This window comes from Callospermophilus lateralis, chromosome 6 (assembly GCF_048772815.1).
Source record: "Callospermophilus lateralis isolate mCalLat2 chromosome 6, mCalLat2.hap1, whole genome shotgun sequence".
NCBI classification, from domain to species: domain Eukaryota; kingdom Metazoa; phylum Chordata; class Mammalia; order Rodentia; family Sciuridae; genus Callospermophilus; species Callospermophilus lateralis.
The window spans coordinates 129,089,394-129,161,482 of NC_135310.1; the positions used below are offsets into that span (position 1 = coordinate 129,089,394).

The 72,089-nt window shown below is 36.9% G+C and overlaps 5 pseudogenes; 4 read left to right on the forward strand and 1 right to left on the reverse strand.

Moving 5' to 3' along the window:
* Positions 1-9,646: 9,646 nt before the first annotated feature.
* On the reverse strand, positions 9,647-11,659 carry LOC143400816 (popy Class I histocompatibility antigen, A-1 alpha chain-like; annotated as a pseudogene).
* Positions 11,660-22,467: 10,808 nt separating this feature from the next.
* Positions 22,468-23,426, forward strand: LOC143402085 (olfactory receptor 12D3-like; annotated as a pseudogene).
* Positions 23,427-35,506: 12,080 nt separating this feature from the next.
* LOC143402086 (olfactory receptor 12D3-like) lies at positions 35,507-44,107 on the forward strand (annotated as a pseudogene).
* A 5,235-nt stretch (positions 44,108-49,342) lies between these two features.
* Positions 49,343-49,504, forward strand: LOC143402702 (U2 spliceosomal RNA; annotated as a pseudogene).
* An 11,622-nt stretch (positions 49,505-61,126) lies between these two features.
* LOC143402088 (olfactory receptor 5V1-like) lies at positions 61,127-62,133 on the forward strand (annotated as a pseudogene).
* The last annotated feature ends 9,956 nt before the right edge of the window (positions 62,134-72,089 follow it).

A 72,089-nucleotide genomic window follows, 5' to 3' on the forward strand; every position in this document is an offset into this window, starting at 1 on the left:
GTCTGAACTCTAATTTTTTTTTCCTCATATAAAAACAGTTTGGTCTTCAGCTGTGGATACACATTTGAGTAGCATAACATCTCAACACTAGGACAGTGCTTTAGACTTTTATTGGAAGTCATATGAAAACTTACAAATTTCTGGCAACTCTCCTTATAACTATGTGCAAGTACAACAAAACATAAAAATTACCACAAAATGTCAGTGGATGGATCCTCTGGTATTTTACAGACCTGTTTTTTTTTTAATCCTAATTTGTCTTCTATTTATCCTTTTTATTCTTTTTCATACAGGGGATTGAACCCAGGGCTTTGTTCATGCTAAGCATGCACTCTACCACTAGTTACACCCCCAACCCTTAATTTACCATTTTTTTCCATCCCTCATTCTTTTACCTCTAGCTCCTAGACTCTCTTTCTACCTTAGGGAAACTTCACACTTAGGGAGTCTTGGTAAGAAGGCAAATACCTCTTCCCTCCATAAGGGATGCAACTCACTTTATTAAACATTCTTGCAAGTAGATATTACATGAAGCTTTAATTCCACTGGTCAGATGACCACATGCTGAACTCTGTCCCTCAACCTGATGACACGGAGAGGCTGGGACTGTGCAGAATGATTTAGCAAGGGCAGTGTGAATGGCAATAGTGATGCCTAGTTTTCAGGAGCAGAAGGAAAGTAGTCCCACCTGCAGGTCCAGTGTCCAGCATCAAGATGTCAGTTGTGAGAGTAGTGGCCTCTGTGTCTGGCAGTAGGGACGGTGAAGCCTAAATGGGACTTGACCTAGAGTGGTATTATGGATCTGTTTCTGGTTGTGTAGCCTTAAGGCCAGTTGGTTCAGTGGAATTTTCCAAAATAAAATGAATTGCAATATTACATATATAAAATCCTTTATTTTTAAATGGGAAAAACCAGCATTCTATTCTTTATTGCAAGCTGTGAGTGAGAGATCAGTCTGGGAAATGGTTTGGGACAGCAAGGTTTGAGATTTACATTATCCTAAGCTGAGAGCTTCTTTCTGTATTTTCAACTTGGCTGCACCCCTGTAGAGAAAATGGCATTTTTCTCTCAACAACATTTCTCATAATTGACAAAACATTTATTCCTTCTTCTTTCCCAGGAAAAAAATAATATTTAAATGTGGAATCTCCACTCTAGCCATTCTGATCACTGAATTCAGTAATTCCCGTCTCAGTACCAGGATTGCTGTAGGCTTATTAAACAATTCTCAGGTCTCTCTACAGACTCACTGTGTCAGAATATTGGTTCTAGATTCTAGGATTCACTTATTTAATAAGTCTTACAGGGGAGAAACATAACTGGGGAATCTTTTTCTATATTCTTGCTCCTGCAAGTATGATTTGCAGACCAGCAGCATTAGAAACACCTTGCCATACATAGCAATCTCCTGCTGTACCTTAGACAAGGTGACACTCAGGGGATCGCTGTGCACAGGAATGTCTGTGACTCCCTTCTTGAAGTGGTAACAGAACTTTTCAGTATCCTCCAGACCTAGAAGCTTTCCATAACTCCAGGATCTGGCCAGACATCTAATTTTTCAATGATTATGTTCAGGACACACTAGATTCTTTGTTCTCTGCAGAACACACAGACAGGATCCTACCCTAGGGGTATCAGCATGTGAATAATCCCCCCAATCTCCTCTGGCTTAGGAAAAGCTTTCTTTAGAATCTTTGACAAATTCCTTCAGGTCTTTCAAATATCCTCAAAGGCCACCTTGCCAGTGACGATCACTCTGCCAGTCCTGTAAAACAGCCATCTTCCCAGGCTCTGTACACCCACACTCAGGATCACCTTCCCTATAACAATTACAATCTCCTAACCTGAACAGTGTTCTTATTTATTTAATTAGAGCATTTATTTAATTGTATTTATTTAATCTGCCTCTTCCCACCAGAACCCATGCTCTAAAACATTGGAAGTTTTTAACTCTTTTTTAGTTCCTGCTGCATTATAGATGAAAATATAGCATATCAGGGAATAGTCCGAGAAGGGCAATAGCTGGGTCAAATGGTGGTTCCATTTCCAGCTTTCCCAGGAATCTCCATACTGCTTTCCAAATTGGCTGCACCAATTTGCAGTCCCACCAGCAATGTACAAGAGTACCATTTTCCCCACATCCTCGCCAGCACTTGTTGTTGTTTGACTTCATAATGGCTGCCAATCTTACTGGAGTGAGATGGTATTTTAGGGTAGTTTTGATTTGCATTTCTCTGACTGCTAGAGATGGTGAGCATTTTTCATGTACTTGTTGATTGATTGTATGTCCTCCTCTGAGAAGTGTCTGTTCAGGTCCTTGGCCCATTTGTTGATTGGGTTATTTGTTATCTTATTGTTTAATTTTTTGAGTTCTTTGTATACTCTGGATATTAGGGCTCTATCTGAAGTGTGAGGAGTAAAAATTTGTTCCCATGATGTAGGCTTTCTATTTACCTCTCTTATTGTTTCTCTTGCTGAGAAAAAACTTTTTAGTTTAAGTAAGTCCCATTTGTTGATTCTTGTTATTAACTCTTGTGCTATGGGTGCCTATTAAGGAATTTGGAGCCCGACCCCACAATATGTAGATTGGAGCCAACTTTTTCTTCCTTCAGATGCAGTCTCTGATTTGATATCAAGCTCCTTGATCCATTTTGAGTTAACTTTTGTGCATGGTGAGAGAAGGGGATTCAATTTCATTTTGTTGCATATGGATTTCCAGTTTTCCCAGCACCATTTGTTGAAGATGCTATCCTTCCTCCATTGCATGCTTTTTTTTAAAAAATTTATTTTATTTTTTTATTTTTATTAATTTTTATTGTTGGTTGTTCAAAACATTACATAGTTCTTGATATATCATATTTCACAATTTGATTCGAGTGGGATATGAACTCCCATTTTTACCCCGTATACAGATTGCAGAATCACATTAGTTACACATCCATTGATTTACATATTGCCATACTAGTGTCTGTTGTATTCTGCTGCCTTTCCTATCCTCTACTATCCCCCCTCTCCCCCTCCCCTCCCCTCTTCTCTCTCTACCCCCTCTACTGTAATTCATTTCTCCCCCTTATATTTTTTTTCCCTTTCCCCTCACTTTGTATGTAATTTTGTATACCCCTGAGGGTCTCATTCCATTTACATGCAATTTCCCTTCTCTCTCCCTTTCCCTCCCACCTCTCATCCCTGTTTAATGTTAATCTTCTTCTCATGCTCTTCGTTCCTACTCTGTTCTTAGTTACTCTCCTTATATCAAAGAAGACATTTGGCATTTGTTTTTAAGGGATTGGCTAGCTTCACTTAGCATAATCTGCTCTAATGCCATCCATTTCCCTGCAAATTCTATGATTTTGTCATTTTTTAATGCAGAGTAATACTCCATTGTGTATAAATGCCACATTTTTTTTATCCATTCGTCTATTGAAGGGCATCTAGGTTGGTTCCACAGTCTTGCTGTTGTGAATTGTGCTGCTATGAACATCGATGTAGCAGTGTCCCTGTAGTATGCTCTTTTTAGGTCTTTAGGGAATAGACCGAGAAGGGGAATAGCTGGGTCAAATGGTGGTTCCATTCCGAGCTTTCCAAGAAATCTCCATACTGCTTTCCAAATTGGCCGCACCAATTTGCAGTTTCACCAGTAATGTACAAGTGAACTCTTTTCCCCACATCCTCACCAGCACTTGTTGTTGTTTGACTTCATAATGGCTGCCAATCTGACTGGAGTGAGATGGTATCTTAGGGTGGTTTTGATTTGCATTTCTCTGACTGCTAGAGATGGTGAGCATTTTTTCATGTACTTGTTGATTGATTGTATGTCCTCCTCTGAGAAATGTCTGTTCAGGTCCTTGGCCCATTTGTTGATTGGGTTATTCGTTGTCTTATTGTCTAATTTTTTGAGTTCTTTGTATATTCTGGATATTAGGGCTCTGTCTGAAGTGTGAGGAGTAAAGATTTGTTCCCAGGATGTAGGCTCCCTATTTACCTCTCTTATTGTTTTTTTTTTTTTTTTTTTTTTTTTTTTGCTGAGAAAATCTTTTTAGTTTGAGTAAGTCCCATTTGTTGATTCTAGTTATTAACTCTTGTGCTATGGGTGTCCTATTGAGGAATTTGGAGCCCGACCCCACAGTATGTAGATCATAGCCAACTTTTTCTTCTATCAGACGCCCTGTCTCTGATTTGATATCAAGTTCCTTGATCCACTTTGAGTTAACTTTTGTGCATGGCGAGAGAAAGGGATTCAGTTTCATTTTGTTGCATATGGATTTCCAGTTTTTCCAGCACCATTTGTTGAAGATGCTATCCTTCCTCCATTGCATGCTTTTAGCCCCTTTATCAAATATAAGATAGTTGTAACTTTGTGGATTAGTCTCTGTGTCCTCTATTCTGTATCATTTGTCCACCCACCTGTTTTGGTACCAGTACCATGCTGTTTTGTTACTATTGCTCTGTAGTATAGTTTGAAATCTGGTATCGCTATGCCGCCTGATTCTCACTTCCTGCTTAGAGTTGCTTTTGCTATTCTGGGTCTCTCTGAAGACCTTAAAAGAGAGTACTACAGGGATACTGCCACTTCGATATTTATAGCAGCACAATTCACAATAGCTAGACTGTGGAACCAACCCAGATTCCCTTCAATAAATGAATGGATAAAAAAAATATATGGCATTTATACACAATGGAGTATTACTCTGCACTAAAAAATGACAAAATCATGGAATTTGTAGGGAAATGGATGGCACTAGAGCAGATTATGCTAAGTGAAGCTAGCCAATCCCTAAAAAAATGCCAAATGTCTTCTTTGATATAATGAGAGCAACTAAGAACAGAGCAGGGAGGAAGGGCAGGAAGAAAAGATTAACTTTAAACAGAGATATGAGGTGGGAGGGAAAGGGAGAGAAAAGGGAAATTACATGGAAATGGAAGGAGACCCTCATTGCTATACAAAATTACATATAAGAGGTTGTGAGGGGAATGGGAAAAAAAAACAAGGAGAGAAATGTATTACAGTAGATAGGGTAGAGAGAGAAGATGGGAGGGGAGGGGAGGGGGGATAGTAGAGGATAGGAAAGGTAGCAGAATACAACAGTTACTAATATGGCATTATGTAAAAATGTGGATGTGTAACTGATGTGATTCTGCAATCTGTATTTGGGGTAAAAATGAGAGTTCATAACCCACTTGAATCTAAAGTATGAAAAATAATATGTCAAGAGCTTTGTAATGTTTTGAACAACCAATAAAAAAAGTTAAAAAAAAGAAAATATAGCATATCATATAGCCTATGCTCAACAAATGCCAGTTGAATGAATGACTCCTGTAGAACACCTCCTTATTCTAGAGACACTATCTTTATTTACGGAGTCTCAGAGGAGCAAACACTTCTCTGAGGCAGCTGTAGTGAATGTCCTTCATTTTCACACTAAGGTCAGGACCAACTAGGCTATTCTTACAAGTGCTGCCCTCCCTCTTCCTTCACTCCCTTCTTCCTGCTATTTCATACTACCCTTCCCACACTCTACAGCATAGGACAGCATTTTTCTCTTCAAAATAGGACAATTCTTGACTTACACATCTTATATTCCAACCAAATAAAAATCTAAATTAGACTCTGCTTTATAAATCCACAGGTTGAATTGGAACAAGGGCTAGGCTAGTTAGAGCTAAAGACAGGGAAGAAGGACAGGTGATCAGAAAAGACAGAAAACTAATAGGAATGTGAGATATTAAAAATATATTAAGATGAGATATTATAAAATCCATTCTCTCTGCTAATTTTAGAATCTGTTTCCCTTAAAATATTGAGAAAAAGATGAAAAATACAATCCAGAAAATATCCCTGAAGGAAGTCACAAGATGGAGGAGTCTGAAAATTCACCACTTGTCAGCAGAGACTGTGTGCAAGAACTGTCCTGGGTCCCTCCAATGACAAAGTGCTTCCTGTTGGTACAGAGATAGGTACACTCATAGGAGAATGAGATCAAAACTTCTACAAATAACAAGAACAGGCATAGTCCCCTATATAAATCAAAAACACACAAAAGATGGAGACTTAATGTCAGGGCTTAGGCTTGAGCCAAGATTGAGCCAGCCATATAAATCCCTCACTGCCTCTGGTACCAGACAGAGGACAAAACTCTGTATCCTTATAATCACAGGTCCTGGTAGAATAATGTTCTAATAAGGGACAAGGATAAAGGAGGTGAAGATGACCCAGCCAGGGAGCAACCATATCTAAGCCCATGACAGACTGAATACTTAATGGGCATAGCCTGGTCCACACTTGGTTTTTCACAGCCTTCTCTGGTTCCTACATGTAATGGATTCAGTACATCAAATAACATGTATTCTCAAAGTTTTCAGATTTTATTTTCTCTTTCAAAGAGAATGTTCCTCTCCTTTAATGAACCCATCAACCACACCTCATAGCTGGAATTTACAGAATAAATCCATATTCAGATTCTCATTTTCAACAGGGAAGTGGCAGCACAGCGCAACATAAAGTTAAGACAGGGGTAGAAGCATGCATGGGCTCTCTCTCGTCCAGTGAGGAGGTCCACGGAACAGGATAGAGGAGAGTGTGGCTATGGAGTCGCTAATTAAGACCTCCAGAGACAAGCAGGAAGCAGGTCTGATTTTATTGCAGCAGTTACCACGTATATATACTCAGGCAGTAGCTAAGTAGATTATAGGCAGCCACAGATACAATTTCTGGCCACCTGTCCTTGCAGTGAGCATTCGAAGAGCGGACCATGGAGCAAGCACAGGGACTGCAACATGCAGCTTCACGTCCAGGGCTGTGCCTCTAGGGTAAGTGGATTGTCACTTACACGCCTAGCACAAGGGGAGTGGTTTGCCACCAGATGACCTTAACATATGCCATGTATGCAATACTCCATGCACTTGTCCACACAGAGGCATCCCAGCCCCATGTCTGCTGGAACAGGAAAGTCTACAGGGGAAGAGAACACAGATAAGTGTGGGGCAGGGGTCTTGATGATCAAGGATGGACTGTTCTTTACATTATGCTGATAGCAACACAGACACATAGATATAGTCAGATGTGAACTTCACACTGAGAAATCAGGAGCTCTTGAAACCATTGTCAGGATGGAGAGATGTGAACAAATCTTGTATGGTTCAATTCTACCCATGACAGCTGTTTTGCACTGTAGAATAAAGTAATCATGAACAAATCAGATCAGTACCTATAGGTGGCAACATTTTGAAAGGTTCAAATTTAGAGAGTCCCTGTAACCCAGTCATGTCCTCTTTGCCCCACCTTCTTTCCCTCTTCATGCTTTCCAGTGACTCACCTCTTCAAGTTGTGAGTGACTTATCAGATCCCACAGGTCATATGGCTAAAGGACAGATTATGGAGTGGGTTAATTCCCCCATGGACTCCCAAATACACTATCCCAAGGGTCTTAGGATCAACCCCTTTAAACTTACAGGCAGGCTGAGCATAGCTCTCTCTTTTTCTACCTTTACAAAGAAAAAAAAAATCCTGTGAGAGACTTAGCAGGAGACAAGGCCAAAAGGGTACAGGATGTGCAAATCCTAGACCTAGGGAAGTTTCCAGAACTGTAATTGCAGACCCAGGGAAGGATCAGAAGGCACGAGGACAGGAGATATGCAGGAACTGAACCAGTTGTACTCCTGAAAGTCTGACCTCAGCAGGGCTTTCTCTTCTGACCTCTGGCTTTTGGGAAACAAGTGTGTATCACTACAATAAATTTGTCCTTCATTTTCACATTGCTTTACAGTAATGTAAATATCAGTAAACAGGCTGCAAGCTGGGTGAGCACCTGTGTGTGGATGGTACTTCCCAGTCTGTGCTGATCATATTCTGAAAGTCACAGTCCTCAATGCTAGAAACTGATGTGTTGAATTCTGAAACATTTAAGTCTCTAAAGTCTAAAATCTTAAAAATCATAACCCTCAACAATTAAAATCCCAAATGTTAAAATGCTGAAAGCCGATTTCCCACTGTAAATTCCTTTGTGGGAAAAAGGCTATTTATATTAGAGGGGTAGAAAGCCAAATTCTGGGGAATTGGCCAAGCAATACAAGCTACAACAAAAACATGTATAAGAGTGTGTCATTTGTCTACATTGGCATCTCTTCAGCTGATGAAGCTTTTAATGAATTAAAGATGTTTTTGTCTGAAGGAGCCAGTGATGTTACTGATAATTATGTACAGATGAAGACGTTTATTTAATGGTGTTCAATCACCAGTATTGCTTCTGCTCAGTTTGTGGTGTTTTTGAGTGCATACAGATGGGTTTCCACACACCCCAAACAACACAGAAGTGTGGCACAGCAGATTACAAAAATAAATAGGGAATTATTATATCAGTGTATATCAAATCTTGGAAGAATTCAAAAACAGTATTGCCACATAAAAAATGAATATGAACATATTCTCCAAGAAAAGCCACAGCTTAAAAGAAAAAAAAAAGAGCCACTACTCATTATGATATGAGACTTCAGAATATAGTTAATGATCATTAAAGCGTATCAGTTTTTATGAACTATGTCTGTTAATTATTGTATTCTATTCCTGTAATTTTTTCATATTTCAAGTTCTTCTTAGTTTTCCCCCACTATTTAAAACTATCGTCATTATTTAAAATTTTTTCTTGTTTTTTTATTTTATCTTTACAACATCTAATAATGGAGGTACAAAGTGTATAAGGCTTTCAGAGAGTCTCAATTTATTTTATGATTTTTGCAAATGTGACTGTGAAAGTACATTATCAGAATGTTGGCTGTGTGTAAGCATTGTAACATGTATATAAAAACACTGAAATTTTCTTGATGAATGAAGAAATGTCCTTTTTGTATATCTACATTTGTGAAAGACAAAAACTTCTCAAGGTTTTGACTTTCTTTTTGATAACTGCATATTTGATGGTGATTTCTTGTGCATTCTCATTTACCTTGTCAAAAGATTTAGGTTGTCTAATACAGTATTTTAGATTACTGCAGGTATAATGCTGGGATACACAGTTACTAACTATAGTGATAGGTATTCACACATTTTGCTTGTTCACCTATTTAGGAATATGGTTCATCTGCTCATAATTTTTATACCTGTGCAACTGTTAGTATAGCTGCACATTTATTCATTCAAAAATATGTTATTACATATTTAATGGTGTAAAGTAGTTTCTGACATGTTCTGTCATGTCTCTAAAATAAATCCCTTTTGAAAATGCTAATAAATGTCTTTCAGTGAATTAAAATTAATTTTTTTCCCCAGACTTATAGTTTTGGAGTTTTAATCTTTTGGAGACTTAAACATTTGACATTATGGCTTTCAGTATCATGTCTTTTGTGGGTCAAACCCTTCTTAGTTAAAAAGTCAAGAAAAACTACCTGGGGCTTGGAATCCCCACTGGGAAAGAAAACTGAGACCTCACCCTTACCCTACCTGAGTTCTTCTTCCTCCACATCATAACAGCAGCAACAGCTCCAAGGAGAACCAGGCCAGCAACCATTACCACAAAGGTGATGGAGAACTGGGGAGACCTCTCTGGGAAAGGAAGGGAGGATAAGAGACCCTGGCTCTCAGTTTTTCAGCCCTGACCCTGCTGAAGGTCTCCAAAGAATGGCTCCTGTTTTCCTGACCACAGGCCCTGTGCCCTCATCCCTCCTTACCCCATCTCAGGATGAGGGGCTCAGGCAGCCCCTCATGCTGCACATGGCACGTGTATCTCTGCTCTTCTCCAGAAGATACCACCACAGCTGCCCATTTCTGTAATTTTCCATCCCCTGCAAGCCTGGTCTCCACAAACTCCATTTCCTGGGTTTGGTCCTCCCCATCCCGTTGCCAAGTCAGGGTGATCTCCGCAGGGTAGAACCCCAGAGCCCAGCACCTCAGGGTGACCTCATGGTCAGAGATGGGGTGGTGGGTGACATATGTCAATGGGAGATCTGCAGATAAGACTCAGTTAATTGGGACATTTTGCATGGGGCACTGAAGAATGGACAGGACAATAGGTGTGAGGTGGGAGCACAACACCCAGACACTAAGCAGGATTCAGGAATCTGGAATAATATTCCTATTTTTTTCTTATGTTCTAGAATCAGGGTGAGACAGCCAAGAGGAAGATGCTCCAAGCTTCTAAGAAATACTTTAGATTCTGAACTGAGTGGCGGCTGACAGCTGAGGAAAAGATGGCCTCAGACTTCCAAAGTCATTGGGTTGGGATAAAGAACAAAGCCTGAAAGTCACCCTGGGATGCCCGAGGTTGCTGCCAGAGTCAAAGGAAACTGATCACTTATTTTAAGGATTGTCTTCCCTCCAGCCCTAGGACCCCTTGGTGTAATTAAGAGAAGTGTGGTTCTTAGGAGTCACTGGTACAGCTTTTGGAAAACAAGTTGAACTCATACCCTTTTGGATCAGAGGGAAGACACTATTCTTTACTTGCAAGAGGCGCATGGGGGAATGTACAGGAGATCTCCAAGTTGCCCCGTTGCCGCTGATACCTGAGCGCTGCAGAGTCCCCTTCCCGTTCTCCAGGTGCTTGCGAAGTGTCTCCACGCACCCCCATTCCAGGAAGGCCCTGTTTGTCTCCGTCACTCCCTCGGCCTCCCACTTGCGCTGGGTGATCTGAGCTGCCATGTCCGCCACGGTCCAGGAGCGTAGGTCCTCATTCAGAGCAATGTAGTCGGTGCCGTCATAGGCTACTGCCAGTACCCACGGAGGAGGCGCCAGTCTGGTCCCACGTCGCACCCGTACACCCTCTGTAAGGTGAGAGACACTGATCCCGTCCCGCGATTAGGTTCCCCCCACCTACTCCCGCCCTCGCTTCAGACGACTGGAGGTGACTAGAGTGAGATCTTTTCCATACCCGAAACAGTAAATGAAACCAGAGCCCCACATTTTTCATAGGTTAAAGAAGATGAGCGGGTCTCACACTATTGCCCTGAGTCTCGGACCACGAGGAGATTCTGGAGGATTTGGCAGGGAAGTGGGAGAAGAGGAGGGGTTGTTACTTGGAACCCTGGTCACTCACCGTCGTCGCTCTGGTTGTAGTAGCTGAGCAGAATCTTCAGGCCGTCTCAGTAAATCTGCTCCAGCTCTCTGGCATACTGTGTCTCCCGGTGCCAATACTCCCGCCCCTCCAGCTCCATCCAAGGTGTCTGTGGCTCCATCCTCCGAATTGAGGCGTCAAACTCAAATCGCAAGAATGGCGTGCCGTCTACGTAGCCTATTTCGATGATGTGAGGCTCCCCGCGGAGGGGTCGCGACATGGCAGTGATGAGAAACTTTAGAGAATGAGAACCTGGGGGTGGGGAGTGATTGAGACCTAGCGCGGGACCTTGGGTCCCAGGCTGAGAAAGCCTGGAAAGAAGTAGCAGGGCGCCAGGGCTTGTGAGATGGGAAGCGCGGGGAGGCAGAAGGGAGTGAGGGAAGGGGCCACTAGTGAGTGGAGATGGGGACCCGGGGAGGGGGTCTGGGTTTGTGGTCACAGAAGACCCGGCTTCCCAGAGTTCTGCGTCCGCTCAGGGTGGTCCCCTTGCCTCTCCCGAGCAGAGCAGAGGTCTTTTTTTTTTTTTTTTTTCTCGCCCCCCTGATCTCGCACTCACCAGCCCAGGTATTGGTCAGTGCCAGGGCTCCCAACAGCAGTAGGAGAAGGGCTCCGGGCTCCATGGCTCTGATCCTTCCTGTTTGGGGACAATCAGTCCCGCTCCCTCCCTTTGGATTTCATAACTAGGAACCACAGGCCTCGCTGACTGGCTTCTCTATGAATCCTACCCGCAATAGGGGTACTGGGGCCCTGTCACGAGTTTCGGGCAGAAGCAAAAGTGAAAACTGAGGAAATCCCCAAGGTATTTCCGAACTCTAGGCTACTTTACACACCCTCTTAGGTCTTGGGACCCTGAGAGCCATGCCAGGGACCTGGGGATTTTGCCTAGTTTAAGCTCTCTCCTCTTGCCATGAAGACTCTTTAGGCACATAGTCTTTCAGAGTCCTGCCTCAGGTGCTAAGTCAGCAGTTCTTAAACATTTTGGTTTCAGGATCTCTTAATTCTTAATTCTTAGGAATTAAGTAGGCTCCCCAAGGTAATTTTGTTTATGCATATTATAGTTATCAATATTTATCACATTAGAAATTAAACATTTTAAAAATAATCTATCTAGCAAATTAATAACTTATTGCATGTTAACAGAAAAATAGTTTTAGAGAAATAACTATTTTTTAAAAATAAAGTAATAAAGTGGAAGCTGGACCTTCTTTACACTTCACATTTTTATAAGTCCTTTTCATGTCTGTTTTGTTAGAAGACCTATGTATCTTTGTATCTATTTCTGCATTTAACCTATAATTTTGATTGAAATATATGGAAAAAACCTAACCTCATACCAGTATGTAAGAGGAACCACTTTTAATAATGTTTTTGGATAATTGTGGGTATTCATCTTTGAATGAATACCTAAAATGACATGTCGACTTCTTAAAGGTTATTTGCAATGCAGATCCTGAAGCACTGCCACTGAACTTTTGGAATTCTGTTGAATTAAAATCTATAGATGTGTCTATAGATTTTAATATCAGTCAGATATACAAGTCTAAATAATCATAGTTTTTCTGTCATTCATTCTTTCAAGTAAAAGTGATATTCTATAAAACAAACTGATACTGTTTATAAAATGATTTCATTGACATAAACATCCCAATTTGGAATGTAGTAGGCTTTATGTGTATTTCCCATTGAATCATATAAGATATTTTAAAAAATGTGAACCCTAGACTAGAGATTTACTGTAGTTAATATTTTTAATCCTTCAATCTGGACATGTTTATATGAAAGTGACTTCTTCTTCTTCTGTAATTAAGAGGTGGTAAAAAAATTACAATAAATATTCTTAAAGTTTAGTACTGTAGCTCCATTCTTGCTGAATTTTATTTCAGTGAAAATAATGTTTTAGTAATGTTATAAAAATAGTTTTGACCTTGTGGATCCTGTGAAAGGATCTCAGAAATTATAAGGGTTCCATATACCACACTTTGAGAACTGCTGCTCTGAGTAAACCACAGAGAGTACTCCACTGCCCCCATCCTCTTTGCCACTTCATTTCCAAGAATTTCTCTTCTTTAGATGGATTCCTGCTTCTCAAACTTCGTGCTCTATCCCTGGACTCTTCTAGAGGATAATTCATCCCCTAAAAATTTGATGTCAACAAAGTGTCTTCAGTCTGAGAATAGAACTGAAGGAACATGTGTTTTTCTTTTTGGAACTGGGGACACTTTATTTTTAAAGGCATTAGATAAGAGATTCACTTATGACCCATTTCAGTTCTATGTATTCATACTCCAGACAGAAATCTTATGCAATCTGTGCAAGAAATAATATTGGCCCTTTCATTTTAAATGGATCTTATTTACTTAACCTATGGCCCAGATAGCATCAAGAGCAGTTAACTTAGTCTATGAGGTTGCTCTTTATAACAAATGTACTATACACTGGGTAGTTTATAAACAACAGAACCTTATTTGTCACATTTCTCAAGGTCAGGAAGTTTAGAATCAAGGTTTTGGACAATCTGTGTGGTGAGTACCCTCTTCCTCATAAATAGCTGTTTTTTTTTCACTGTATCACTGAATGGTGAACAAGGGGCTAGGGAGATTTTAAAATGAATGGGATTAAAACTATCATAGAACTTTTATAAGAGCTCTGCTCTCATGATCTAATCACATACAGTAAACCCTATTTACAAATACCATCTCATTGGGGATTATCTTTCAACATATGAATTTTGGGGATACATAAACTTTTAGTCATTTCATTTCAGCATTATTGTATAAGAAAACATTCTAAAATAATGAAATTGTGCTCTATCTGCAGTCCAGGATGATAACCACAGTTAACATGTGATTATTGAGCACCTGAAATGTGGCTAGAGTGCTAAACAGTTCACTTTTTAAATTTTATTCATTTTAAATATAAATAGCCACATGTAACTACTAGATATTGTTTTTGACAGTGCTTATCTGAAGTCTTCAGTTTACAATCTCCTATTCCAAAAAAGGTACATTGTGATTTATAGATTGAAGTACAACCCTCATATGGTCCATGAATGATTGGTTTCAGGGCCATCCCCCAACCCAGGGATATAAAAATTCACAGATGCTTAGGCCTCATAAAATGTTAGGTGGGGGAAGATGGCAGAAGTGAATTGAGCAGCAAGTCCCAATGATTTCCTCACAAGAAAGAAAGGAGGCAGAGAATAAAAGCAGACTTTAGAGGTGGGTGATAAAATAAATGCTCTAAGACTCAACTGCATAGTCTGAAGACCTGGAGAGTCTGAAAAGTTGGTTACCAGAGGAGAAAACAAAACTCAATAGTATTCTAACCTGAACCTGTGGATTATGTGTGTGTGTTGGGCACATCAGAGAGAGAAAGAGAGAGTGGGGGAATGGACATTCTTTTAAACTCACTCACTTAAAACAATTGTTGAAAAACTGTTGAAAAGATTAATAAAATTTAAAATTTGGAAAGTACTTTAAAATAGCACAAATCACTTACAACCAAATCATAAAGATGAAGCTGAGGGTGTGGTGCAGCCATCCTTTGGAGCCTGCAGCCCACCAGTTGTCCTCTTAAATCAGCACAAAATCTTTCCCTGCCTACACAGCTGCAACGTAAACCAGAGGGAAGCCCCCACTGCAGTGGGCTCTTTTAAGAATCTGGACAGAAATTACTTCTAGAGGGACTAGCCATAAATCTCTGAAAGTCCCTCCTTACTGTCCAATTCCCCCTGAACAAAGGAATGGAGTGAGCTGGTGGGGACCTGGGCTGGGGAAGTGTACCTTGCCCTGCTCAGCCTCCTGGGACCCAGGCAAGGGCGAAAAGCTCTGCACAGGCTTATTGAACTCAAAGGCTACAATGAAGCCCCTTTGGCCCCAAAACTAAAGAAAGTTGATTTACCAGGCCCTGACCTCTAGTACTTAGAGGAAGCATCATGGGAAGCCCAGGGATAGTCCCTGGGATTATTAGAGGTAAGCTGCCTGAATATCCAGTGACTAACAGACCCAGTGGGAAATTGGCAGAGGCTACACAGTAGGAAGGGTTGAATATATCCACAATAGGTGCCTGGCCTGATCCCTTATTATAACTGGCAAGCAACAGGGCATTATTTGGATACTTGTAGGAACTTACACCAGACTTATTAAGCACAGAAAATCAATCCTTACCATTCATAACCTGGGGAAATGTAAACTGGATTGCAGGTGAACCATCAGAGACCCTTCATCACAGCATCTCAGAGAGCAGAGGCAGCGGGGGGAACACCTCTGTACCACAGAACACCTGTTGAAAATCCCCAATCAGTGTTCTGCACACACAGAAGGCTATCAGGATCTTCAATACCATGAAAAGAATCTAGTAGAGGGGAACAAATAGACTGGTGACCAATAGCAAACACAGAGGCACATCAGAGTCTGCATCCTGAACTTCTGCAACATTAGAATCAGCCCAGTCACAACACTACACCCTCCTAGAGAATGAACAACTGTAGTGTCAACTTAGATTATATAAATAACTTCTTAACTTGAATGATAATTGTTAATGCAATAGTCAACATTGTATCTCCAACCCATTTGAATATATTTCATATAATGGTATGAAGGATTAATTGGAACCAATCTTCCTAGCTTTGTTTTTCTAGCTCTAGTTTATTCTTGCTTCTCTTACCCCATATTCATCCTCTTGCTACTACCTTAAATAATACCCATTCACTTATTTCTCCTTTCTACCTTTGTGTAAGTACCCTTTTATAGTTTTTATTACCCCCTTCACTTACTTTTTTTTTCTGTTTTTTCCTTCCTGCATTTGCCTGCACTTTTTTCCTCTCATCTTTTAGAACTTAAGATTATAGTGAGTTTACTAAATTTAACTACTAAATTAATTTATATAATTAATGAAATTTTACTTACTATATAACTTTTATAGTAAGTATACTAAATTTAACTACTAATTAATTTTTTTACCTGTTCCAGAACTTTATTATAGGTTTATACCTAAATTTGAGGAACTACAGTGAATAATTGCAATAAGTATCATACAAGATTAGGGTCAGAAGTGATTATAATTAAGAGGGCTCGATGGTATCTCTTAAAGTTGAGTTGGTATTGGGATCAGCAGAAGTCACACATTGAATTAAAGCATTGTTATCTAGACATCCATCCAACCCAGGGCTCTTAACAAATAGAAGCTCCATAGTAGTTATTCACTTAAAAGAAGAAGTCAGAACTATACTGATAGATGGGTAGATATAAAAACAATATAAAAAATCAAGGGAACAAACCATCCCAAACAGCCCATAATGCTCCAACAATTGACTTCATTGACACTACAGTGGAGGGAATGTCAGAGAAGAGACTTATACAATTTGTAAACATTCTATGAACTAAAAGATGATGTAAAGAGTGAAATCAGAGAGGAAATACAGGCGGTGAAAGATTACTGCAATAAAGAGAGATTATGAAAAAGAATTAAAATGAAAATCCTTAAAATGAAGGAATCAATAAATCAAATTAAAAATTCAATGAAAAGCATCACCAGCTGACTAGACATCTTTGAGGACAGATTTTCATACCTCAGAGATGAAGTATATAATCTTGAAATTACAGTTTACCATAAGGAAAAGTGTTACAAAACCAAGAATAGATTATTCAAGAAATCTGGGATATCCTTAAAAGGCCAATTTTAAGGTTTATTGGGATAGATGAAGGCTCTGATATACAAACTAAAGGAACACACAATTTTTTTCAATGAAATAATAGAAAAATTTCCAAAAATTAAGAATGAAACGGAAATTAAAACACAAAAGGTATATAGTACTCAAAATACACAAAATCCAAACAGAGCCACTCCAAGTCACATTATTATGAAAATGCGTAACATGCTGAATAACAATAGAATTTAAAAGGCTCACAGAGAAAAATGACCGGTCACATTTAGAAGTAAGTCAATCCAGATTTCAACTGATACCTCAACCCAGACCCTAAAAGCAAGGAGAACTTGGAATAACATACCAAACTTGAAATGAAAATAGATACTAACCAAGAATACTATCCACAGAAAAATTAAGCTTCATAATTGAGGATGAAAATAAAAAAAAACTTTCCATAATAAATAAAGCAAAAAGAATTTATAACTAGAAATCCAGGACTATAAAGCATACTTGATATAATATTTCATGAAGAAGAAATGAAAAATAAAAGTGAAAACAAGCAAAGAGAGGAACAACACTAGAAGAATAATCAAAGGATAATTGAATTCAACTTAAACACTAGAAATATATCAAAATGGCAGTAAATAAAAATCATCTTTCCATAATAACATTGAATGTAAGTCATCTTAACTCTTCAATCAAAAGACATAGGTTGGCATATTGAAATAAAAAACAAGACCCAACAACATGCTGTCTGCAAGAGACTCACATCACAGGCAAAGAATCCACAGACGGAAGATGAAAGAATGGGAAAAAACATGCCACTCACATGGATCTCATAAACAAGTAGGGGTTGCCATTTTTACATCAGATAAAGGGGATTTAAAGACATAATTAATCATAAGAGATGAGATCATTTTATATTGCTTAAGAGAATCATCTATCAATAAGATATAACAATTGTAAATATTTATGCCTGAAACAATGAAGTATCTACTTACATTAAATAAACACTTTTCAACATTAAGAATCAAATAGACCACAGTACAATAATTCTTACTGGGTGACTTTTAACACTGGATAGATCATCCAAACAAAAATTAAGTAAAGATTCTATATAGCTAAATTATACAATGAATACTTTGGGGCTAACAGACATCTTTAGAATACTTCGTCCCTCAATGACTGAATTCACTTTCTTCTTAGCAGCACATGGAGTATTTTCTAAAATAGACCACATTTTGGTCACAACGCAAATTTTAGCAAATGCAAAACAATAGAGGTAACACTTTGCATTCTTATCAGATCCTCCTCTATAATTGTGCTGGTCAGATCCTCTAGCCACAGCAGCAAAAAAGCTGACTAAAACAAACAATAAGATAAAAAAAAAAAAAACAGAAGCTACTCAAACACCTGGAGATTAAGTAATATACTCTTGGATGATGAACAGATAGCAGAAGAAATTAGGAGATGTATAAAAAAACACTTAGATGTGAGAACAGTGATACAATGTACCAAAATCTCTGGAAAACTATGTTCTAAGAGAAAAGTTCATGGCATTGACTCCAGGAAGCCATGGGTGAATTACATGAGGGTTCTCTCTCTCTCTCTCTCTCTCTCTCTCTCTCTCTATATATATATATATATATATATATATATATATATATATATATATATATATATATCAGGCATGGGCTCCACTTTGCCATAGTATAGAAATTCAATCCGTCTGATTGGCTTGCCTCTACTTTGAAACTACTTTCTATATCCTGTGTATTTTTTTCCTTTGTTCTATTTTTTCTTACCTTTTATTTCTCAGCCAGCCCATTTCACTGCCTGTGTAGGATGCAAGCGAGAATTGACCTCATACATTAAAAGAATGGAAAGATATCAAATAAATAAAATAACATGACAGCTTAAGGCCTTAGAAAAAGAAGAACAAGCCAACACCAAAATCAGTAGAAGAAGGAAATAGCTAAAATGAGACAGAATGACCCGTGCCATGTGCCCCAGATCCCAAATGTCAAGCTATAAGATTTGTTTGCCAGTTGAATTTTAGTATTGCTTTGGTCCTATCCTTTTTTTCTATGCTCCTGTTTGTGAATGAAATAGTTTACTCTGTACCTTTATATATTGGATACTTATAAATTATTTTTGATTTTTACAGGTGCTTACAATGTAAGCTTGTCCTGACTCTCAGAGGAGACTTTGGACTTGAACTTTTGGGCAATATGCAACTGTTGAGACTATGGGGACTTGTGGTATGCCACCCATGAAGCTACTTGAGTGGTCTTTTACTCGATACTGAGCAATGGGGATGTAGACCTCCCCTTGGGAAATGATCCTGGGATTCCTGTGTGTAGACAGCCCAAGGTGTGAGATCTCTGCCCTCACTGTATCAATGGAGCAGCTCTCATAGCCCTGGACTTGGATGTTACCCATTAGGCTTAGACAGCCCACTTTCTACCTTATTTGTCAAAAGAATATTCCATCAAAATTCTTTTGAAGTCCTCTTTGTATAAATATTGAAAATGCAAGTTCTTGCTCTCTCTCTCTCTTTCCTTCCAGTGTTGAAGCAGGACCCTTAAGATCTCAGAGCAGTTCTTCCCCTGCATTTCAAAATTATTTCTGTGTCATGTGATTTTTCATTATATTTCTCAGCCAGCACATTTCACACAAGGGAAACCCAAAATTCATAGCCCATATGGGATGTGAAGAGGAGTATAGGAATTGATAAGAGTAAGAATTGAAGGAACTCTTGAAAATGTACAAAATGTATTTGTGTTTTGGAATGGTCATGAGCTTCTGGGGATCAAGGGAAGATTGTTATGGTTTGGATGTGAGGTATTCCCCAAAACTTTATGTATGCGACAATGCAAGAACATTCAGAGGTGAAATGATTGGGTTATGAGAGCCTAACCCATTGTTAGGCAGTAGCTAGCAATGGGCAGTGAAATGCATGGCTAGGTCACAAGTGTTCTTTAAATTACTTTAGGGTCTTTTTTTTGTGGGGGGAGGGTACTGGGGTTTGAACCTAGCAGTACTCAACCACTGAGCCACATCTCCAGACCTATTTTTTATTTTATTTAGGGACAGGGACTCACTGAGTTGCTTAGAGCCTTGCTGTTGCTGAAGCTGGCTTTGAACTCAAAATTCCACTGTCTCAGCCTCCCGAGCTGCTGGGAGCACCTGGCTATGGTCTTCTTTAAACTACTTTCAAAATGGCTGAGAAAGCAAAGGGTGGTAGTTAATTTCTATTAAATAAACAGAAGCAAAGGAGCTAATGGGAAAACATGTCAAAAAAAGATTAATGGGGCTAACACTTGACACTGTCCATTGATGTTGAGGTGAAGCTAGAATTTAAGGGTATAGGTCTCTCCATTTGTCTGGGAAGGAAGATTCCTTTCACAGTGCAGGCACACTAAGGTAAATTCTGACCAGCTATTGATTCCAGTACCCACATTAACATGCAATTGACTTGCAGATAAAACCTCCTGATAGGATGACCATCATGACAGTTCCAGAGAGGATCAACTAAGGTAAAAAACTCCACCATCTGATGTGAAGGAGGAGTTGAACACCTGATTGGCAGAGTACAGAAGGTGGTGCCTAGATATCTTGATAAATTTCAAACACTAATAAATTTGAAATATAATTGGTATTGAGATGATAGAGGGTTGAAATTATTAATAATGACAAAATCTAGTGTTACATTTAGGAGAAAGTGGCTAAGGTAGGATGCAATGATTACCATACTATTGAATCTTAAGGAAGAGTGGAGGTAAAGGATGTTCAAGGAAAGGGGCAAGCATGAGTGAAATCCTTGTTGGAGAACACCTTGGCACATTTGTGGAATTGAAAACTACCAAGGAAGATCAGATCTGAGGAATAGCAAAGCTTAGACTGCAGAGCTAAGCCACAGTTGGATCCTGGAGGATTTGTAAGCAAATGTAATTAGAAGATATTAAAGTGGTTCAAATAGAAATGTTATATTATAACATTTGGGCTATTTCCAACTTTAAATATTATGAATAATAATTCTATAAACACAGTTTTTTTTCTGGGAAGAACACCCAGATGTACAATTGTTGGGTCATATGAGAGGTTCATTTTTAATTTAGTAAGAAAGTGACATATTTTTCAATATGGCTAAGCATGTTACATTTTGGCTAATGTTAAATTTGTGATCCAGTTTCCCTGCATCCTTACTAGTATTTGGTGTCATCACTATTTTTATTCTAGCCATTTTGATAGATGTGTTGTGATATCTTTCCATTATTAATTTGCATTGTGCTAATGAAAAAATGAACATCTTTTCACGTGGTAGTTTGCTATCTGCATGTCATTTTCTGTTCATATCTATTTATGTGTTTTGATGATTGTTTCTTGGACTTTTTGGTTTTATACTTTTGAGTTTTTAGAGCTCTATGAGATATGTGGTTTGGAAATATTTTCTCCCAGTCTGCAACTTATCTCTTTCCATTCTTTTAGTGGAGTGTTTTGCAGAGCAATATTTTTGGAGTGTGTGTGTGTGTGTGGTGAGGTAATTGTTTAAAATTTCCTCTTTATGGGTCATGCCTTGGGCTTTAAGTTTAAGAATTCTTCATCAAGTTCTAGATTGTCAAGTCCCATGACTAAACACTCAAGATCACTCCAGGTGATCTGGGCTGGCATGAAATAATCACACAGACACAGAGAAATACCTTTTGCTTTTGGTCTTGTGATAGCTTCTCTGACCTTAGGGGTCTGTGGAAAGAGAGCAAGGAGCACCCACTGAACCCTTTTATTGAGAAGAAACCATTCAAATGAGGCAAGGAGTCAGGTTTCAGGGGGCTGAGTCTGGCAGGTTGACTGACATCTAGGAAGGCCACACCCAAAGTCAGAGAAAGAGAAAGGGACACACAAAGGGTGTTTCCATGGAACATTCTATCCCAAACAGGGCAAAGAGGTAATATACAAAGGAACAGATGAGCGTAGCTCAATCCATAAGGTGACATGCCTATGTCTGAAGAGGTGTCCTCAACCTTCAGGAATCAGGCAATGTCCAGGTCACTACGAGATGTAGTGACAGTCAGAACCTCCCCGCTCAGGAAAGGAGGATGCGAATCATTCAGACTGGCTCCCCATAACTAATGATGCAAATTATGCTGTTTTTTTTTTACCCCTTCTATTTACACAATAACTTGAATTTTGTGGGTTTTTCTGTCTCTTAGTTTCACTGAAGGTTTAGGTTGTCAGGAAGGATGTGTCTATCTCTTGTGAAATTTTTGCACCTTAGAAGTGGAAAAAATCCTACTAAATTATATCTATATTACTGCTACAACCTGCAATCACAAATTGAATAGCTATTTCCTTTCTATGCTTAAAACTTATCTAAACTCTAATTCTAATGCTATACATGAGGTTATGGTCAGTTCCCACATATATAAAAAGTTCCCTTTATCCATATCTGATCTATTCATAATATGCTGCTTTTATTAGTCTAATGTCATTTTATTGATGTACTAGGTATGTTGACCTTCCTTAATTTTGTTGTTCATAAACCAGCTTTACTATTTTTTTTTGGGTGCTGGGGATAGAACCCAGGATTTTTAGCATGCTAGATAAGTGCTCTACCACTGAGCTATATCCCCATCTCTTTGCTATTCTTAAACATTACTGATACTGTAGTTCACCCCTAGATTAATCCAAATAGTAAACTTGCTTAACTTAAGCCCCACAGTTTAAAATTAAGCATTGGAAAAAAATAACTAATTAGTTTTTTATTTGCTCCCCAGAGGGATGGAGAATGTTACTACAGTGGATGAATTTCTTTTACTCAGCCTGACCAGTATTCAGGAGCTGCAGGCAGTCTTCTTTGTGAGGTTCTTAATTATTTACTTGATCAACTTGGTTGGAAATGGAGCAATATTAATGATTGTAATTTTGGAAACCAAACTCCATCCCCTATGTATTTCTTTTTGGGAAACCTTTCTTGTCTGGATATTTGTTATTCTTCGGTGACACTGCCCAACAAGGTGCTTATGAACCTTCTCTCCACTTGAAGGGCCATATCTTTCCTTGGCTGTATCATTCAGCTACACTTCTTCCACTTTCTGGGAAGTACTGGGGCCATCTTGCCAGAAGTGATGGCCTTTGACCATTTTGTGGCCATCTGCAACCCATTTCTCTACACTGTCATCATGAACCCCAAGCTGGTGTTCTGTTGACAGCTGTGGTGTGGCTCATTATCTTCTTCTATGCTCTGATGCATTCTGTCATGACTGCACACCTGGACTTTTGCCATTCTCTGAAACTCAACCCCCTTTTACTGTGATGTGAAACCCCTGCTGGAACTGCCCTGCAGTAACAAAGAACTCAACCAGTGGCTTCTTTCTGTTGTCACAGGGAGCATATCCATGGGAGCTTTCTTCCTCACTCTCCTCTCCTACTTCTACATTATTGGCTTCCTTGTGTTGAAGAACAGGTCCTGCAGGATACTCCATAAGGGTCTGTCCACTTGTGCCTCCCATTTTATGGTGGTGTGTCTCTTTTATGGACCTGTAGGTTTTACATATATTCGTCCTGCTTCAGCCACATTCATGAGTGAGGACCAGAGAGTGGCAATCATATACAATGCAGTCACCCCAGTGCTGAATCCACTGATATACACCCTTAGGAATAAAGAAGTGATGTTGGCTCTGAAGAAAATCTTTGGGAGAAAGCTCTTTAAAGACTGCTATCAGCACCTAGGGGACTAAAAAAACTTATATCTGTTTTACATTAAGATTTTCATGACTTCACTATAATAAATAATTCTTTATTTGTTTTCCTATTTTTTCTCTCAGGAATTTTGAGCATGCATTATATCATGGAGTTCAACAAACATAGGAATGAACAAACCAAATTCCACAATCTCATAAAAGTTACCTTTTAATGTGGTGGGGGAATATAATAAACAAACCAATTATCAGGGTAATTAAGACCAATGGAGAACTAAAAGAGTAGGATGAAAAGGGAAGGATGAGAGTAGGAACCTGATGTAAAATAAAGAACTTGTCTGGTCTTTGTCTCTGGTTCCTAGTATAGAGCTTCTAAAACCTTAGGAATTTCCCAAGTGGCAGAAGTGTCTTGGATATTCATGAACCACCTGGATCATACTTGTTTATCCTCATGTCATGATTTGTGGTAGGCCCCAGGATCGCTTAGGATGGGGGCTGACCATGCTCGAATGATTATCCAGGTCATTAGAGATTTGGGGCTTTGAATCATGGTGATAGTATCCTGACCGTCACGAGATGAGGAGGGAGGCTAGAGATTGAGTTTAGCTACATGGTCAATAATTCAGTCAACTACACCTATGTAAGAAAGCCTAAGTAGAAACTTGACACTAAAGTTCAGGTATGCTTCTTGGATGACAGTATTGTCCATAGTTTTGAACACCAGTGTGCCAGAAGAGTAATGTACCTTAACAAGACAGAAAGTTTGTGTTTGGGAGCCTCACAGAGCTTGCTTGATGTATCTCCCCTTTGTGTATTCTTTTCTGTGATAAAACTGTAATCATAACTATATCACTTTCCTCAGTCCTGTGAGTCACTTGAGGGTGTGCTAGAGACCTCCAAATTTGTAGCCATATGTACATGCGTGAGGATGATCATTTCTGATCCTGAAATCTACAGATTATACCTGGAATGAGGACAGTCTTTTAGAGGACTGTGCTCATAACCTGTGAAATTTGGTCTAATTTCAAGTAGTTGGTATCAGAAGTCATTACAGTCTTTTACTCTTCTCTCTTACACAGACACTTGTACCTATGTGCACATATATGTACTCCCCCATATCCTTAAACTATCTTAATTTTTCTACATGTTTCAGCCATATGTTATTCTGATAATATGATGATGCTGGCCCACAGATATGAGCTGGTTGTTGGTGGAGAGAAACACTGTATTCCCTTAGAGATGTGATTAGCAGAATATCTGTCAGACAAAAATGGATGAAATTATTGTAGCAGGCAGCAAAGTTGGAATGACAATCAGGGAATTTTGACCTACATGGTTAATGCTAATGACAAACTGATCAAGGGAAAAGTTCTATTCAAACCAGTATGAATATTGACTGCTTGCTCTGTATCAGGAGTAGATGAGCTAAAAGTTGATATTAACTGATTCAATGGAAAAAAAATTACAATTCCTCCCTCACTTAAGTTCCCAGTCCTGAGCCAGTTTTCAGAGGCTGTCAATTGATGGAGATGCAGGGTACTTGTGAAGGAAGACTTGCAGTGCCACAGAAAGAATATATAGTAACAAAATTTTTCCTAGCTTTTGTCCAAAAGAGAGCTTTGTCTGTTTATCTAAATGATTGCACACTTTGGAAAGACAAATATTCAGGTCTTTTAAAAGCTTTGGTTACAAAGCTTTAACCAAGACAGCAACAGGTAGCACAGACTCTTTTTATGGTCCTCTGTTAGACTGGAGAATAGGTGTTGCTGCATTAAGGTCAGGTGATAAAAATATCACTTTTCTAAGTCCACCTCACAGTGGGTTCACAATTTCCACAGGACACCAGTAGCCATTTCTAGGTTTCTGACCATACAACTGAATTGCATATACTTGGTAGTTGTCATGAGTGATTTGGTGAATGCATTATTTTCAGCACTCATTAGTAAGAAGAATCAGAAGTACTTTGTACTTACTTGAGATGAACAACAGTCCACATTCACAGTCTTGTCTCAAGGCCATATTAATTCTCTGACTCTGTCACTGAACAATCCAATTGGCTATTGATCATCTGAAAATTGAGTCAAAAACATTACTGGCTTACTAAGCATTACTGGACCTATTGAGCTGGAAGGGGTGCAGGCTTTCATAAGAAATATGTACTCCACAGGCAGAGGGATAAACTCTCTTCTAACTGATGAAGTGTTTCAAGGTGTAGAGTCATCTGGAGAATGTTACGCATACTCTTTAATGAAACAAAAATACAAGTCATCAAATCTGGCACCTTCTATAACCTAGAGACATTTTTTTTGAGTTCTGGAGACAGCATAAGTTATATTTAGGAGTACTTTTTTGGCCCATTTATTGGATGCTTAGAAGACCAACAGCATTGAGTAGAGCTCAGAATAAAAGAGGGATTTTCAGGCAGTCCAGATTCTACACAAGTGACCATGTTGCTTAGAGTGATAAGATCTAGGAGATTCCACAGTACTAGTATTATCTGTATGGATAAAAATTCCATGTCATTTCCCAGGAAAGACAACAGGAGAGTTGGATCTTGGTCAGCTGTTGTCCTTCAACTGCCAAGTGCTTCAACTTTAAGTGACAAATGGAGTATCTGTGGTGACAAAGAAAGAAGCTATATGTGGGCCCATTTGCATAAGCTATATCCCAGCAAGGTTAATCTAGGTACTACTCCCAAGTATATGACCTGCAAGCAGAGAGAACAAGCTTATCTTTGGTTTCTTCCTACAGGGTTTGTGTCAGCACCAATTTCTGATGGCTCAGGGAAGGTCTGATGTGTATTATAACACTTCACAGCAAGGAACTCACCTTTCTATGTAGTCACTGGTGTTATCAATAGATATTATTACTTTGTTCCTGCTACATAGTTGAGACTATAAGAAGGTATGAAATTACAAGTGGCCCATGACATCATTACTTATTTTCTCTTGGGTGCTTTATGCCTCTTGCCTTGCAACTTTAAGTTCAATGAAAACAGAAGTTTTATCTAAGAAGGGTAATGTTTCCACTAGCAGATACAACATGATTTTCACTAACCCCAAAACTATAGATATTATCTAGTCACTTTTTACCATTCATATGGTGTATCAGCAGACAAAGAGTTACCATAATGATAATTGACCTTAATCATCAGAGGTGATAGAATTCCTGCTGCATAGTAGGGATCACAGCAGTATATTTGAAACTCAGGGGATCCAGTGTTGAATCACTTGAAGTCCTGGTGTGAGGTTTAAAGAAAGAATGACAAAATTAGCATCCATAGACTAATAAGGGAAAAATAATAGTAGTTCAGGTCCTTTGGATTAAAAAAAATAATAAAATAAGATGAAAACTTAGATAAACAGGAGTGCTGGCATGGTTAAGGGAGTTTAAATTAGTGGTAGAAGAGGGAAATGATAAATATCAGTAATGACCTAAGGTTCACCTTTAAGAGTGAAGGCTGTCTTTCTACCTATATACTCTTTTCTGTTAGTGATTATTTTCCCCTAGAAATGGGTGTCTTATCTATTATATTCAGAAGAATAAGTAAAGTTAAAATGAGGATCTTAATATGGATCTGAGTGATTCAAGTGGAGAATATGGCAAATTCTGATAATTCTCTTCCTATATTCTTTCAGAAATTATTATTATTATTAACACTGTTTTGCTTTTTTTCTTTTACTCTCAATATCTATTAACTTCATTTTTTTTTTTTTTTGGTCAGAGGATTGACCATGCACAGCCAGATTTTGCACTTCTTTTACATCAAAAGGGATGGACATGCCTGAGAATTTATCCTCCAGAAGAGATAAGCTTTAAATAGTGAGTGACAATGTGGGATGTAAAGGCTTCAGATTCTGATAGGACAATTTTGGGATATGACTCAATATGACTCAAACTGTCAGTAGAGGGATTTTGTAGGATTTTGTTTTATACTAGACTCTGTATTGGTCTATTTTTATCTTTGAAATCTTTTTAAGTTTTCTCTGAAAACATTTGCTAATATATAACTTTCTAAATTTGAACATAGAATGCATCTTGACAAGGCACCAAGTTGATTATGCTTAGAATGAGGCAAACAGAAGAAGGCCCAGCTTCATCTCAGGTCATGTCTCTATGATTTTTAGTCAAGTGTATTGAGGAATAATTTACATATAATAATGTACCCACTTTAAGTGTACACTTTAATGAAATTTGACAAATATATACTTTAAGGTAACTACCACCTCAATCAATATTTAAAACATTTTTTTAATACTGAGAAGTTTCCATATGCTTCTTTGCAATCACCTCCTAACCTACCCTCAAGAGAACCTCAGGTGACCACTTCATCTGCTGTCATTAAAAATTTGTTTTGCTATTTTACAACAGGAAATTTATATTTGGGTTCTTGCATTCAGCATGATGCTCTTGAGATTTGTTCATGTTGCTACTTTTATTAATCATTTGTTCTTTCTAAATTTTTAATATTTTTATTTATTTTTTGTTAGAAAAAGATCTAAGGGCAAAAACAGGTAACCCATAGGTAATAATAATAATTGCAGGAAGCAGTTGCTATCCCTAGAGCTAGGTCAAAAAAGAAGGGAAAAAGAGACCTGGTATAAAAATGAAGAAACTTGGGGGAGAAGCACTGCAGAGCTAATGTGCACAGCTCTGCCAGTTACTGCACCCAGCTTGGGTTGTTCCTAAGGAACTTGGAAGAGGTCCCTGTTGTGATGAGGGCAGCAACAGGAAAATGTAATTAAATTGCTTTCAATCTACTTTTGTCCTATTAGAAGAAGTTTATGCAAAATCAAATGGCAAAAAATAAAGTTTTCAGAACTCAATCCTAAGTATCACACAACATAGAGAAATGTGGCTCTGGAGCACAGAGCCAATAGTTAATCAATCATCACAGACTCTTATATTTCACATGTCCAGGTGTTACCTGACATACTACTGCACCTTGGGAGAAGAGGCAAGGCTCCATTGCATTCATCCACAAACATTTGTAGTCAAATTGTTAGGAAAACAGCTTTTATTCAAAGCCGTCTTTGAAGGAAAATAGAAGAAACATTTTTTATTGTTGTTGTTTCAATTTTCTATTTTTGGGAAGTTTCTGGTGGGGGGAGGAAAGCTTTTGAAAGAGAAGAGGTGGCAAAATGAGATGAAAGGTAGGAAGTGTACATATGCAGATTTAGTTAGCCTGTATTAGGCAGGATAGAACAGGGTGAAATCTCTGTTCTTAGCTTCCCTCCAGTCCCCCAGGCCTGGAGCCAGCCCATTTAGCCTTCACTTTCAATATGAGGAAGTGACCCTCAATTTTAGAGGGGCCCTTAATTTCAGTCTGTTTCACAGGTAACGAATAAGGGATACAGAATTGATCTCCAGCTCATTAACACTTCTACTCAGAATCATAATCACTTTGGCTCTTTTATCTTTGGCAAAATTAAGATACATGGACAAAATTAAGATCCCGGACTCCAGGATGCCATGAAAAGCCTCTGAAGACATCTATTGAAGTGAATACTTAGTGAACACAATGAGCAGGGGATTACAAATATTCAGGGATCTTTTGTCCTACATGTTTGATTTCCTTCCATAGCCAGGGGACATGGTCTTGGATCATACTGGGATTGAAGACTTAGAATTGGCTTCAGTATAGTAACCATTTTAGTACCATTTTACCATTTTATATGCAACTTATGTTTTTAGGTAGTATTTAGTAATGAATAACGGAATAAAAACCAGTAACATAGTAGGGTCATGTTTTTTTTTTTAAATTCTCTTTAAGACCAATGAATAATCAAGTAAATTGTAGATAAACAACAAGTGTACTAACCCTGTAAATAAACAGGTGGAAAAAAGGTCAATTAAAAATATGTCAAGAAGAAAAGGTTTGTGGGAATAATTCTACTGGGATCATTGTAAAGGAAGCATTTATAGCTATGAGTTTCTTAATGTATATCTGAAGGGAAATTTCATTAGTAGCACAGGGGCACTAAGATAAAGTTTGCTGGTGGTCAACTCCAGCACTCACGTTAACTTAGGTTGGACTTGTGGATGAAGTACCCCTGAATGGGATGGCCATCATAACAGTTACTAAAAGGACAAAAACAACCCTGCTCAACATGAAGGAGGAGTTAAGTGTCAGGATGGTGATGATTACAGAAGGTGGGCCCCCATTTTCCTGGCAAACATCAAAACAGTAATAAATTTGGAAGAAGTATTATGTTTTCTCCACTTGGATACAATTCACTCTCTCTTGTGTTTTTGTTGTTGCCTGAAACTTACTTCACTTAAAAAAATCTCTTGCTTGGCTTTTTGTGTCTGACTTTACATTTTCTTTTGTTGGAACACAAGAGATGAGACTTGAAGCTTCCAGTCCCCATTTACCCATGACAATTTTGTGTACCTTAAAAATATATAAATACAATACTTAAAAAAAAATTCGGTTTGGAATCTGATTCTACTAATAACTACCTGCATAATCTCAGATAAGCTCCTTGTTCTCTGGACTTTATTTTTATTTTTTAAATAAATCAGGAGAATCCTTTCTCACAAGATTTCTGGAAATACTAAGATAAAGGTATTTTATAAAATACAAAGTGCTCTGCATTGTTCACATAAATATTTTTGTTAAAATTCTGATAATGTTTTATTAAAATATTATTAAGGTTTATGTGATGTCTGAGTCTCTTAATTCTGTCTTTCACAAAAGACTATGACGAGGACAAAATTTAGTCAAACTCTTTGTTAGATTCTAACAAGGATAGATTTTACTCCAGTTCCCAGTAATATATTCCTCATTTCTGCCTGACACATCATCATGATAGGCTTTACTGTTCATATTTCTATCACCATCCTGTTCATGACCACTTAAGTAGTCTCTGAGAAGAGAGGATTTCCCTACAACTCTTATCTTCTGAGCCTGAGTCCTCACTGGAATTGCCTTTAATGCTATTACTGTCAGTCTCACTTTTTGCTACATGTATCTCAAAACCTTTCCTGCCTTAACCTTCTACCCTGTTTCAAAGCTATCCCACAATTTTAGCTGTTTGCTATAGCAATACCCCCCTCTTGGCACCAATTTCCTTCTCAGTTCATCTGTGTTTCTATAACAAAATCTTTGAGACTGGGTAATTGAAAATAAATGCATTGTTTTTTCTTCTCCTGTTTCTGAAGGATGGGAAGTCTAAGATCAAGACACTGTAAAGTTTGATGTGGATGAGGGCTGCCCTCTCCTTGCAAAATGTCACTCCAGAGGAGACAAATGTGAGTCCTCACATGGCAGAAAGATGGAAGGGCAAAAAAGGTCTTAGGACTCTGGCCACTAAGGTCATTTCTGAGGACTCCACCCTCATTACTTTATTAACCCCCCAAAAGACCACATCTCTTAATACTATAACATTGTGCCTTAGGTTCTAATGTGAATTTTGGGGTGGGAGGACATACATTCAATCCATAGCATATGATAATATAAAATAGATACTATTTGTGCTTATTATATTAGTATCAGTGCTTTATCTATCTAGACCATTCTCAACTAAATATGATGTTATTTTGTTAAATTTACATTAGTGAAATGTCAGGGGCCGCCCTGCACATGAGCTAAGCACCATTCCCATCAGCTTTGAGTGATGAAGGTATTGAACTGGCAGCCCATGCCACAAGCTGTGTGAGAAGCAAGTGGGTCTTACCTTTGCTGGGCAAGGAAAAGCTTCAGCTCTGGGTTTGAGTGTTACCCAATGGGACTGGACAACCCCCCCTTTCTGTAACATTATCCCCTGCCTTATTTGCATGGAATATTCTATCAAATGTCTTTTCCCTAATACATAGAGGAGTTCCGGGTGCACTCGCTCTCTTGTTCTCTTGCCTTCCTTCATAGAAGAGGACCCCTGAAGTCACAAATCTGTCCCAACTCCACTTAGAGAAAAAGGTACTTCCATGTCTGTGGTCTTTTCGTCTCTGCCCAAACCACGCAGAGTGATCCTGATTCATCGTGCTCAGGATGTGAGTCATAGTGAAAAATGAGAAACTGGAGATATTAAAAGATTAAAAAATGAGCAATAGTCTTTAATAGACATTTCTCAAAATATACACAAATGTCCAACAGGTATATGAAAATTATTCAACATTGCTAGTCATCAGGGAAACACAAATCAAAACCACAATGAGACATCACCTCACCTCAGCAAGAATAACCAATATCAAAACAACTAAAGATAACAAGCCCTGGAAAATATGTGGGGAAAAAGGGAATCCATTCACATTGTTGGTGAGAATGTAAATTAGTACATCCATTATGGAAGAGTGTTGAAAGTTCTTCATAAAAGTAAAAATAGAACAACCATAAAAGCTAGCAATCCCACTCCTGAGATATATCCAAGGGAAATAAATCTATGTTGAAGAGACTTCTGCACCCCCATGTTCATTTCAACACTATTACAGAAATGGAACTAACCAGTATCCATCAACTCATGAATGGATGAAGTGGTACCTATAAACATCAGAAAGTATTCAACTAAAGAAAATGATGAAGTCTTGTCATATGCAACATGGATGGAATTAGAAAAGAGAAATGAGCCAGGTATAGAAAGACAGGTACCTCCTGATCATACTCATGTGTGGAATCTAAAAAAGTTGAACTTACAGAAGTTGACAATAGAATGGTGATTGCCAGAGTCTGGGAGGGTAGAGGGGAGGTAGAGATGAAGAAAGTTGATGAATCAGTACTAAGTTAAACAGGAGCAAGGTGTTCTGGTGTACTATCACATAGCAGGGTGACTATCGATAATTGTTATATGCTGTGAATTTCAAAAAGCTAGAGAAAGTTTTCACTAAAGAAATGATAGGGTTTGAGAAGAGAGATTCTCTTTAGCTTGAGAAAACTATATGCATGTTGTAAATTTATGCATTCATAATTACAAAAGTGTCAGACTAACTTTTTGATTTTTAAGTGCTTAGGTTAATAAAAAACTACTTTTAGTCACCACAGAAAATAATGGAGAAAGAGATTAGAAGGATAGAGTACTCACTCCCATTACTTTTAAGGTTTGCTAAAGTGATGGACATTAAATCATATTTTAATGTTATTTTAATTTAAATAATTTTGATTTTGGGAAGGTGGGTATACACTCATTTATTAGTCAACAGTTTTCCTTTGTGAATTTTTCTTTGTCAACTTTTCCATTTTTGTTTTCCTATTTATGCTTTATGAAAGTTCTTAATACTTGTTGGTAACCCATTATTATCATGTTTTTTGAAAAATACAGTCTGGTAAACTTCATCTTTTAACCGTGGCTTATTGTCTTATTATTATACCTTTGAATTTATTTGTAGCAAATGTTAATTTGTGTGGTCAATTTTTCTATGTTTATAATCTGTTTCTCTTCATACCTGTAAATTTTAATATGTTTTATCATTCTGTTCTTTTTCCTCCTGTTATTCTGGAAATTTTGTGTTCTGCTTTCTTCTTTTATCTTTTAGCCTGAAATTAAGACTTGCACCTTTTATCAGTAGGAAGACTTTAAAACACTTTAACACTGTAGAAACTCAATTTGTTTCATATGCTATAAAATATGCATTCCTTTTTAGCACCAACAAATTTTAATAATATTTTATACAAATTTTATTTAAATTTTTCAGTCATTGACTATGTTTTTTTGATATTTATCTATTCTTAAAACTCATAATTTCCCCCTTTTCTTCCAATTAAACTATGTTCTTCAGAATCTCTTTTAAGTGAGGGTTTACTGGTTTCCAGTCTTATGATTTATATTTTGTTCGAAGGTATACCAATTCTATTTTTCATTTATGAAACTTATGGTCTTTGGACATGCTATTCTACATGGATGGATATTTAGTCTCCCTGACTTCTGTTTCCTGTTGTTGCCAATGGTCTCAACTGTCCTACTGTATAACAATCTGTTGCTCCTTTGAAGGGACTCTAACTTTCATCCTGATCTTAAAACTCATTTCTGTTTCTGTTGTCTTTCTCTGTTTCGTATTTCTCAGGTCAACTAATGCAACTTCTATATGCCCCAAGGCTTCACTTTAAATTTATCATTGTTTAGGTTTTCAAAATTTCTCCAGGTGAGGATCCACATTGCTTCCAATAGTTATTAAATTTCCAAGGCTAAGGATGTGTCCTTTCTTTTAAATTCTTGTTTTATTTCTCTTTTAGTGAGCAACACAAAGCTCTGCACAACAATTATTTAAACTTTGCAAAAATTCCCCAAAATAATACAAAAAAAAAATCAATACTTTTGGAGAAAGAAAAAATAGACAAAACAAGGTCTCAAGAGGAGATTCTAAAGATATTTATACCTGGGACACCACTTGTGAGAGTCAGAGGGTACTCAGCTTATTTATTTTGTGGTCAGACTATGAACAAAGCCAAGTCTTGTGTCATTTATTTTTATACTTAATTGTGTGAAGTTCATAACAAGGCTTTGAGCAACCAAAAATCTCTATTAATTCTATTCAAAGAGACAATCAAAGCTTTATAACCTGATTCTTAAAATTACTTAAGTATAAAAATATCTATATATTGCAAGATATGTAAAAAGAAAAGAGTAAGATGAATTGGTCAGGGAGAAGATAGTTAAATTGGAATGATTTTTTTTCTTTGATAGAAACAAATTGAGATCATTAAATGGGGTAAGTCAAAGTACTTGGGAAAACTTCTTGAATTTAGGTTGTGGAAATTACCAGATGGAATAACTGGGCTTATGGCACAGGACATCAGTTAGAAAATCTTGGAATTTACTCATCTATTTAATCAGTTTTTGTTTCAAATAGATATAGCTGTTTATGTGCATTTACATGTGTGGTTTATAAGTGGTTTTTGTTTTTGTATGTGTGTGCATGTAAATGGTTAAGGTGAATGAATAGCTACTGTATTTCTTTTAATATTTTCCCTGTACTGGAAATTAGACTATAAAGTTCCCTGAGGTCATTTAGCTTGAGTTTCAATACTTAAATCAATATCATAGTAAATTATGATTTTTGACATATACAAACACATCTAAAGAACAAATTATGGGAAGTTGAATTGCTAGTTCAAAGTATATAAACATTATCATTTTTGATAGTTATTGTTAAATTACCCCTTAGAGATTGAGTCGATTTATATCCCCACCTGTATTACACCACCTTTAAGCTAATATGGTGCATTGTCAAACACTTAGATCTTTGTTAAAATTGTATACCATTACATTTTACTTTGCATTTCTATTTTGCTTTTTTCTCTTTTCTTTTCTGGTGAGATTTCTTCCATTAAGAAATTATGACTTTCAGGGCTGGATTGTGGCTCAGATGTAGAGTGCTCACCTCGTACTAATGAGGCACTGGGTTCGATTCTCAGCACCACATAAAAATAAAATAAAGATATGTGTCCACCTACACCTAAAAAATAAATATTTTTTTTAAAAAAGAAATCATGACTTTCTATTTTTTATTTTCTTTCATAAGGCTTAGATTAGAGGGAATTTATTTATTAATTCTTTTGATTAACATATAGTAATTGTACATATTCATGGGATTTAGTGTGATTTTTCAATGCATGCATACTGATCAAATCCAGGCTCCCTCTAGCTTCCAACAGCCCAACCTCTTGTAATCATTATTTTATATTCAGGTTGTTTTTATTGATTGACTTTTTTTTTAAGTGAGGAGATTTGAATCTAGGCTATTGCCATGCTCCTACTTAGAAATAATGTGTGCCTATTAAGTCCATTAAAAAGTGTTTTCTAACTTTACTAATGTATCTTTGACATAATTTAATTAGATATACTAATTTAATGCCATAGATGAAGCTAGAGTTAAATCTTGTTCCTTTTAAATATGTTTTCTCTGAATATCTACCTTAATTCTGATGAGCTGCTTTTTAGGGTTAACTGTACAGTCTGAGTAGCCTTTTTACTTCCATGCATCAGATATCACATTAGCTCAGAACTTGACATGTACTTTCATTTTCCTCAGTTATGTTGCAAATGAATTTACCTCTGGAATGCTGTTCACCACAGTTTATCCTTCTTTTTTTTTTTTCCAGATGATAAACTTGCTTCATTTCACCCTACACAGTGTACCAGGATGTGTTTGCTAATTGTCACTGTCATCTTTCCTTGCCCAAAGCAATGGAGAACATCACTTTTGTGAATGAGTTTCTTTTGCTGGGACTGACCCAGGTTCAGGGGCTATAGCTTGTAATCTTTATCATTTTCCTCATTATATACATGACAAACCTATTTGGAGATGGGGCCACATTAGTGATCATCATAGAGCCAATACTCCACTCTTCTATGTATTTTTTCCTGAGAAATCGTTCTTGTCTGGATACTTGCTATTCTTCAGTGACAATGCCCAAGCTAATGTGGAACCTCCTCTCCAGGCACAGGGTCATATCCTTCCTAGGCTATATCATGCAGCTATACTTCTTCCACTTTCTTGGTTGCACTGAAGGTGTCTTGCTAATCATCATGGTATTTGATCAATTTGTGGCCGTCTGCAACCCACTTCGCTACACTGTCATCATGAACCCCCAGCTGTGTGTCCTGTTGGCAGCTGTGGCATGTCTCATTAGCTCCTTCTATGCTCTGGCGCATTCTGTCATGACTGCATGCCTGGACTTTCTCCACTTTCAGAAACTCAATTACTTCTTCTATGATATCAAGCCTCTCTTGGAACTGGCTTGTGGTGATGTAAGTCTCAATAAGTGGCTCATTTTCATTGTCACTTGAAGCTTAGCCATGGTGGCTTGCTTCCTCACTCTCCTTTCCTATTTCTCTATAAGTGTCTTTCTTCTGTTGAAGCACCGGTCCTGCAGTGTATTCTGCAAGGCTCTGTCCACTTGTCCCTCCCATTTTATGGTGGTATTTCTCTTTTATAGAACTGTGGAGCTCACTTATATCCCTCCTCCCTGTGTTGCATGTGTAATACAGGAAAAAATTATGGCTATTGTACACACGACAGTCACTCCAGTGTTGAACCCACTGATATACACCTTTAAAAATAAAAAAAGTGATGTTTGTTCTGAGGAGAATTTTTAGGAAGAAGCTGAAGCTGTTTGCCTGAGGAAAATCAGTCACAATAAAATACAGAGGAAAACTGTATGTCATTATTATGATATTTATTTTCTTTCCTATAGTAATTCAATATATTTCTTAAAATTTTATTTTTCATTTTAGATATTTGTTTAGTTGGTAACCAGGTTCTTCATTCATATAATTTCAACCACCATTCATATAATCTTTTAATCATTATTTGAAATATCTTGAGTAAGTCCTGATCCATATGCACAACATACCCCAGTGGAAAAAGGTCCATGAGGCCATTAATGGGGATATGGATCTTACATTTTTGTTGAGGGGGCAGGTAATACATAACTGAATAAGTAAATGTGCCTCTGTCAGAAGGTAGAACGTATTATGGAAGGTAAGGGAACAATAAAGGCCTTTCCAAGATGTGACATTCAGGCAGAACACTGAAAGAAATGAGGCGGAGGGTCACACAGATATGTGAGGTTATGTCATTTTATGAAGAGATAAAAGCAAGTGAAATAGCATTGAGACAGAGTGTGCTTGTTGTTTTGAGGAAAGCAAGATGGCCAGTGTACCTGGCCATTGGTGGGTAATGGGGAGAATGGCCCAACATGAAGTTAGTCATCTGGTGGACCCATGACACAGGCATCCTAATCATTTTAAGGATTTGTGTACTGTGCGTGATATTGGATGACTTTGAGGCATTTGAACAAAGAACTGGCTTGATATAACTCCTATATTTAAACAATCACATTAAATTCTATGTAGAGAATAGAGAATCAGTTAGAATGCCCTTAATCCTTTGGGTAAGAATTGAAGGTAATGCAGGCAAGGGTGATGGTGGTGGAGATATGAGAAGTAGTTAGATTCTGGATGAATTTGAACACAAAACTTTCAGTACCTGCTGAGAGCTTAGATATATTGTGTGAAGTCAAGAGGCACCAAAAATCATTGTTAATTTTTATTTATCTTTATTGACTGGAAAAATGACCATGATATCAATAAATTAGGCTATGAAAATAGCACAAGTTTGAATGATATAGGTTTGAGTTAGCTTTGCACATCAGGGGAATAATTTGAATGGAATTATTTCTTCCTATTAATTAATGCTTTTTATGCCTAGAATAATATATTTTTAAAACTTTTATTTTCAGATTAGCATGTAGGTTTTATGGTCTTTAAAGGCTTTAAGATATTGCTATCAAATTATCAATCTATTTGTAATAATTTAGATTTTTCTGAGCATGATTATATTCAATTTTTAAGGTAATAAGAACAGTAAAATGTTGTTTTTTGTTTGGAGCAACATATACTTTACTATGAAGAATTAACTCAGAACAGAAACAATTAGCAAATAAGTCAGAATATAGCAGGTGGAATATGTTATAGAAAGTAATTGGAGATGAAATCTACAGTGAATACAAATTGTCTAAAGTATAAGCAATATCCTACTTGACAGTTGATACTATAGCTCAAGTATAGTGTGCCACATTGTAAATGATGTAAAAATAATCATTGATGTTTGCAAGATTAAAATTTTTCAAATATTTTCTTTTGATCTTTGGATATTTCTTAGACACACTTGTTGCATCATCTTTACATACACAGACAACCCATCCATACACAATTAAATGTTTTACAGTTCTGTCTTTCTACCTCTTTCCCTTTGTCTCATTAACCATATTCATTTTTACAAAAGTTGTAGTCTAAATTTCTGTTAATAACCTGATGTGGAAGTTTCTAGTTAATTTTTGAAGTTGAGGGACTTTGTAAAGACATAGAAATGTGATTTCTAGGAATTTGTTTACTAAGTATATCTGTGTGTATCTGAACTAGAATGACAAGAAAATATTTATGTATAATAAAATATCCACTTCTACCTAACTCTGGTTTCTTTGCACATCAATGAAAGGCCTGATAGAAAAAGATAAACATATATTTTGAGTGATTTTAAACAAATTATTGCTAATTTTTGTCACATTTTAATGACATATTATATAGTGCATTATATATTTTTATATTACATAACATATTATACTATGTAATACATTACATATAGATATATAAAGTGTATTTTCATTTGAGATTTATGCTTTGAAAATGTAGTCATCAGGATTGCACCAAGATGGTACAGTAGTAGGTTCCCTGACATGTATCTCCCCTCACCAATATTAATTTGAAGTAATTCAAGGATAAAAGTGCCTTTGTTGGAGCTTTGGGACCAAGATGGTTTTTTCAAGACAAAAAATAAAGGGTTTTTTTTTGAGAAGTCAAGCCTATGTCCAAATGACCACAGGATTACTGACTAGGTCTCTCTACAGACCTGGAGAAAGCCCCATCCCATAGCCCTATTTATTCTTGGTTTGCCACTAGCATCATCTGCCAAGGAACCCAGCAAGAGATCATACAAGACTATGATCCAGGAAACAGTCCCACTGACCTTGGTACTGGCTGTGGATCTAGGAGCTACCCATCATGACCTGGCTCCACCATCTCTCAGCTGCCAGGAATTGGATAAGATACACATACATCCATGTTCCAATACAGGTCTTATGACCTCAATTTGACTGTAGATCCTGAAAACCCTCTGTAACTAGGCTGTAGCCACTTTCAACTACATACCTGGAACATTCCTTCTTGCTTAGGACCCACTAGGAAACACTTATTCATACTCCTAAGGAAGGCTCTAGACCTTTGTCTTACTGCAGGTCTAGAAATAATTTTGCAGCTTGGATCTAGTACCCTGATACTCAACACATGCAGAGCAGCATATTTTTTTTCAGGTTTTTAAAATAGTTTTTATTTTTTAAAAAGTAAATTGTACATTACAGGAAAAAAAAAACAAACATCCAGTCACAAGAAGCTTAGTTGGATGTGTCCCTCTAGGTTGTGTGCATATATACACAATATCCCATTTTGTGTGATTGAGATTGTGGTGTGTATTATGCTTTTCCACACATCATGAATATTCACCAATTCAAAATCCCGAAGCTACATGAGTATTTTTTGATAACCAAGAATACATTACACCAACTCAATCTGTTATCCTTTCTTGGGGACAAAAATTTCACTGAAGACAGAAATGGCAACAGGCCTCTAGATAGACATATTGGCAGAGTTACAACTAAAACAATTCATTCCCTTAATGCTCAATTTAAAATGAAACAGCAACAGAATACACCAAGCTTGTTTCATTAACAGATTTCTACTACTAAAATATTAGCAAGAATGCATGTTCCCAGTGAATTGAAATATTCCTATAGTACAGCCAGAAGATGTACACACACCAGTGGCTCACATCAAAATGTAAATCTTTTGAGCTTCCATTTTTCTGTGTGTTTCTCTGTGCCCCTCTGCTTCCAGCCTAATGAACAAGTCCTGATACACAATGCCCAGAGATAAAACAATTCCATGTCCAAGATGCATCTTTTCTATCAATTATAACAAAAAAGATATTTACAAGTTGGCTAATTTACTAGCACTACTTTTTATGATTCACTGTCACCTCAAGCATCTAGAAAGCTTAGATATTGTGAAATGAAGTATGAACTTTGTGCACAAAAACACAATTTACCAAAAATGTTCATATAGATATATGGTTATACTCTAAACCTGTCTTCCAAATATGGAGACTTTAGCAAAGAGCACTTCCCCTCCCCCTTCCTCTTCTCCCTCTTCACCACTCCAGTGACTAAATTCAGGACTATCCCTAGCTCCAAGAGCTGGATTAACAAGGGTCACTTTCAGAAGACAGTCCTTTCTAAAAACTAACAAAAGGACATTTATATAGGGATTATTTTGATATCGTTAACAAAGTTTGGGCATTAGGAGTTATCCTTTAATACCCAGCAAGATTAACTAAAATGCACATATAACAATGGCTAGACAATCTGAACTAATCTAAAGGGCACCCATTACTTCTCTATGCATACTTTCTCCTTTCCCTACCCCCGACCCAGTGAACCTTCAACCTACCCTCCAAGACATCAAGTTCAACAATTCCATTCCCCTAAATGGCAACCATTCCTAAGTAGTAATGAAACATACTTAAAGGGCACTACTTTAGCTCTCTACTTTTCCCATGTGTTGTGCACTTTTCAACATCTAGAAACACTAGATGTTCCCAACAAGGACTTAAGTTTCCAATTATACATACAGTAGCTCTGAATAAACTGCAACACTTACTTAACAAAGGCTATACTTTGAAGCAAAACTCCCCCCACCCCCTTTTTTTTTAAAGTTTAGAATTTGAAAGTGTCTTCCAAACAGTAACATTCTGGCCTAGAACCCTTCCCCTTCTAGTTTTATCAACCAATGGGTCAGTATATGCATCTGTAATGCTTAGAGATGACTTTTAACAAATTTCACTTTCTAAGTGGTTTTAATTACAGTCTTTCCTATGAATTTAACAACATGTACTCAGTGTGTTAGTTTACTAACTCTACTTTTGTCATACACTGGCAACCTCTTTAGCATCTAGATAGACTAGATGTAAATTAGGACTCATTTGTCCTTTATATACACTATTTACACAGAATAGTAAAACAAAATGCACAAATATAAGGGACAATGGTCAATTCTGCTTCACAGAAAATACACTGGTATAAAGCCCTTTATATTTTCTTTTCCTTCTTCCTCCCTGAACCAGCTCAGATATAATATGTACTGTTCAGAGAAGTGTTTTGATCATTCCATTTCCAAAAGACAGTTATTTCCTCATGAATTTAAAAAAAAGATATATAACAAAATGTTTTATTTACTACCTCTACTTTTAACATACTTTGTGTACTTCTAAACATCTAGAAAGACTAGATGTTTCAAATAAGGACTTAAGTTTGTCCACTATGTACATAGTAGTGTTAAATAAACTACACACATGTAACAATAGTTATATCTGAAAGTGTCTTCTAAGTAGGATCATTCTGGCCTAGAATCCTTCATTTCTTCTACTTCTTTCTCCTGTTGTCACATGTGTCACATCTGAGTGTCACATGATATGATGTTACAATTTCACTTCCAAAAGTCCTTTTCAGAAGACTGCCTTTCTATGAATTTTAACACAAAGTTTACAAAATGTGTGAGTTTACTAACTCTACTTTTGTCATACATTGGCAACCTCTTTAATATCTAGAGACTAGATATTATAAAATTAGGACTCCTTTGACCAGTATATATACAATATATACAATACAGCAAAGTTAAATGAAATGCACGGTACAAGGTAATGGGTAAACTGAAGTTTTCTAGCACACTCTAACAATGTTAAACACCTTTTGCAACTTCTTCCCTCCCACCTCCCTCAACCCAATCAACAAGTACAACAGACAGTATTCTGTTAAGAGGTGGTTTAACAATTCCAAACATAATATTTCTCATCAGTTTTTAAAAGCTATTTACAAAAAATTTCAATTCTACTACTTTTACTTTTAAATATATCAAGCACTTCTAAATATATAGAAGGACTAGATATTCCACATAAGACCCTGTCCACTATTCACACAGCACTGGTAAATAAAATTGCACGTGTAGCAATGGTTAAATATGAGGTATCTTCTAATATGACCATTTTGTCCTTGAACCTCTCCCTCCTCATTTCCTTCTATTTTCAGTCCAGTGGACAAGTACAGGCATATGTAACACTTAGAGATGGTCGAACAAATCCATATCCAAAAGTCTTTTTTGTTGAAATTCCTATGAATTTCAACAAAAAATGTACAAAATGTTCTAATTTTACTAACTACTTGGTTATACACTGGCGACCTCTTTAACATCTAGAGACTAGATGTTGCAAAATTGGGTCTTATTTGTCCATTATATACACTATATACACAGCAAAAACAAAATGCACAAAACATAGAAAACTGATGTCTGAAAATGTCAAAATATGAACACATTAACCTTTTGCAATTGTTTCCCTCCCACCTCCTCCACATCACTGAGCAAATACAGACAGTACTATACCGCTCACAGAGGTGGTTTAATAGTTCCATTCTCAAAAGACTATTTCATATGAATTTTAGCAAAAAGACATTTACAAAGTGATATTTTACTACCTCTACCTTTAACATACATCGGGCACTTCTAAACATCTAGACAAGACTAGATGTTTCAAGTAAGGACTCAATTTGTCCCCTATGTACATGACAGTCTTGAATACACTGCACATATGTAACAATAGTTCTGATTTGAAAATGTCTTCAAAATATGAGCATTCTGGCCCTTCACCGACCCAGTGGGCTATACTGCTCAAATTTTCAGAAGACAATCTTTCCTAGGAATTTTAACACAAAATATTCAAAACTGGTTTACTATTGTCATACACTGGCAACCTCTTTAACATCTAGAAAGGCTAGATGTAGATTAGGAGGACTCATTTTTCCTTTTTATACACTATGTACACAGCAAAGTAAAACAAAACCCTTAGACAACTCTTGGCTCTCGGTAGGCACACTGGCACGGTGCTCCCCAGGACCAGCACACAACTGTACTATTCAACAGGGGTTTGGCTATTGCACCCCTCCCTCCCCCCCAAAAAAAGAAACCATTTCATAAGAATTTTAAGAAAAGAAATTTACAAAATGTGTCATATATTTTACCACTTCTACTTTTAACATATATCAGGCACTTTAGAACATCTAGAAAACCTGGATATTTTTAAAAAAAGTATTTAGCATTTTCAACTATATATACACTAATGAGGAATAAAATGCACACGCAAAACAATGGTTATTATACGGAAAAATGTCTTTTATGTAAAACCACTATGGCACAGGACCTCCTTCTCATGGTCAGTCTTCTCCATGTTCAACAACCCACTGAAAAACGTGGACAAGTGTCCCTCCTAGAGGTGGTCTAACAAATTCATTTCAAAGTCACTTCCAGAAGGCATTTCTGATTTTTTCAAGCAAACGGACATTTACAAGACGTTATTTTCTAACTCTATCGTACATCAGGCATCCTCTTTACATTTAGAATGTCCAGATGCAGCACAAGTTTTAAAAGGTTGGGGGGTAAGTTGAGAGCAGCTTTTTCATATTATATACACAGACCTTTTACAAAGGGCCAGGAAATCTTCCCAAAGGGTGGCGGCGTTTCCAACTGGGTGGATGTGGCTTGTGACTCCACCATTTCTCTCTTTGGTAGAAGGAACACCAACCGCCTGAGGCCAATAACCGTTCCCCCATGTCGTCCTCTTCTGGGGCTTCGCTCACCTTCCAGGATGGTTTGGTCTTTGTGGGCCAAGACAAGGTGCGGTCTAGAGGAGCCGGCACTGAGCGCTCACGGAGAGCCGTGGTCTGTGCAGCTCCACTGTCCAACGCGTGGTCAAGCTTTCAAGCGTCCATCCTCCTTCTTGGGACCTTGAAGCCCCTGCCGGCATTGGGGCGGCCGCCATTCTTCTCGCCATTCCACGCCCGCCGCCACCCAAACGCGCCACTTCCCGGGTGGTGGCTTCAGCTGGGACAGGCACGATTGAGCCAGGAGACCCGGCAGCCCTCGCGGTCCGGGACCGACAGGTCGCCGCTGCCATCAGGTCATCCATCTGGATGGCAGGCTCACCCGTCCTTCACAGCCAAGGCCAGCCAGTGGGTGCTCGCAGCAGGAGCTCCGGGGATCTGCAGGAGAAACCGCATCCTGTCCTGGGGCCCCCCAGCTCACCCGCCCGCCTGGGGCCAGGAGCCCCAGAGGGCCCCAGGGTAGCAGGCCGCACTCCTGTGTCTCACCACGCTCTCCACGGAGCAGCATTTGTACTGCTTCTCAGCAAGATGGACAAGACAGAATTCATAGAAATTCAATATTGGACAGTCAGAGACTAAGAGATCCAGAAATTTGAGTATTTTTAATAGAGAAAAATAAAGAGTGCATTGCAGTCATGTCAGTAGTGACAATGGCAGCAGGTCACTGCAGAAGAGAGTGGTAGCACAGATAGAGAAGCATAGCAGACAAATTTGGTGTAGGAAAATTTGTAGAAGAGAAAAACAGTATGAACTCAGTCAAATCAAAGGCTATACAGTGAGCTGGTGTTTGAAAACTACTTCATGTTTCTCAGCTGGTCAGCAGAAAGCCAAGGTAGGGGGCCATCTTGAGGAGGTCACACTGGAGATTTTCGATGCAGAAACCCAGGAGATCATGGCCAATGTTGCCACATTATCTCAGCCAGTTTTTACTGTGTGGCCTAGAATGTATGTACCTGGCAGCATGTAATTGAAACGGGCACCGAGATGATTGTACCCACAGGGAATTCACGTTGGAGACATAGAGGAGAATTCAACTTGCCTTCCCTTTTAGTCTGGGAGCTCACACTACCAGCTGATGAGGGGTAGGAAACTGAACAGGTGAGTGTGGTTACACTTGGGAGCTGAGCCTGGAAAGGCCATAATTAGGGAAGAGGGTGAAAGAACTGTGCAGGGTTTGTTACCCCACCCTGTGAGAAGAATTCTTGGGTGGGCCCTGAGATTCACACTTCCACCAGAGAATGGTCTCTGCCCAGTCATAGGGTTGGGTGGATCTAAATTTCTTTTGAGTAGATACCACCTGACAAAGTTCCTAAGTTTTGATTAGAGTTAAACCTCTCTGGAACTTATCATTTAGAACTCTGAATCCACCTCAAGCTGATAGACTATCTGGGCAAAACTCCAATTGACAGTACTTCCCATCTGTCCTTCTTTACACTAGTGAGAAGGGAAGCCAAGACTGTTCAGCCATTTTCTGTTCAGGCCACTCCAGTGTGCAGGTTAGTGAGCAACAGAAAAGGAGAGAGAGCTTGACAATCCCCAGTCCTTTGTCTTTCTAAGGGATACATAGCCAAGAAAGAAATGGAAAGCAGAACAGTCTGGCACAGGCAGTGAACATCCATCCTGGTCAACAGTTTTGACAATTAACAACAGTTTTGTTGTTAATTGCTGAACTCACCATTCCTGTTTCTGTGGTCATTATTTGATTTCATAGTAGGCACCTAGTATTTATTTGAATGTTTTATATTGTTTTTTTCCCTTCTTTTTACTGTTGTTGCTTCTGTTTGTTTCCCCCTTTCTGTGTGGTGCTGGGAATCTACTGTTAACACTGAGTTCATGGAGTAGAAAGTTGGCTGCTGAGCTACAGTCATAACCAGATACATCTATCCCTCAGCCAAGAGACAGCACACCTTGATCTACACAAAACCAGTCCCACTCAAATTTTAGCAATATTTCAACATGAACAATATTGGAGAGAAAAACTCCAAACTGATGGCCAGTTCTCAAGTAGGAATGGCTAGGGGGCCCTCAGGTCCCACTCATGGACACCCATACTCCTAGAGCAAACAGAAGGAAATAACCTGAAGTCTGAGGACACCACACTGATGAAGGGGACTCAGTCTAGATTTTTTCCCATATCCTTTTGGAGTATGCACAGAGTTGTGCAGTCTAGAACAATTGCAGACTGTGCATCTCATATACTCTGCTGTATAGAACACAATTGCCTGACCTATAGGAAGGCCCCCACACTTGTTAGACATTAAAAAAAAAAGGATCCTCAAGCTCTGAAACAAGGTAAACTAATCATGAACTAGACTAAATTTGGGGCCCCTCTAAATGAAGAGAAACTTGTTCCTGTTGAGAGTGAAACCAAGCCCCAAAGACCTGATGGATGCCAAGAAGCTGGGAGTGGAGATTGCACTCTGCCCCCACCCATCTAGCACATGCTAATCATGTCTATATATGCACACTGCCTACCTACTGTCTCACTTTGCTGTAACTACTGCCTCTTCTCCTTTAAAGTTCTGCTTATCTTCAGGGATTTTGAAGATGAGACCTTTAAAATAATAGTTTTATTTTATCTTCTTTCAAAACTGGCTTTGAATAAAATTATTTTCCTACCAATTTGATTTCAAATATTTCTGGAGCAGTGAACATTATATATAGGACACTCACAAATTCCACGCAAATTTCAAGGACCACACCACTCACCGGAATCCCATGCAACAGAAGTATTGTCAGCAGCATGGAGCAAACTGACAAGGCTGTCCCTTTGAGGGGGTCCCTCTCAGGGGAGTAGCAGCCTGTCCGCATTCACAGAGCAGCTTGATAGCCCTCAAGGGGAATTTCACAAGCATGCCTAGGGGTTGTGTCATGAGCTGGATAGGGTTAACCTTTTATCAGGCACATTCAGAAAAGCAAACAGAAAGTCATAACCTGAAGGCTGAGGACACCACAACCTGGGAGCTCTGAATAAAATGACTCTTCAATCAAAACTTAAGAAGTCCCTAGAAAAAAATGGCTCCCAACCTAAAAATGGCAGATCTGATACCAATATTGATCTGATGCCAATAATTATAACCTAGCCTTTTCCTCCCCAGGCTGGTACTGATGCCACCCAGTAACAACCATTGCCTCAGAAAGAAGTAGAAATAAACTAAACTAAGGAGGTGAAAGACCTCTCCAACAAAAATTATAGAACACTGCAGAAAGAAATTGAAAGATTTTTCATGATCATGGATAGGCACAACTAATAATGCTAAAATCACCCAAATTCCAAAAATCATCTACAGATTTAATGCAATCTCCATCAAGATACCAATGACATTCTTCCCAGACTTAGTAAAAATAATCCTAAAATTCATGCTCAAGAATAAAAGACCAGAATACCCAAGGGGATTCTAAGCAAAAGAAGCAATGCTGGAAGCATCACAAAAGCTGATTCCAAATTATACTACAGAGCTATAGTCACAAAACTGCATGGAATAAAAAACAAACACAGATCAATGGGATAAAACTGAAGACACACAGACAAACTCTCACAAATACAGTCATCTGGCCCACAAAGGCACCAAAAAATATACATTGGAGAAAAGGCAGGCTTTCTAACAAGTGGTGCTGGATAAATTGGTTATCCATAGTAGAAGAATGAGTCCTATCTCTCACCCTGTATAAAAGTTAACTCAAGATGGGTCAAAGACTTAAAAACTATGCAACTTTTGGAAGGAAACACAGGGTCAACACTCTGTAGGTGCAGGCCTACAGTTAAGGAAATAATGTCAAGAGTTAATAATAAATGGGATGACATCAAATTAACAAGTTTCTGAATAGCAAAAGAAAAAATCTTTACTAATTTCTGTTCCAATGTGAATTAATATCCTTCATATAAACAAAACACTTACCACAAAAACCTCCAAATAACCAAATCAATAAATAGGCAAAGGAACTAAACAGACACTTCTTAAAAGAAAAAATACAAATGGTTAACAAATATATGAAGAATGTTCAACATCTTTAGCAATCACAGAAGTGTAAATCACTGTGATTATATCTCACACCAGTTAGAATGGCAACCATCAAGAATACAAATTATAATAAATGCTGGAAAGGATGGGAGAAAAAGATACACTTACACATTGTTAGTGGAGTTGTAAATTAGTAAATCACTTTGGAAATCAGTATGGTGACTCCTTGGAATGGAAACACGATATCCAGTTATACCTCTCCTCAGTATTTATTCTAAAGAATTAAAGTCAGCATCTGAACACAATTCTCAATATTTAGGCATGCTTGTGTGTTTTATTCAGTCTTAAAGAACAATGAAATGATGTCCTTTGCAGGAAAATGAATGGAACTTGAGAGCATTGTATTAAGCAAAGTAATCCATACCCAAAAAGTCATGGATCATATGCTTGCTTTCTCTCATAAGTGAAAGCAAGAGAGAAAAAAGAAAAAAGGAAATATAAAGGGTCAAGGGAAGAGCTTATAAAAATAGAAATGACACAATTAGAGTAAAAGAAGAGGAGCAAGGGGAGCGAAGGGAAAGGGGAGGCACTGGGAAATGGAATTGACAAGATTATATTGTTCTACTGTGTGCACATTTGAATATATAACAACAAACCTCATTATTGTATATAGTTATATCAATAAAATAATATGTGTAAATTGATAAAAAGGGTATATGATTCCAGTCTCACATCTCATACAAAACTCAATTCTGGAATATTGTATGCCTCAATGTGTAAAAGCATTATAAAGGTCTTTTAAAAGTGACACAGGGAAATATCCTCATTTAGGAAAATATTTAGGAAAATATTTCTTACTGAGGTCACAGAAAATACTGATAGCCACTTTCCATTTATGAATTTCTCTTCACCAAGAGTTGTCACTAAGAAAGTGGAGAAATAAGCCAAATGGTGGGAGAAAGTATTTGCAGCACATATTCTCAACAAAGAAAAATGAAAATAAAGTCTAAAGAAATCCACATTACTCATTTCTAGAAAATCTGGAATCATAAATTTGACAAAATTCAAGTTTTGACAAAGAGGTGGAGCACCAGCTAGCCTTACATAGTGCTATGGAAATTTAAATGTAGCAAAGCAGTTTGTAAAACAGTTCTTACTGAACACATGCCTTTATTCTCTAAACACTCAGTTTGTACTATGAGCACAACATATATTGTAGACCATATAATCTATATTACCTATTTTTTGTTCATTACTATGACTTCCCTGAATTATAGATTTTCAGATTAAATATTTTTAAAGACCTTTTATTTATATTAGTTAACTATTGCTGTGTAACAAATTCTCCTCAAGTTTTACAGTTTAAAACAATAAATGTTTATTATCTCAAAATATCTATGGATCAGGAATCTGAGTGCAACTTAGCTATAAGCTTCTGACTCAGAGTTTTCTCACAAGCCTCAAAGGGTTTGGCTATATCTACATCATGTCAAAACTCAGTGGTAGAATACATTGGTGGCACTGGGCCACAGACTCTCTGGTTGTTGATCAGAGACTCAGTTCCTTGTCATTTGGACCTCTCCAGAGGGAGGCCCACAACATAACACTGAATTCCTTCAGAATGATTGAGCAGGAAAATGTGCCCGAGACTGAAGCCATAGTCTTTGTAACTAACCTTTGAAATGTCATTTAACTACTTCTGTCATATTCTATTTGCTAGAAGTTAAATGATAATAGTATCTTCTTGGCCTTTTGGCTAAGATCAAGTGTAGCATTTATTCTTATCAATTTAAAATATGATATGATAGTAATTGGAGTTTTAGAGCAGTAGGAGCTTGCTTTGTCCACTCCATGCATAGACCTGATATTGCAGTACCTCCAGGAATGTTGCAACATACCCCACAAAAGAAGTTAACTTATAAATCCAGTCCATACTCAAAGTTTAGACATTATAAAGGTGAAGAATTCTAGGAGGTGGGGATCATTGGGGAACAACTTAAAGTCTGTCTACCTTACTACTCTTATGAGGAAAAGAAATAGTTTTGAGCTGAAAGTATTTTTAAAGAATGAATTCGTTTGATCAAATTATGATATATGTATCTATATATCTACCACAGTGAAACCCACTATTCTGAATAACTAATTTGTACCTATATAAAATGAAAAAAAAAAAAAAAACTTCTGCAAAGGAGTCAGTCTTGTTACATTTATTTGCCATATATAATAATTTATCATACATTTACTTAGTTTTTCCTAACATATCAATTTATAAAAGGATATTTGATATTACTGATGTAGTATCAGAAGTAATTTATATGATGAATTATAATAGGAAAGTGTTCTAGTTCACTAAAAATCATTTTACTGGATATTAATTACATGGAAAATCAAATTTTCTTTCTTTTCTTTTTTTTTAAAGAGAGAGAGAATTTTTAAATATTTATTTATTTATTTTTAGTTTTTAGTGGACACAATATCTTTGTTTTATTTTTATGTGGTGCTGAGGATAGAACCCAGAGCCCTGCGCATGCCAGGCGAGCATGCTACCGCTTGAGCCACATCCCCAGCCCCTCAAATTTTCTTTTTATCTCTCATATCCATAGTTAGTTTTCAAATGTATGTAAAAAAAATCTATGCAGAGATCCCTAAATTTTTAAACTATTTTTTTTGTATCTAGCTATTTAATTTTTACACAGTGTTTCATAAGTTCTTTTCCTAGGTAAGTTGTTCTCTGCCTTTGTATTTTGACATCTCATAACTGTTCAAAATTCTGTAACTTCTCTTGTTTTGGATCCTGTATTGTCCACCCAGTGATAAGATTAGGCTTTGCCCAAGGAGGAGACTTATTTTAATATCATTAGCATATGGTGATACCACATGCCAAGAAGGACAAAATGGGGATTGTAAACCTGGAAAGGAGGATCAAATGTGTTTATGTTGAGAGGCTTAGGGGAGATTTTGTACTGCTAATTCTCAACCTAGGGTAAGAATAAAGTTGAGGTTTCTGAAATTTATTCTTAGCCTTAGATAAAAGATTACTACTACTTTCAGTCAGTTTGCATTAAGAGGATCTTAAGGGCAATTTTTGGAAAAATGTTGTATTTGGGAACAAGGAAGGGAAGACAGTGAAGAAGAAATGATGTTGAGCAAGAATGGAGACTAACTTTGGTCTCACCCTGTGGGATTTCTGGAGCATACTGCATCTCAGAATTGGTTTCACCTTGAGGTACAGGAACTAACCTTTGTCACCCTGTCAGTCAGTCAGTCAGTCAGTTATTGGTCTCTCATTGATTACCCTGGAGAAAGGGAAAAGCTCATTTTTGAAAGTCCAGAGGAGGAGCAGTTATGATCAACATTAAAAAAAAAAAACATCTATCAACATACTAGTAGACTGCAAAGAAGTCATAATTGATTTAATTGTCATAAAAAAGAATTGATAAAAATCAACACATGTTTAGTATGACAAAAATTTTAGTAGAATAGAAATAAAAGGAAATTTAACTATGAAACTAAGTGTTTTACACCAAAGAAACTGAACATCCATATGTAATGAGAAACCACAGAGACTTGCCTTTGGGCCAGTGAGAGTGAGAGGGTAAGAATGTCTACCACCATTGTTACCACTTCATGTTCTTTGCAAGTATTAATCTGTTCTATCAGAAAGGACACAGAAATATGCAATGTATGAATTAAAAAGAAATAGATAAAATACCTTTGTACATGCCATGAGGCTTTATCTAGAAAAAACAAAAAGAATTGACAACAAACTATTCAAATAAAAGGTGTTCACCAAAGTTGCTAGATAGTGATATAGTAAATACGATAGAATTTATAGTAGCAACAAAAGATATATAGTATTCAGAATAAATTTAACAAAGATACATAGATCTCTATGTTGAAAGTATTAAGTATTTTAAAAGGCATAAAGGAAGATTTGAATAAATTAGGAGTTATGCCACAATTTTGGTCAGAAAAACATTTAAATGTGTGAAATTCTCTTCCAAATAATTTATAAATTCCATGAAATGAGCATTTAAAGATTTTATGAAAGCAGTAGTTTTCAAAATTTTCTAGGTTAATTTTGAAAAAAAATTTAAAAGGATAAAATTTTTGAATATGACATTAACATTTTAAAATCTATTAATATGAAGTCATGTTCATACAAAATAGATTTTAGAAAAGTGTAGAAATCATTGTTTAATAAGAAGGATATTACAATGAATGGTCAATGTTTAGGAGTAGCTAGGAGCAATCAGATCACTAAATACAGAAAAATAAAATTACATTCTTGAGGGTTAAGAATTAATCTTCATTCACTTTAAATGAACTCTAAATGAATGAAGAAAAAACATCTTGAAATTTAAAATTATAAAGTTAAAAAACCATAAAAGTGTGTCTTTTAAACCTATCATTAGGGATAATCTTTTAAACAAACTTCAAAGTATCACTCATAACCTGAGAAATTCTGGATTTTACTATGACAAAATTAAGATTTTCTTTTTTATGAAAGACATTCTAGATAATGTACAGAGGACTGATTACTGGAAGGTATTTAGAAACACAAACTTATAAGTAGTCAAAAGGTATTCCTGCAAAAGAACAAGAAATAAAAAACAGGGAATCCAAATAACTGAAAAAAAATCTTCTGGATATATTCAACATTGCTGGTAATCTGAATAAAGCAATAATGAGTCACTACTTTATATTCATTAGATTGACAAAAATTAGAAAATTGGATAATGCCAAATAACTTTAGTAAACTTGTACATTACTGGGGATGGTACAGATACAATTGAAGAAGATGATTAGATTTTGAAGATTAAATTTACAAAATTCATCATTTTGCTGAAAGCCAAATTTGATTTTTTTCTGACTTTGATTCTGCTTTTGAAGAAGTGTCCTCTGATTTTGAGGCACTTCCAGGATGGAAAATAGTTATAAAAATCCTAATATTATTTTTAGCTTCCATGTCATCTTTGTAGAAAAAGAGGACAATAAAATACCATATCCCGGGCTGGGATTGTGGCTCCGAGGAAAAGTGCTCACCCAGCATGATTGAGGCACTGGGTTTGATCCTCAGCCCACATAAAAATTTAAAGATATTGTATCCACCTACAACTAAAGGATAAATGTTTTTCAAAAATACCATATCCCTGAAATGCTCTTTTCTGGTTTCAGGAACCTAGCCAAATTAAGAAAGCCATAAGAATAAGCCTAGGCCACAATTTCTGGATAAATATTATCTTGAAGGACACTGGCTTTTCCTCAAGTATGCTAGAAATTAGGGCCAGTTGTGCTATCTGTAGAAAAATACTGTCTTGCATATGTTCCAAGTTCCTTCGGATGCTGGTCATAAAACTGGACAAAGCAATCAAAGCTAATTATATTACCGCTTCTGTAACCTAATAATTTAACCCATAACCTCCCTCCCCACCCCTGTGATAATTGGTGTGGAAAGGCACTGTGGACAGGAAAGTGCTTGTCCAGTTGGCCATCAGACATTGAGAGGGATTGGGACACTATTTTCAGGTGAAACACTGTGTGAAATGGAAGTGCACCTGTCCAGCCTTTCACCTCTGGACTTTATGGAAAAGCTCCTGTCTAGCCCTTCACCACTGAATCTTCCTGGTGAGTATTTTTTGATAAATCTTATGTCACACATCCCATTTCCTGGTGTCTTGTTTGGTCTCTTGGTAAGCTATTTCACTGCCCTAGCACAACTGAGCTATAGATGGTATAGCTTCCCAGGTATATACTTCCCCAATATATGCACTCAGAAATAACAGAATTATATTCTAAAGACATCAAGGTGGCATTAGAAGTTAAATTGTTTTGAAATGGCTTAAAATCATAGCAAGAAGATAGAGAGGGGAATTGATACTTATGGTGGAAGGATAAATGGACAACAAACATTATGCTTCAGAATAACTTTTAGTTACATTTTTTGCACCCTTTATCAATAAATTGAAAGTCTTACATGATGTTAAAAATATCACACCTCCATTTCAAGTGAGATCTCAAGAGATAGAGATACTAGCAAGTTTATCCAAAGGCAAAGTGTTAGTTCACCAACCTATATGTAACTTATAAAGAGGTGGATATTTAGGAGTCCAACTTTGTGGCTGAAATACCTCTCTCTCTCTCTCTCTCCCCCTGCAAATTGAGAGTCCAAAGGTGAGTGCATTGTGTGAGTGCAAAGTAGCAAGAAACCAGAGAATTTCACTTGCTCTGATAATGGGGAAAGGATGCAGGTTGCTTATCATTAGGCAGATATGGGCCAAAGAGGTGTGATCCACCTGGGATAGTTTTGATTTCACAAACTTCCTGAAACAGACCTATTGTAGTGAGGCTGTGTGTGTGAGCTATGTGCATTTGAGCTTAGGAAGGGACTGTTCTGGCAGTGTGCTGCAAATGTGCCTTTCCTCTTGCTCTTCCTGTGATCCCACACAGCACAGGAGATGGGTGTGACCTGCCAAGATATCAGTCAATCTGCTGACCACATGACATCACAAATTAAGACTCCATCTTTGAAACCTTATTCCCTTGTCGGAAGCCATTCTCGCACGTGATTGGGCACCTCCCTGATTGGGTGTGAGGCATTCTGGCTAAACTGTATCTGAACTAATCCCCACCCTCTCTAGGTGCAAGAGCCCATCCATGTGGGGGTGTGACTAACCATTGACCCTGAGACCAATCACTGACCCTGACCTTGGAATGCTGTCTCCCTCGACCTTCATTGGATGGAATTTTTCCCTGAATTTCTTGTTCCCCAATAAAAGGCCACTCCTTGGTGTGCTCTCTCTCTCTCTCCTGCTAGTCCTGTGTAAACCTCGCTGCCCCACCAGGAGGCTCGAGGCAGGAGCCAGAGGGGAGGGCTGCTTCAGATCTGGTCAAAGGAAAAGGTAAATTGAGTTTGTGTGTTTATTTTGATCTCACTAGTTAACTTTTATGCTATGAACCGCTTGTATGAAGCTGTTTGTTGGTCGTGCAGTGGATTCCCTGCCTTATATGGTGAAGAACATTCCATGGAACCTCCCTTACGTGTGTCTCCCCCATAAAATAAAAAGAATCCAGGTGCACACTCCTTTTCCAGTGCTGCCCAGCTGACCCTTGGTGTCACTGAGCCCTAGACCTTAGAAACTCATGTTCGTGTGCTGCATGGTTTCTTCACCAACTTCTTAGTTATTGATATAGCCAGCTCCTTTGAACCCAGCTCATCCTGCCAGCCTGGTCAGCTGGTGACAACCTATAATGGCAGCAAAGAGGCTAGAGATAAAACAAATTTTCAGGACTTAGCAGGAATCAGAGTTATCAGTTTCAGGACTTTTGTGCTCAGAGGTCCCAGAAGTGTGTCTTCAGGGTCCTTGAAAGATTCCCACAAGATATGGAGATCTTTCACATATATACGGCCTTGTCCTTACTCAGTTCTCATCCCACCCACTGGCATGCAGGGGTTGAGAAGACTCTCTGTACTCAGCTGGAAGTCAGCTGACAGAGATTCTCCAGAGACAGTGATTATGTGCCACTCCTTGTGTTCATAAAAGCAGTTCCACATCAGGCTCTAGGTTACTGAAAGGTAATCTTTGCTATGTAGTTTTGATCACAGGTAAGTAGTTTTTAATTGCTTAGTTACAGTTCATTGCTTTCAGAAATAATGTTTTGCCTTGCTTTTTGGATGACACACTAAGTGTATGTGTGGAGGTGAGATGGAAGTGTAATGACCCAAGGGCTTCCCAGGGAGGGAAAATTCAAACTTTCTGTCCCATGCTTTGAATGACAGGAGTAGATTGAGAGTGTGCGAACCATGGAGATTCCTTCCTTTTGAGCAATTTCTGTATCTCAGAGTGGACATGTGCTAACTTACTGATTCTTTACTGGGTAAAGACAGTATATATATATATATATATATATATATATATATATATATATATATATATAAAACAGAGATAAAATACCACTGGATTTCAAAAAATAGTGTTAGGAAAACACAATCTGGTTTTCTCACAAAAAGCAATCTTTCATAGGGATCTAACATCAATGCATGCTTGCTATGCCTATTTTACATGCTTACTATGTGATTTCAGATGTAAGTAAGCGATTGGACAATAAACTTTTAGGAAATCCTTGCAATTTAAAGATTTTACATTTCTTAGTTTCCTTTTATTATTATTATTATTTTCAATAAAGAGCACTGACCTTTGATAGAGTGACTCATGCCTGTTATCCCAGGTACTTGGGAGGGTAAAGCAGGAGGATCACAAGTTCAATGTCAGTCTTAGCAACTTTGTGAGATTTTCAGCAACTTATTAGCCCCTGTCTCATTGTAAAAAAGGAGTGGGTATATAGCTCAGTGCTAAAGTACCCCTGGGTAAACATACTGCAAACAGTCAATAAAAAAAACAAACAAAAAAAGATGCATTGAGTCTCTTAGAAGTGAAAACATCAAGACTGAGGCACTTCATGAGTTTTCAGGGAATCTGTTCCTGTAGGTTCTGAGCAGCCATCCTTGAGATCTTACTATGATGTAAACCCCTGAAAATATTCCCCCCATCATCCCTTTGGCCTCAAATCCTAAAGAAATCTTAAATGATTTGTGGCCAAATAAGTAATACAAGTTACAAAAAATCAATATGTTTTGTTTAAGTGCCATAGTTGAGATCTAAACAAAGGCCTCAGAATTCCCCAAAGGAGAGACATCATTTTCAACTGATGAGAAAGGTAGATTTTAAGGTGAACTTTGAAAAAAATACATAAAGATTGGAAGATAGAAATGGGGGCAGGAAGAAAAACTTGCAGGTTGAATATAAAGTTAAAGGGAGTATTCTAAAAAAAATGTATTTTGTCTCAAGGCAAATAACCTTAGAGAATTAACATATTACTTGTTTTAATTATTCCATCTGGTCACTTTACCACATGACAGCTTCCTAATAGATTAGGACACAGGAAAAATGTGTTTTGTAGTGAGAAGGAATTATCTCAGGACACAGTGGGCTTGGGAAGTATCCTAAATGGCAAAACAAAAGAATCAGGATATCCCTGGGAGAAAACAGTTCTTTCTCTGAGTGTGTAATATATGCAGAGAAGGAGGCAGAACAGCTGGATCAGTGTTTCCTCTATCATCAGCAGGATGTCTTCTTATGAGTAACAGTTGGGTAAGAAAATTTTTTGTTTGTTTGTTTGTTTGTATTTTTACATTTTCCATCATTGTTGATTCGATGCTTTTTTGGATTTCTTCACATTATTATTTTACTTCTCCATCTTCATTTTCGGCTTCTCTATATAGCAAAATTAATTTTACAAAACTTAAGAATTTTTGATTTTGTGTTCCCTTATTTCTTACTCTATTCACTCCCATCTACATGATAGTTTTGAACACCTTTTATTTACAGATGTGTTAAAAATGTATGTCTCTAGTACATACCTCTGTCCTGAGGTCTAAATAGCAACTGCTTTTTGAGACATTTTATTGGACATCTCAAAGATGCCTCCAGTTCACTGAGACCACCACTGAACCTCTAATCTATCTCTAGATCTCAACTTCTTCCTGCTTTCCTTATCTTAGTGAGTGACTCTACTAAGCATTTACTCATTCAAACTAGGATTAAGATCAGCACAGTGCACCCATTAAGGTTAAAATCTCCTTATTTAGTTTTTTTCTTATAGTATGAGCATAATATTTCTACTTCATATTTGCTCTCTCTCTCTCTCTCTCTCTCTCTCTCTCTCTCTGTGTGTGTGTGTGTGAGAGAGAGAGAGAGAGAAAGAGAGAGAGAGAGAGAGAGAGAGAGAGAGAGAGAGAGAGAGAGAATTGGGAGAAATAAGATTTTTTTTTCATATCAAGCATTTAACATATGTCAGTAATAATGATTATCCTTAATTCATCCCTCTTTCTCATTTCATACCAGAACTTTAAAGATTGTATCTCCTAACATCTCCCAATGCCTCCGATTATTTCCAACCCAGGTCTCACCACTCTGGTGTGAAGTTCCATGACCTTTTTTTCTGGCTGAAATAGAGAACTCAATGAGCTTGTCTTGCTCATTCTTGCTTCCTTCTATTTTATTGCCCACAAATTTTCCAGAAAGAACATTTTTAGAACATAGACATCTTACATTCTTGAAATATATTCCAATTGCTCTTAGATTCTAATAGAATATTTCACAATCTTGAAATAGATTCCAGTTGCTCCAGATGATTCTTACCTTATCAGAGCAGCCTCCTGCCTTTGCTCCTGTCCTTCCAGGCTTCTTGGATTTCCTTTAGGTCTCACATTATTCCAACCTCAAGACCTGTGCATATGTTCTTATTTGCATATGGAAAGTTTTCTACATTCACCTTGTCTTACCTACTTAACTCCTGTTTACTATTGAGATTTCATGTCATATTTTCTCTGGGAAATTTTTGGTAACTAGTAACTAGTAACTATTTTTGGTAACTAGTCTATCCTATCTATTTTCTACTTTAAAATAATTATTATAGTTTTTATTAGATATTTTTAAAATTATGCATAATCTTCAATGTGCACATTCCTAGAGATATGGTTAAATTCTGTTGTTCTTTTTATTTTTTGTCTTTAGTACACTTTGTCTTTAGCCATATAATTTACACATTATATGGCTAAAATTTATAATGTATAAATAATATATATCATATACATCATATATAATTTATACATTAATACTTATTTTATCTTTAGTACATACTACCATATAATTGTTGACTAAAATGAGCAGAAAGTGTTTCCCAGGAATAGAAGGAAATGTTAAAAAAATGAGTAATTGGAGGAAGATATTAGGAAAAGAAAAAGAGATGGGTTAGAGAACAGGAATTTTGGATTGAGTGAAAATTGTATGAGAGAATTCATTTAGTTCTAGTACCAGTGTGAGATACTATATTATGGAAATTTAAACCTTCATCTAATTTGTCGGCTACTTCCATGGAAAATATCCACAGTAGTTCACAAGCAGTGAGGACATCAATTAAAACTAACGTACAAAGGTACTACATTCCAAACTTAAAATTAGAATGTATATTTTTTCTATAGGCCAGGATAATCAATAAAGTACATATTTGAATAAATATACAATATGTACTTTTAGGTTTAAACATGGTATTTTATTTATGATTTTGGTTTCTATAATTTGTGTAAGAACTCAAACTACAAAATTAACTTTTTTCCTTGAATTTAAAATTGAATATTTTTTTGTGTATTTTACTGGGTATCAAACCCAGGGTTTTGCACATGCTAGTCAGGTGCTCTACCACTGAACTATACTCCCAGCCAATAACCTGAAAATTTTTAAAAAATTATTTTGCAATTGACAGTTATTATACATATTGATAGGATACAGTGTGGCAATTAGGTACATTTATATAATGATTATCCCCACAATTTTACCAAACATTTTAATTGACTGACTTAACCTAAACTGTGGAATAGTATCCTTAGTAATACAAACACAAACCTTTAATGTTCATTTGGACAGGCAAATGATAACCGCATTGGATCTTTATTATTTAAATAAACACATTGAAGTGAAAGATCAGATATTTAGTAACAATTAGATTTAACTCTTAAGATACTGTAGGCACAAATCATTAACATTTGAGAGCACAAGTCATAAAAGTTTGTGACTACATAGTTAAAATAATTTAATTGTATGAACTTAAGTTTCTTTGAAACCAGAAAAGTATTCTTTTTTTGAGAGAGAGAGAGAGAGAGAGAGAGAGAGAGAGAGAGAGAGAGAATTTTTTTTAATATTTATTTTTTAGTTTTCAGCGGACACAACATCTTTGTTTGTATGTGGTACTGAGGATCGAACCTGGGCCGCACGCATGCCAGGTGAGCACGCTACCGCTTGAGTCACATCCCCAGCCCCCAGAAAAGTATTCTAAAAGAACATTCTGTTGTCATTTAAGGGAATCAAATTTTCTACCACTCAATGTAAGTATATTGAGATAAAATGTCTTTTCACTTAAACTCTGCCACATGTCTTTTTTATAGAAACTCTGTCTATAAGAAAATGGCACTGGATATGTGTAGAGTAAATGAGATGACATGTAGAAAGTGCTTAGAGATTATTGGTAACCTTCTCCACTCAGCACTTAAAATGATTTGTCTAACAGCAACAGAATCTTGAATAAACCAAATGTCTCTTGAATTTTCCAGATAGAGGACCTGCGCCAGTGAGTTTCTAATTTACGAGGATGAGTGAGTCTTTTTGAAAATTTATAGAAATACAAGTAACCTGACCCCAAATTCAGAGAACTAAATAACAGAAATAAGTAAATTTTAAAAATGCAATTGTTCACTAATAACAGTGGCTTTTTCTTAAACTACTTCTAACGTTGAGAAGTGTTGTTCATTAGAATCTGAGATGTTGGTAACTTACAGGTAAAAATGATCCGTAGTTTCATGATAACCTTTAATTTAGATTACTGAAGATATTTTCTGTTAACCTAATGTCAGACCAATCTTAATGACTTATTTCAAAGTCAGGATGCTGTCACACTAAAGGTCATTAACTGATTCCTTATTATTTATGGAAGTTCTACAGAATTAAGATAAATTATTTACAACTCAAAGATCATGTTTTATAGGGTTTATTGCCATGAAAAACTATCACAATGTAGTGCTTAAGGAAAAAGCAGGTTAAAATACATACTTTTCTGATCCTCATTTTGAATATTTACATATGGGAAACTGATCTGAAAGACAGAAACAAAACCATCTCTGTGAACATTAAGGATTATATTTATTAAAAATTTATTTTCAGGCTGAGGTTGTAGCTCAGTGGTAGAGTACTTGCCTAGTACTGGCCCTGGGTTCAATTCCCAGCACAATGTAAAGCCAAATAAACAAAATAAAGGTATCATGTTCATCTACAACTAAAATATTTTAAAAAATAATTTTCTATATTTTCAACATATTCTAAAACAAACACATTAATTTTAATCAGAAAAAAAGACAATTTTTTGTTCTGCATTCAAGGATGGCAAGGAGGAGCACAGATAGCTTTGCAGAAGGTAATGAAGACCAGAGAGATTCTTCTGTAAGTATTTCTGCAACACATGTCTACACATCACCAAGAAAATGTAAATAGGCTTGACAGAGGTATTATTAACAGAGAATCTTGGGATGTACATTGCCCTTTTGTGATTTGCTTTTTTTTTTAGTTGTTGATAGACTTTTATTTTATTTATTTATATGTGGTGCTGAGAATTGATCCCAGTACCTGACATATGCTAGGCAACTGTTCTACCAATGAGCCACAACCCCAACCCTAGTGATTTGCTTTTAGTTAAAAATGTTCAGTGCTATATCTTATACAGGGAGATGATTTTCAAATGAAACACTGGAAGTTTTTTTTTTTTTTTTTTTTTTTAACATATGTGTTGGGTGGCCGGTATGAGTCATAGTTTTTGAGTGTTGCTCCTGTGGTTTACTACCAGATATAGATGGTAATATTTTATTTGTAACATTTGCTTTCCTGTTTTGCAGACCATTGCTACTGTAGCATATGATTATTGTAATCTATGCTTCTCTTTGCCCAACTCCCCAGAGGAAACCAGACAACATTTTGGAAGGAAAGAACCAAACAGCTATATCTGAATTCATCATCTTGGGATTCTCTGACCTGAATGAATTGCAGTTTTTACTATTTACCATCTTTTTTCTGTCCTATATATGTACTTTGGGAGGAAACATATTCATCATCTTGGTGACAATGGCTGATCCACACCTACATACACCCATGTACTATTTCCTAAGAAACCTGGCCTTTCTTGATGTCTGCTACACCACCACCAATGTTCTCCAGATGATGGTACATCTTGTATCAGAGAAGAAGAGCATTTCCTTTGGGGGATGTGTAGCTCAACTTTTTGCATTCATTTTCTTTGTAGGATCAGAGTGTCTCCTCCTGGCAGCAATGGCATATGATCGCTACATTGCCATCTGCAAACCCTTAAGGTATTCAGCTATTATGAACAAGGCCCTGTATAGCCAGTTAGCAGCTTCATGTTGGACTGGTGGTTTCCTCAATTCAGAGGTGCATACAGTACTGACATTCTGTCTGCCATTCTGTGGCAACAACCAGATTAATTACTTCTTTTGTGACATACCCCCTTTGCTGATCTTGTCTTGTGGGGACACTTCTGTCAATGAACTGGTGTTGCTGTCCATGGAGTCTTCATTGGTTGGACTCCTTTACTGTGCATTGTCCTTTCCTACCTTTACATAATCTCCACCATCTTGAGGATCCACTCCTCAGAGGGGAGATGCAAAGCCTTTTCCACATGTGCCTCCCACCTGGTCATTGTCCTTCTCTATTATGGTAGTGCCATTTTCACATATGTGTGGCCCATTTCATCTTACTCATTGGAGAAAGACAGACTGATCTCAGTATTGTATAGTGTTGTTACTCCCATGCTGAACCCTATAATTTACACATTGAGGAACAAGGACATCAAAGAGGCTATGAAGACAATAGGGAGAAAGTGGCAGCCACCAAGCCTTGATATGTAATGTTAAGGATAAGATTAAGGATAATCATTATTTTGATATGTAATCTCAAAATAATATCTTATATTAGAAATTTTCACCAATCAGATGTTTCTCCTGACACTCAAAAACTGCCTGAAATGCTGGGACAGAGATGAAAGAATTGGCACACTCTACCTCAAAATTACATGATGTCCAGCTTGCTTTCTTTTGTCCTCCTCTTTTTGGTACTAGGGATTGAACTCCTCTGTCCTTTAATTTTTTTTTTTTATTTTGAGATACTGTCTCACTAAGTTGCTGAGGTTGGCTTCGAACTTGCCATCCTCATGCCTCAGGCTCCATAATTGCTGGGATTGCAGGTGTATACTACTGGACCTGGCATTCTTGAGCTTTTGCTAGTTCCACATGAGAGATATCAATCTTACTCTTTTTAGATGTTTTCTTCTTATCCATGTTTTCCATTCTTTATCCTCTTTCCAAAGATGGTGGCTCTCTTCCGTGTAATATTTGTTGGATGAACTTCATCATTTGGTACTTTATTTCCTATATGTGGAAGAATGTGAAAGAAGCTCCTCTTATCATATTTCTCTTTCCTTGATGAAATAACTTTCAGTCTCAGCTGGCAGCTACTAGCAGCTCGGAAGTGCCTGAAATATCCACCTTTCTTCAGGCCTGACAGGAGTGCCTGCAGAATGGGGTGAAACCACATCCTCAGCACTTGTGGTAATCATTGCCCAACTGCCCGGCCAGGAAACTGAGAGTCAGGGCCTTCAGGGCATGAAACCCCTGACTCAGTAAGATCCAAAGACCCTTCTAGATTGCTTTCTGCCACGACAACAATATTTAGAGTTTCCTCTCAGTGCAGTTACATTAGGCAAAAGATGATTGGCTTATGAATATTGTCTTGCTTATGTATGATTGAGAGGCATGCCCCACTCGAACCCTATAATAGTTGTGTGTATTCCAAAAATAAACAGAGCTACTAGATGATGACCTGAGGTGGGTCTGCAGCCAATTCTCTCACCAACTCCCGGAGCCTGTGTGTTGATTCTGTGTCTCTACCCTCCTCTACAAGGCAGCCGAGTGACCATCGATCACAAAGGGACTAGGAACATTTATTTTCTTACCTCTTATGATTTTGGCCTTTTTTTGTTCTTTTTAATAAAACATCATCACCAATATATAAGTTCACATTATTCTCATTTTGACAAAGAAATATAATCATGATGAAATGGTGTCTTATCTCCAGATCTGTTGGTAATTAATTTTAATTTTGTCACCTGCTGCATGGGCTAAAGCCAATTTATCTTCATATTAGAAAGAAGATACAGTTTCTTAATCCCAGTTTATATTCCTTACTCTATTCAAAAGGTGAAATATCCCAAAAAGATTTTTTCTAGGAATAAGTCCACATGACAGATTATTTAACATAACATTATCTTAGCATAACATTAGGAACATTTTTATAAAAAAATTAGAAAATATAATCAGATAAAAAATATAAAAATTTATGTTTTGTGGGAAGGAATAAAAATTTTAGTAATATGGCAATTAGAGTTAGAAAAAATAGAAATTACATGTTTAAAGTATTAAATTACTGCTTTTTTTTAATACTGTTTAAAAACACTTCTGGTTTACACACTATTCCTTTAACTATGATTATTTGGTAATTGCTGTATTAAATATTCTGAGTATTATCTATCTTATAACCTAAGTCCTGTAGAAACCCTATGTAATTCTTCCCTAGATAGGGCTTGGTTCCTGGCTATATACCACCACTATGACCATTTCCTTAATTTCAAATTTATATCCTACCAATCATTTAAACAAAAACTTCTCTATTATTTATAATTTCATTCAAAACACACTTTCTCCCAATCACTCCACCTGGAAGCATTTTCTATTTCTTTTTAAGTCACAGGATACTATGCAAGATGGCAGGGGTTGGGGTAGTAGCAAGAGTTCCCTGACTATGCCATTTAAATTGCGTCTTTTTTTTCCCCCTAGTAATCATTGATAGCCCCAATTATCACAACTTATTAATAACAATCATCAATTTATTATTATCTTATTTATGTATTCTATTCACCTTTTGATTGTTAAGGCCAAGAGTAATTCCTGGCTTATAGTAGCTTTTAAAGAAATTCTATTGATAAAAATTAAAGTACCAGGCTATCATGACATATAGTATAGTACTTGTGCATGGAAGTCTCTACTGTCTTACTGGAAGCACACTTCTAAGGAGGATACATCTTATAAAAAGTATATATCTTGGTGTTCCTCACAGTCCTTAGTTTGATGATTTATTCACTTTTGGGTTATATTCCAGGATATTATGCTTTGTTGAGGAGTAGATGAATGAAGCAGTTAGTGATGGATATAATTTAGTTAGTTATTTTATTGGAGTGTTTTCTCACTATTGAGCTAAGTTTTTTAGTATTTTGTTGAGGATTTTTTGCAACTACATTCACCAGGGATATTGACTTACAACTTTCTTTTTCTTATCTGGCTCAAAGCCAATATACCAAATATCAGGATAACACAAGCTCTTTAAATGACTTAGGAACTATTCATTTTTCTTAAATATTTTGGAGGTGTTTGAGGTTGTTGTCAGTATTTCCATTTTAAAAAGTTTAATAGAACTCAGTGGTAAACTATCAGGTCCTGGGCTTTTCTTTTATGGAATTCTTTTGATCACCTTATTTGTTATTAATCTTTTCCAATTTTATATATCTTCACGATTCAGTATTTGTTGTTTTTATGTTTTTTAGAAATTTATCTATTTTTTGTTTTATAATTGCAGGTTTAAAATTACTCAGAATATGTCCTTTGTATTTATGTACTATCAATTGTAATATTGTCTTTTTCATTTTCATCCTTTTTCTTAGTATATGTAAGAGTTCATGGATTCTATTTTCTAAAATACCTATTCTTAGGTTTTTGTTTGTTTGTTTTTGGTATTTTAAACTTTCTAGTCTTTATTTTATTTATGTTTGCTCTGGTCTTTATTATTTACTTCCTTCTGAGAACTTTGAATATCTTTGTTACTGTTCTCTAGTTCTCTGAGTGATAATATTGTTTATTTGGATCTGTCTTTGATACAAGTTTTCTTTGCTATAAATTTTCCTCTTAGAACTGCTTTTCCCCCTTTACCTTATAAGTTTTGTTGTGTTGTTCTTTGATTTTCATTTATCCTAATATTTTTTAAAAATTATTTTTTAAAATTTTATTTGTCCATTGTTTTTGTGAGAAGCATGCTAATTATTTTCCATGTATTTGTGAATTTTCTGAAATTCCTCTGTTGTAAGTATGTAGTTTTATCCCTCAAGAAATATACTTTTTGTGATTTCAGGTTTCTTAAATTTGTTAACTTGTTCTTAGGCCTAACATATATTGTATCTTGGAGAATGTTCCTTGTATACTTGAAAAGGATGTGTATTTTGCTGATGTTGGATGGAATGTTCTGTATATTTTTGTTAGGTCCATTTTGTCTAAAGTTTACTTTACATCCTATGTTTCCTTATTCGTTTTCTCTCTGTTGATCTGTTCTTATTAAGATTTGCTACTGTTAATGTATTATAGCCTCTGTCTTCCTTTTAGTCTAATAATATTTGCTTCACATATATGTAGGTGCTTTTATTTTGGGTGCATATAATTTTATAATTTTTAGATTATCTTGATGAATTGACCCTTTATCATTACCGTTTTTTTCTCTTTTGGCAATTTTGACTTAGAGTCCATATGATCCAAGTATAGCTACTCCTGCTCTCTTTTGATTCTTATTAGTATGAAATATCTTTTTTTTTTTTTTTTTGCGTTCATGCACTTTCAGTCTATTTGTGCCCATATACATAAATTGAATCTCTTGTAGGCAGCACATAGAAGGGTCTTGTTTTTGTTGTTATCCATTCAATTACTCTTTATCTTTTAACTGGAAAACTTAACCTATTTATATTCAAGGTTATCACTTAATAGTTATGAACCTACTTCTGCATTTTTAAAATTACTTTTCTGGTTGCTTGGCAGATACTTTGTTTATTTATTTCCCTCTTGCCTTCTGCCTTTTTATTAAGTGATTCACTCTAGAGTGATTCCTTATTTTTCATATTGTATTATAGATCTGTACATTCTTGATAACATGAGTATTAAAAGAAATCTTCTATAACAGACTGTTTTAACTTGGTAGTGGCTTAAATTTGATTGAATAAAAAAACTATGCTTAAGAAAATCCTTTTAAAAAATCAACTGTAGTTTTATTCCACTCTCCCACAAAGTTAATGAAAAACACTATTTTTTTTTATAGTTTTGCCTTTTAACATTGATACTTAAAATATATATGATTGAAACACCATGATGACATTATTAGGGTATTCTGAGTTTGTATTTACTTTTATACTTTCCTATATTTTAATATCATTTATTAATTAAAAACATAAAAATAATGGGCAAATGAAATTAATTAATTAATTCAAGTTGCAGTACTACCTTTAGTATTTCTCATAAGGAAGGTCTGGTGGTAATGAACTCCACCCACTTTTGTTTTTCTGAAGGACGGCTTTGAAGACACAGTAATCTTGGTTGACAGATTTTTTTTTTTTTCTGTTAGCACTTCAAATATGTTGTCACATTCTTTTTTGGCCTATAAAGCATTTTATGAAAAATCCATGCTAGAATTACTTGAACTTCCTCATGTGTCATTGGAGTCTCTACTATTGCTTTCAGAATCCTCTCTTTGTGCTTGATTTTTGATAATTTGGTTATTACATGTCTTGGTTAGTTTTGTGTGGATTGAATCTGATTGGAGAACTTTTATCTTTATGTACTTGGATATTCATCTTTCACCCCAAATTAGAACATTTCTATTATTACTATTTTCTTGAGGTTCATAGAGCTTTCTTAAAGAAATTATTTCAAATTATTTGTTAGGCTGTTCATATATGTCCATGTTTTGGGGTCAGCTGCTGGGAGATTATTTTAGAGTTTTTTTTGGGGGGGGGATGGTATTTTGTCTCTTTGATTTGTGTGTGTGTGTTGTGTTTCTTGTTTCCTTACATTGATTTTTGCACATTTGAAGATGAAGTAACTCATTTTGGTCTTTGTAGTCTGGCTTTGTCTGGGAACACCCTTTAGCAGTCAGCCTGTCCAGAGATATTGACCCAGCCTTCTGCTGTGGTCCCAAGGTTGGAATTGCTTCTGGAGTCCTTGGGCAGGATGACCTGGTGCCTGGGTTAGCAGGTAGTTGGGCCTATACCTGGATCCTCTGGGGTGAACCTGATGTATGAGTATGTGGGGATGACCCTGGAGCCTAGTTTAAGGGGACCTCAGACTGAAGCCTGGTATTGAGATGGGCATTAAGACTGAGTCTTCAGATATTGCCAGGCTGGTGGGATGGAGCTGGTGCCTGAATCCATTGAGCTGGGTCTGGACTCTGAGTTCATGAGGGCTGAATTGGAACGGGGTAGACCTGGAGCTTGAGTCTACAGGGGTGGATGTGTTTCCTGGGCCCATGGTGGCTGGCCTGGAGACTGATCTGCTAAAACATGCCTGGACTTTGAGTCCTCTGGTGCCCATGACTATGGGACCAACCTGTACCTGTTGGAGCAGGTACAGAACTTAAGATCATCAGGGTTTGATCTGGTCTTGGGATCCTCACACTGCTGAGAATGTTATATGGTGCTAAGAAAAGGCTTGATCCCAAGGCCACTGAGGTTGACTGGTAGTGGACAGGCATGGAGACTGAGTTCACTGCACAATCCTGGAGGCCAGGATCTGGCCTGGCACTGGGGTTTCTCTGTGGGCTCCACAGGAGTCCACAGACACTGGTCTGGAATTTGTGGCCAGATGGGCCTGCCTAGTGGTGGGTTCAGAGCAAATTCTGGTGCTCATTTTCTTCTCTTTCACTATATATATGGTATCTCTGTCCAGGTCTCAGGGGTGTGGTCAGCCATGTGACGAAAATTTGGTTTTCCTACACTTTTAAAACCCATTTTTTCTTATTTCTGCACTAAACCCAAGTGCTCTATTCTCTCACCCGCTTTCCTTTCATGGAGGTATTTTATATATGAAAAGCTGTTTAAATTGATATTTATATGAGCATTGGAAAGTCCTGTCTGCCCTCTTGCTGACATCTCTTGATGTCCTATTTTTATGTAGCAAAAAACTAATTGTACTTTTCTTTTTTAAACAATCATCCTCAGTTGATCATGTCCTCTATCAATGATTGGTGCCATTAACTACTGGGGATTTAATTAGTACACTACATCCCTTTTCACCCCACTTTTATAACTCTGCATCATTTCTCTTCTTTAAAAAAAAATCAAGTTCATTATGGCATTATTTGAATATCACAAAATTCAGCATTTAAACATATATTAAGCTGGTATTGATGAATATTTATTGGTTATTACTGCTATCATGTTATTGTACCTTTCCCTAACTCAAAATGCTTTTCTCATGCCTCTTTCAAATAACTTCTCTTGGCATCACTCCCAGCCACTGGCAACTGTTACCTTCCTGTCAGCATGAATTATTTTTCCTATAATATTACATGAATGGAATCATGAAGTGTGTGTATTATTTGTTTCTGGATTTTTTCATTCAGTGTGACACTTTTGGAATTTATCCTAATTATGGAATATATATGTAATTGTTGCATCTCCACCAGTGAGTAGTATTTCATTGTTCGGCTACATCATCATTTGTTTATCAATTCATCATCTCTGGACATTTAGAATGTTTGAATTTCAGCTATTCTAAATAAAATTGATTTATTCTTGTGTAAAAAATATCTCTTTATTCCTCTTTAGTAAATATATAAAATTATGTTTCTTGGTTCAAAGCTATTAGCAAAACAAATATGTTTTTCCTCTTGCTAATTTCACTTTAAACAATTGCTGGTTTTTTTTTTTTTTTTTTTTTTGCAGAATTTAATTTAAGACAATAATACCCTACAGGACAAGTGGATATGATGCTCACTTCCAGTGCTAATACTGATCCTAATTAAATGGAAAGGATAAATGTAAAATTATAGGCATTAAAATTAAAACCCATAATTCACACTTCAAGAATAATGATACTGGCCTGCTGAATGTTTAAACCCGAAATCTGGAGACCAAAGTCAAGGAAATAAAAGGGATAAGGAAAAAGCAGCCAGTATTTTAACCCTGATTAGTCATGACCCAAGAAAAGACAGCACCCCTCTAAGTGTCTTGTTACTCTTGTGAGTCACCTGATCTCCTGATACCCAGGCTCCTAGAGAACAATAGGAAGAAAACCAGTGCATATTCATTGGCTTGTTTTTTTTTAAATATGAATTTGATATACTCATTCATCTATGTATTTCTGATTAATTCAGTAATTCTACAGGTGGTCATTTTTATTAACATAATTTATTTATTTATTTATTTGTGCCTTATGATTGTGCCAGGCAGATGGTGTTTGTTTGCTTATACAAAGTGAAAAGTCATTCTGCCTGAGCACTTAAACTCAAAATCGAATACCTTATGGCAAATGACTGCTTTACAAAATGGGGTAACTCAGGTTTAGACATAGCCTGAAAACTGCTGTTTTATACATCAAAGAGTAACTCAGAACAGGGCATAGTCTGCTCTTCACACCTATACTGAAATTTTGAAATTTGTCTTGAGATGAAGAATAAGTAAAGGAGGATTGCCCTTTACTAACTACAGAGATATGGCACACTTTATACAAAATAACTTTAAATAATATATAAGGTATTATTATTATTAGAGAGCTTAGCAACTTAGCAAAACAATTTAGTTAGTTCTACAATATTTTAAGACAACAATCATGATTAACAGCATTATATCCAGACTAACAGATATTTAAAGCTTTAGAGAATATAATCCAGTAAAACATATGATATCATTGCAAAACAATAGTTATTTTAATTAGAGGTAAAAATAAAACAACAACAACAACAACAAATCAAACAGACCTTAGGACAAATGAAAATTTGAATGAGCCAGGTGGGATGGTTCATGCCTATAATCCCAGTGGCTCAGGATTCCAAGTATAAAGTTAACTCAGTAACTTAGTGAGACCCTAAGCAACTTAGACAAACCCTGTCTCAAAATAAAAATTAAAAAGATAAAAAGAGTTGGGGATGTGGCTCAGTGGTTAAATACTCCTGGGTTTAAACCCTGGTACCAAAAAAAAAATTTTTTTTAAATAAATCTAGTTGTTGTAGGATTTTTTTAAACAATGAAAAATATAACCAAATCAGCTAAATGATAAAGCATAAAATCTTCATTCTGTAAACCAGTTCTTTGTAAACTTTGCTAAGAGCAGATCAGCCATTGTCACTATTAGATCCTGTAACAAGGATTTACATTCTTCACTTTTGCCTGCAAATGTCCAATGGATGACTGAAAGCAGGATTAAAAACCTGGCATTTCTTCCTCCATTTTACATCCATACCCTTTGCCCCTGAGTCCTTTGACCCTGGATTTCAGGAAGGTTGTCTTATCTGATCAACATCTTTTGATTGTGGGAGTTATCTTCCAGGCAACAGCAACTTTGTTATCAGGGATAAGACCCCACCTGACCAATACTGAGTTAAGGATGGACAGGGAAAACCTGATCAAGATCACCTGCTTTGGCAGTCATGGAATGTCTCCAGCTGTGCTGTAATCAAAAGTTCTCTAAGGATCTTTAAGATGGAATTAGTGCTTTTCATTTACACAACAAATCTCCCAGACAGACATGCTATGTCTTTATGTCAAGGGAGAAGAGATGTCTCCAAAGAAGAGTTGGAGGAGTTTCTGGAGAGAAGGGGAAACTCACTAGCAGGGTTCTTGGCATAAGTAATGGGAACAGAGATGCAGCACAAGCCAGTCAAAGGCATAGACAGAGGCTTATTCAGGAAAGCAGATAAAAATTCAAATAAGAATGGGAAAAAGTAAAGATAGATTCCTTTGGGGTAAAGCAAGGGAGAATATGGGCCATATCAAGAGTGAGAGATGCTGTTTTGGGGTTCTAGTGGGTGTGGGAAAATATGTAGGAATGATATCAATCTGGTGGTGATCTCAAGATGGGTTTTGGTCATCTGATCAATCTCTGGATCCTCAGGCTGACATAGTCTTTATAGTCCGATCAATAGATAGCACTGGAAATGATAACACAGAAAAGCAAATTCCTGAAAGAAGATCCTACTGAAGCCAGAATTAGACAAATAGGCAAGGGTCTGATCCAGAGAATGGAGGAAATAAAATGTTAATTCTTCAGAGTCTTCCCTCCACTCTTATCAAGATAACCTGCTCCTGCTCAAACTTGTTGCTAAAAGGTAACCTGTCTCAGTGATTGTCCCTCCCTATAGGGAATTGTTAATTATGCCCTCTTCCTGCCCAGATCACTCCAAATTGACCTCTCCAGTCCATCTACTTCTCACCTTTTGGTCATCCCACCTGAGCATCTCCTGTACCATCACATACAGAGGAAGGAGAGAGATAAGGGAAAGAGAGCAGAAGAACAAAGGAAGCCTAGGACATACAAAAAGGCAAAAACACCTTCACTACTTGGGATACCAGGGTACCAGCTATTGTCCCCTCCTCCCTCCATAGGGAAGTCTATGTTATTCCTTTTAAATAAATTCTGCTTTATATGCTTGCCTCGGCGTGCTTCTCTTATGTCATACTTCAACATGTGAGGGAGCAGAATTGGTCATCAATAACTGGCAGTATCACTACCAAAGACTGGGTTGTGTTTTAAGCTCCTGTGTCTTCATATGAGAGGATTTCAATGTGCACACATGCTAAGTAAAAGTATAGCAAAATTTATTAGAAGAGAAGGAAGAAGGGGGAACTCCCTCACTGGAGAGAGTGGATCCTCTCAGAAAGGAAATTAACAACTCTCTTCTTTGTGTCCCAGTTTTTACTTAAGTAGAAGGGAGATTGTTAGAAAGTCCATCCAAATACCACCTCTTGACTATAAATTGAAAGACACATTAGCTAAAAACCAAG